We start from the raw sequence: 72,089 nt of genomic DNA, 5'->3' as shown, positions 1-72,089 counted from the left end.
AGGTTTTCAATCAATGTAAAACACATATCGATATCTTTTTGGACATGTCACCACTTTTTGTTTGGTTTTCTTTTTCCGTTGTCATGCCAAGTGTCAACATCGTACCCGTTTTATAATGAACCAAATCGATACCAACCAACGGTCAGTGTGAACAGTGACTTTTTTAAGTTTCAGATTTACCCCATATACTATTAATAGTATACGTCTTTAACCTATTTAATTTTTATTTTATTTAATATAATAATTTTCTAATAACTTGTGTTCATTGACTTAAAAAAATCGAATACCCACAGTTATATTCCAATATAAAAATTTATTAAAAACGAAATTATATTTTTAATACTTCAAAACTAGAGCAAGAAAAATTGGTTAAAAAGTGTAACGGAAAAAAAAAAAAAATCCCCAAATCCAAACAGAAAGGGCTTCACCAAAATTGCTTGAAATTGTCAATCTTCAACACATCTTAACCGTTTGAATCAATCAGAGCTTCTGATCATCTTTCTCGTTCATCAATGACGTCTTTTACAGGTACAAATCTTCAATTCGCTCTCTATTTCACTATTCATCTGTTTATTTTCAGCGAAAACTTCACTCGATTGTTTCCTTTGTACGTATGATCCATATTGTAAGCAATTAGGTTACGAACTTACGATTTAACTGTTGTTTTCTCCGTATGTATGCTTCGTATTGTTAGCGATTAGGTTATGAACTGACGGTTAAACTGATAACCAAAACTTCACTCGATTGTTTATTTGATTTGTGTTGTTAGCGATTAGGTTACGAACCTACGATTAAACTGTTGTTTCCTCCGTATGTATGATTCATATTGTTAGAGATTAGGTCATGAACTTACAGTTTAACTGATAACGAAAACTGTACTCGATTGTTTGTTTCGTACGTATGATTTGTGTTGTTAGAGATTAGGTTACGAACTTACGATTAAACTGTTGTTTCATCCATACGTATGATTCATATTGTTAGCGGTTAGGTTATGAACTTACGATTAAACTGATAACGAAAGCTACACTCGATTGTATATTTCGTATGTATGATTCGTATTGCAAGCGATTAGGTTACGAACTTACGATTAAACTGATGAGGATTGTGTATTTCGTACGTATGATTTGTATTGTAAGCAATTAGGTTTCGAACTTACTATTAAACTGATAATGAAAAATTCACTTGATTGTTTGTTTCGTACGTATGATTCATATTGTAAGCTATTAGGTTACGAACTTACGGTTAAACTGATACGCTGAATGTTAAAGTGTTGTTGATTGTGATAGTTTTTTTTTGTGTGTGTGTGTGTGCAGTGAGAAGTTGGTGTTTTGTAAGCTATTGGAGCATATGAACTGGTTAGTGTCTTCTGGAATCCGTGATTCAGATGTGTTATCTGCGCGTGTTAGTGATTAGAGACTTTTGCAGGTTCGGCTTTCACTGAAGATGTTTTGTTATGATTTTGGCTGTCATGCTATGTTATATTTGTTTGTGGTTGTGATCTGTTTGGTTGAAGGAGTAATTGAATTATGTAATTAACAGAAGGAAGTTGAAATTGTGTTAATCTGTTGAATTGGCTTGTGAATTTAGGATGATAGTAGTTGTTATGTTATTGATTCAGACAGTTGTGTTTCCTAGAATTGAAGATGTGTCAAAAGGTCTTGAATGGCCGTTTTGTATGCGGTTATCTGATTGTAATTGGTTTGATTCTAGGCAGCTGCAACAAAATTGATTATTGATAGCGGTGTAAATGAGCCAAGCTGCTCGTGAGCTACTTGAGATCGGCTCACTAAAAGCTCGAATCGAGCTTCACTTATTGAGCTCGAGTAGGCTCGCGAGCCTAAATGAGTGCTTCACTTATTGAGCTCGAGTAGTCCTTAACGTGCGAAGCGTACGCGAGTAAATTACACATATAAAACTCAAACCCTAATCACGCATGAACAAAAAATCATAATCATGCATGGTGACTATAATCACGCATGTGGTAACCAAAAAAAACAACAAAATCACGCATGAGTAAACCCTAACCACGCATGTTATATATTCATAATTACCCATGTTATGATTTCACTCGTGTACGCATCGCACGTTAAGGACTATTGTATTTTAAACGTTTTCTTATTTAATGTATTAAGTATATATTTAAATAATAGTAATTATATATAAAATTATAATGAAAATAACTAAATAATATATAGGGGAGGGTTATCTTAAGAACGCTAAATATTGCGAGAACCATGAGAACGAATGAAAAACCGCGAGAACTTGGTCAAAAACAATTCAAAAAAAATTACACATATCATTATTATTCGAATACAATATTAGAAATTAAAGTTACACGTTTAAATTTACATATGTTCGTAAATAAAGAAAAATTACACATGTGCAAGTTCGTCATTTATACATGCGTAAGTTTGTTGTATTTACATGTGTGTAAAACATTTATTAAAAGTGAGGAGGGATGAATTATTTAAAGAGTAAATTCTTTTTTTAATGTTGTATATTAATTACAATGAGGTTTGTATTAAAAAACATTTTAATTTTGATTGGTTTTTTAATTCGTTCTTAGGGTTCTCGCAATATTTAGCGTTCTCAAGATAACCCTCCCCATAATATATATGTATATATAAATGAATTAACATAATAAATACTAAACGAGCCGAGTTCGAGCTTGAAAATACTACTCCCTAGCCGAGCTAGAGTTGTAGAAATAGAGCTCGTAACGAGGTGAGGTGGGGCTTGGCTGGGTTCATTTACACCCCTAAAATGTTATCGATTATTGAACAGAAGTTAAATTGCATATCCACCTTTTTATACCCTTTCTTATACTACTAAAAGTAATTATAATATCTACGGGAACATCCAGACTGTGATTCAGGCACCATGTTTTCAGTGTCACATATCACTTTCAAAACGTACATCCAAACACCCCCATTGTCAAAAACAGGTGGTCACACTTGTGAAAGGTTTGTTCATACATGCTACAAATCCACCTCATCCAAGCAATTATAGGATGAGGAGAGAGAAAAAAACGAAAACGACATTTTACTTGATAACATGCTATGCATATGGTCTTACGAAATTTTGAATTTTTTCTGTAGGTAAATTGGGAGACACATTCTTGTGTCTTATTGTTTTGTTGACGAGTTACAGCCGATCCTGAAGCTTGGTTTTAAAGAAAAGGTATAAAATGGCTGAAGGGATTGAGCATGTAGAACTTAAATTCAGAATATACGATGGAACAGATATAAGCCATGGCAGCTATGCATCTTCAACTACTGTAACTGCTCTTAAGCAAAAGCTTGTTTCTGAGTGGCCTCAAGGTTTGAAATAGTTCTCTAGTCCATATGTTCACTGATCTTATTTCGTTATCCTATTTGACTGTAAGTTCGTTGGCTGAATTGTAATTACGCGAAAATTTAACTTGCTTTCAAGTTGCACCTTTTTGTAATATGTGGATTTTTTTTACCGTTATAGGTAACGTTCTGTAGCAGGTAAAGTGGTGACATGTCACCATATCTTGGTGGTGTGTCACTTCACTATCGTATCTGCTATAGAAGGTTACTTACATACTATGGGGAAAAATGTTTTAGATGCAATGGCAAATAGATGAAAATAGGTTACGTTTTGTTGTAATAGACCCTAAGTTCCTTGAAAGCTGATATGTTGTTTCTTTGCCCTTCTTTTAATCACCATCAAAAAATTGTAGAGTAAAATGTCATTTTCGTCCCTGAGGTTTGGTCAGTTTTGCGACTTTCGTCCATAGGTTTGTTTTTCCGCATCTGGATCCAAAAGGTTTGAAATCTTGCTATTTTCATCTGGCTTGTTAACTCCATCCATTTTTCTCCGTTAAGTCAGGGGTACTTCTGTCTTTTTTGTTAACTTAGAGGGTGTTTGGGGTTGAGTTTTGAAGGAGATTTTTAGATTATTGAGTTTTGAAATCGTAAATAATCAGTTTTGAGTGTTTGGGTAAAAAAATTAAAAACTTGATTATTTGCGTTTAGACAGTTACAAAACGCAGTTTTCCAAAAGCAGCTCCCCCCTACTGCAACAAAACGCAGTTTTCCAAAAATTGATTATTTGCGTTTAGAAAAGGATTTTCACTTGTTTATTTTTTTAAATATATATTTGCCAAACACTCAAATAGTTGATTATCTGATTATTGTGATATCAAGCAACATAATCAAATCCAAACACTATCTTTCAACATCACGTTTTGTTACAATTAATTATCTGATTCTGATTATTCAAACCGCATAATCTATTTTCAAAACTCAACCCCAAACACCCTCTTAAAGGGCAATTCGGTCTTTTTCACTTTATGTAAAAAGACCGAATACCCCTGAAAAGGCCGAATTGCCCTTTAAGTTAACAAAAAGACGGAAATACCCCCGACTTAACTGAGAAAAATGGATGGAGTTAACAAGCCGGATGAAAATAGCAAGATTTCAAACCTTTTGGATCCAGATGCGGAAATACAAACCTATGGACGAAAGTCGCAAAACTGGCCAAACCTCAGGGACGAAAATGACGTTTTACTCAAAACTGTATGATGTGTTGAAAACGTAGACATGTGAATTTTATGGACCACTGGGGATAGTGCTTAATAGACGAATAGTGAGCTCTAATATTCTCTATATTCGTACGTGCTTAAACATGTGTTCCTTTTAATTTAATGTGAAATATATCCCCATTATGCTTGTGAGCTATATATGTATGTGACTGAACTGTTTTATCTTCAAGAACTTAAAAGAAACCTAATGGTGGATAGTCATGGTGTTTTAAGTTACTGCACACAGTATCTTACTACATGTATATTTTTCCGACTTTGTATCTTATATAGTGTTTAGACTATATACTTTTATGTACACCAGTTGTCGAGATTTTCTAGTCAGTTATACGTAAGTAATCTGCATCATGAGGACGTGAATGTGAACAAAAATTTTGGATCTTTTATATGATATTTAGGGCAACTTGTATGAAATAGAAATGAGGTGTACACGTTTAAGTTAAGCGCAAATAAAAATCAACTTACAATTCGTTAACGATTCTAGCAACCAACCGTTTTATAACAGATTTTACCTGTGACCCGTAAATTACATCATGTACATGATAGGCTTATTGAAAAAAAGTTACAAGATTGATATTGTTATATTTTATAAAAATAGTTAAATCTCTTAATTCCTTTATTTACTTGTGACACAGAGGTAATGATATTTTCTGAAACGAATTCTGCCTTTCTATAGGTAAATCTGTAGTACCCAAAACAATGAATGACATGAAACTCATACATCTGGGAAAAGTTTTGGAAAATAATAAGACATTATCAGAATGCGGGGTACGTGACGGTGCGTTTGCAGGTGGAGTAATCACAATGCATGTTGTTATTCAACCCGCTATTGCCAAAATTAAGTCAGGTTAGTTTAACAATAAGTTATTTTGTATGTTGCTGATCCTAAGATTTGTTCATGATGCTTAGACTATGGGGTATGGGGCGGGGGTTGGGGTTGGGGCGTGGGTTGGGTACAAACGCCCAAGTCACCACCCCGGGTGGGCTTGGGTTTCGGCGTGGCCCCTTGGGCGGGGGTTTTAGCCCGGGCGTTGGGCGGGCCTAGCGGTCTTCCGTGGCCGGCTCTCATTGGCTGGGTTGGCTAGGCTATAGGTGGCTAGGCTTTTTTTTTTTTTAATTTTGTGTGTATTTTTATAATAATTGAAAAAAAAATTATAACACGTGGCCAACCCACGCGGGCTAGCCACGCCCCGCCATACCGACCCAACATGCAACTGACCAGCGGTGCCCCTCGAAGTCCACGTGTCAACCCATGCCCCAAACCCCCGCCCCACCATACCCCACAGTCTTAGCGGTGGCAATTTCAGCCCATTTACCTAGAAACTAGTTGAACTGTTGGTGTATATTTTAAAGAGTAAAGTACACGGATGGTCCCTGTGGTTTACCAAAATTTTGGATTTGCTCCCTAGCTTTCCAAAAGTACACTAGTGGTTAGTGGTCCCTATGGTTTGCACTTTGTAACACATTTAGTTCAGCTTTTTCCAAAAGTACATGGATGGTCCCTATGGTTTGCACTTTGTAGCGCATTTAGTCCCTAACTTGGACATGCTAAAATCTTTAGATTTGTTTGTTGGCGGCTAAATGTGTTACAAAGTGCAAACCACAGGGACCATCCGTGTACTTTTAGAAAACTAGGGACCAAATTCAAAATTTTGGTAAACCGCAGGACCATGTGTGTACTTTACTCTAGTTAAATGGGTAAATTAAGAAAGAAAATAATAAGCTAAAAAGAAAAGTCAAATGGATTGAACAAGGGAAAGTCAACCAAAGTTTATTGCACTAAAAATTAGGGAAATTTCACTATGAAAACAACCTTTTGAATAATTTGGTTCCATCATATAATAATCAAAAACTAATAATATATATTTTTGAAAAAACTGAGCGACTTTCGACCTGTTTGACTTAGTCAACTCGTCTTGTAAAACCAAAAGTTTTAAAATCCTACCCCGTTTGACTCTCTGGAGATAAAATACAACTCAAATAGACCCATTTAAGGCAAATGGGTACAAAAGGAAAATTGAATCCCTTATAATACATGTGGATGCAGCCAAAAAACAAGATGAGACGGGAAAGCTGAATACATGTGGATGCACGATTTTATAGTTCTGTTACCGCCCCGGATATGATCATGGGTAGTACTTTGATGTCTCAGAAGGTCTCTTGTTGGATATTAATATTCTTTCGGACCGGTCATCTATGTTCTAAAATGGTGTATGAACCTGAAAGGTTTGTTACGACTTTTGCTCTTGTACTCGTTTTCTGGTTTTTGTATATTGATATTGTTTTTTAACATCCGGACTTGAAAATGTATCGAACGTATTATCGGGTATAATTTTGATAAATATGTTTGAGCTTGGAAGATCAACCTCCACTACTAAGGGGTGGATATAACTATCGAAAGAGGACTTTACAGGTTACAAATTTACAATATGGCTAGAAGTAGGATTGAAGGATTAATATAACTATTAAGGGTTAACATACACAAGACCCGAGCTATGGAAAACCGAAAACGAGCTTCAAAGTTTGACACTACACTTAGGAGTGTTAAACGGGTCGTGTTTGTGAGTTGGTGGGTCGAACGTAGAATGGCAACAATGGCGAAAGGCGATACTTCATCACTTCAAAACAATGTGTTTCATGTTCAATCAATTGAAATTTTCATACAGTTAATAATTTGAAGGGATTTTAGTCACATGAAGGATATATTAGGAAAAGAATTAACTGCATCAAAATGTGTTGAGCTTCACATTACGAATTGTTATTGTATATTGAGCTTCACCAAATTCTCAAAACTTTGTTTATCTCTACACAACCCCAACCCAACGTAAACCACTTTTTTATTAAATAAATATAATTTATGGTTTTAGTTTATTCTATAAAATTTATTATAAACCTTAAAAAAAAATATTTTGAAGCAAAATTATTTTAAATGTAAAAAGTTATAATTAAATAAATAATATTTTACATTCATCAAACATACATAATAAAATAGATAAATCAAGTTAGAACCGTAACACTCAATGTGAAATTACATCTATTGTGAAATTGTGTCATATTGATCGTATAACTAGAAAGATTTATAAGAAAAAAGTCTGAATTTTTATCTGGCTTTAGAGGCTCATTTTTATTATTCACATAAGACACTCAAAATCTCAGAGAAGAGAAGAAGACGCTGTTGAAATAAGTTCAAATGAGACAAAATGAGTTCCAAGATAGACGCTCATTCCACCTTTGTACAAGCTAGAATTCAACTCGACCTAACCTGGCCAATTTTGTTGTATTTAAACAAGTTCAATTTTCTTTATTAATATAAAAACATTACGGTTAAATGACAATAAAGGTAAATCTAAATTGGAAGATAATCGTTAGAAAAACAAAGCTCTGTTTTTAGGGCATGTTTGGCTAAGTTTTTTGAAACAATTTATTGACTTATTGGCTTTTTGAAAGTTATAAGCTCTAAATAGTCTGTTTGGCAATGAGGTGTATGTGAGAGGAAAATTGACTTTTCCAAAAGAGTAAACTGCCATTTTGGTCCCTGTGGTTTGGTCAATTTTGCCACTTTAGTCCAAAACTCAAACTTTTTGCATCTGGGTCCCTGTGGTTTCAGTTTTATTGTCATTTTGGTCCGAAAATGAAATCGGGTCATATTTGTCTTATAAAATCCTGTTATTTTGTCATTTTCTGCAGCGGCAAAATGATCATTTCTTTTTTATAAATAAATACCATATTTTATAAGACAAATATGACCTGATTTGCCCCTGAGGAAAATGACAAAATTGCAGGATTTTATAAGACAAGTATGACCTGATTTCATTTTTTGACCAAAATGGCAATAAAACTGAAACCACAGGGACCCAGATGCAAAATGTTTGAGTTTTGGACTAAAGTGACAAAAGTAACCAAACCCCAGGAACCAAAATGGCAGTTTACTCTTTCCAAAAAGTCACTAAATCCTGACTTTTCCGAAAAGTCAAAGCTAAGCCAAACATGCCCTTAGTATTATTTTATAGGAGGAAGAAACAAGTGGATAAAACATAAACGGTTGTGTTCCATGAAACCACCTCCATGGAACTCATAAATCCTGTTTTCCGGCACCCCCACCACCACCATCACTACCGTCACTACTCCTCCATCACCCCAAACCACTTATCATCCTCTCTACTCTTCCTCCACCGAAAACCCACCTTCAATTCCCCCCAAAAACACATCTTTTCACCCATTTCATGCTCTTCTTCAACCTCACCGTCGCCGGAAGTTGGTTCTGAAACAGCAGAATCTTGCGTCAATTTGGGCCTCACCCTCTTCTCTAAAGGACGGGTACTTACATTAGTTTCTATGTCATTATTTATAAAGTTGTGCTCATATGTGTAAATTGTAGTTATCATTGTTTTGTTCTTAAGAGTTTCATGTGGTTGTATATGTTGCAAATGTTTTTTTGTTGATGGTTCGTTTAATTAGTGTTTAGGGCGGTTTTACACGGAACCATTTTTAAGTAGAGAATTACGATAACAACATAATTTGTTAGTATAGTTCTAATTATATCAACCGAAAACTATGTACAAGTATGATATTCTTAGACAACACTTGTAGCTTGGTATCAAGGTGTGTACATTATAGTGTTCCTCCCTAGGTGGTTGAGTGTTCTAATAAGGGGCGGATCTATTAAGGACTCAAAGGGTGCCCGGGATACCCCTCAACTTTCTTGGCGAAGTGCAAAATACCCCTGAATGTACGGTAAAAGAATTGGGATACCCCTAGATCCGCCACCTATAATGGATGAAGGTGTAGATTTAGGATCAGAGTTACAGGGTGTGTAAGTTAGCCGTTCTAAGCATTCACATCCCTTCCACCAAATTTACCCTATAATTTCACTAAAAGCAAATACGTTTTCTCTCCTTTCAATTAAATAATATTTTTTTATACCTTTATCATTACCTTTTCTCTCACCTCCACTCACAACCACTTTCAAAATATATTAAAAAATTATAGAGAGTGAACAAAGTTCCCTCAAATATACAGATGAGCTCATGAACAGTATCATTTTCTCTCTCCTCCACTCACAACCACTTGCAACCACTTTTTATAATATAAAAACTTGTCTCGCAAAATTTGGTGGACGGATTGTGAAAGCTCTCTCTCTTTCCGTCTACCCACAAAGTTGTTTTTGGTAGTTCCTGCACAGACTCCACCCCATACTCTCTCTCCTCCAAAAACGCCCAAGATCTCCTACTGGTGATGCTCTTAGACCATCTCCAATTGAGATGTTTGTGGGTGAGGTCAGAGGTGGAGCTTATGTGGAGGGAGAGAGGAAAACAGAGAAAGGGGAGGAGAGAGAAATGGTGATGTGGCAGTGTGGATGCTCTTACAGTTGTGTACTTAAAATTGGCTTTGTATTGAACGCGTCTCTACTCTCTAGATCTAATAAATACCTCCATTGTTATGGTTATCACTATGTGTTTTGAATTTATATAATGTCTTTGAAAGTCAAATTCTTCAAAATTGATAACTAGAAGGATATCATATTGTATGGATGATTACCCCCCTCACTTTCCCATATATAATCGTATACGGGTTAAAATAGTATTGAACGGCCTATATTAAATGGACATGATCCAAATTGTATCATCATCATCATCATCATCATACTCAGTAAATCCGACCAATAGCAAAGCTAAGGTAGGGTCTGAGGAGGGTAAGATGTAGACAGCCTTACCTCTACCCCGTAGGAATAGAGAGGCTGCTTCCAGTGAGACCTCCGGCTCGATGATCCAAATCGTATCAAACCGCCTAAATCAAAAACTCATAATGTGGTATGAAGTCTTGAAATGAAGATCTAAATGCTTAAATGAATTGGACTAATCGTGGATTATGATATGGTCGTAATTTTAAAGCAAAGAAGTGTCTTAAGATTATGAAATACTTTGAATGTCTCAAAACATAAGCAGCCACTGCTGTCACTATTACACGAACTTGATGCTATTGATTTCGGTTCAAAAGATTCACATCTTGACAAATTATTGCTAACAGAAGAAGACGATAAACAACCAAAAGCTATTTTTATTTTGTTTATTTATTGAAGGAAAAATTACAAGTTTTGTCCTTTATCTTTATACCACTTTTCAGGCGGTGTCCTTTTTAACGAATGTTGACAGGCGGTGTCCTTTACTAGGTATTCTGTTGCAAGTTTAGTCCTTACACCCAACCCAATTAAAGAACCCTGTTAATTGTTGACAGGCGGTGTCCTTTACTAGGTATTTTGTTGCAAGTTTAGTCCTTTACCTAGGTATTTTGTTGCAAGTTTAGTCCTTTACACCCAACAATTAACAGGGTTTTTTAACTGGGTTGGGTGTAAAGGACTAAACTTGCAACAAAATACCTAGTAAAGGACACCGCCTGTCAACATTCGTTAAAAAGGACACCGCTTGAAAAGTGGTATAAAGATAAAGGACAAAACTTGTAATTTTTCTTTTATTGAAAGAATGTAATAACTTGTATATATTTTCCAGGTTAAAGATGCTCTCATGCAGTTTGAAACAGCTCTCACCTTGAATCCTAATCCTATTGAGGCTCAAGCTGCACTTTATAACAAAGCATGTTGTCACGCGTATAGGTATGAATATTGTTTTTTTTTTAATTAATAGTAAGTTCCACTTTTTTTTGCTTGGTAAATGAAATTACTTCTTTCATGGGACTTGATCACATATATGAGAATTGATTTTAAGTTCTTCACTTATTTTTTTAATGAGTAAATTACGTTTTTGGCCCCTGTGGTTATATCACTTTTACTATATTAGCCCAAAATAAGAATTTTTAACATATCTGCCCCCATGGTCTCTATAACTAACCATTTTGGCCCCTAAGTCTAGAGATCATTGGGGCCAAAATGGTTGGTTATAGAGACCATGGGGGCCAAAATGGTTAGACTTAGGGGCCAAAATGGTTAGTTATAGAGACCATGGGGGCAGATATGTTAAAAATTCTTATTTTGGGCTAATATCGTTAGTGGCGAAGCTTGAGATTTCCGACTAGGGGGTCGAAAACGTATATACCCAAAAATTTCTATAAAACCGGAGGGTCAAAAACGTGTATACCCAAAAATTTCTTTACGAAAACTGCATACTCTCCACTACTGAGCGAAAAGTTCGGGGGGTCGGTCGCCCCCTCCCGCCCCCACTATGCTACGCCCATGAATATCGTAAAAGTGATATAACCACAGGGGCCAAAAACGTAATTTTTCCATTTTTTAATTGAACTGAAAATATAGTCAAATTGCTTCGGTTATTGTATACAAGAACACCTGTTTCTTATATCACCATAAATCTTTTGATACATTCATGTTAGTGGACAATCTGATTGAATTTTATTTTTATTATATGGAGGAAGAGGTGAGGGAAAGAAAGCTGCTGATTGTCTTCGAACCGCTCTTAAAGAATATAATTTAAAATTCGCTACAATTTTAAACGACCCGGATTTGGCATCCTTCAGAGTTACGCCCGAATTTAAAGAACTACAAGAAGAGGTTTTTCATCTTCACCCTTCTTTCTTCTTTGCTTTTGACAATTCTTAGGGGGTGTTTGGGCGCGTAATCTGTTTTGTGTTATACTTTGATTATTTTGGGAAGAGCAAAATGTCATTTCCGTCCCTGAGGTTTTGGCAAGTTTTGCGACTTTCGTTCAAAGGTTTGTTTTTCTGCATCTGGATCCAAAAGGTTTTAAATCTTGCCGTTTTCATCCAACGCATTAACTCCATCCATTTTTCTCCGTTAAATGAGGGGCATTTCCGTCTTTTTAGACATTTTTTATTAAAATGGAAAACACTATAAGAAATAAAGATCCACCCCTGTTGACTTTCTCCCCACCCAAACCCTTTAATCATCACAAAAAAAATGTCTAAAAAGTCGAAATTAACACCGACTTAACGTTAAAAATGGATGTAGTTAACGAGTTGGATGAAAATGGCAAGATTTCAAACCTTTTGGATCCAGATGCGGAAAAGCAAACATTTGGACGAAAGTAGCCAAACCTCAGGGACGAAAAATGGCACTTTACTCTTTTGGGAAAGAATCAGATTTGGGTAGTTAGCTATGAAGCACGGGGACGCCATTTTACGTCGGGTACCCGTCCCGGGGACGGAAACGGCTCGGGGACGTTTCCCAAACGTACCCGGATATTGGGGACTTCTACATATGCTCGGGGACGGCTCGGGTACTTCCAAAACAAAGTATCGGGGACGTTTCCTAAAATATTTAGGGTTTTAACTCTTTCAACTTCCAAAATACGAATGGTCGGCCTTTTTAAATTACATAAGCTCGGCCTTTTAACTTCCAACATTCACATACATTGTATTATCAATTATCAACAGTAGGATCGAATTATTATTCATCGAATTATCAAGTATCACTATCAACAGTAGGATCTTTCGCTAGATGAACCGGAATTTGAAAACGTTTTGATTAACGATAATTAATTACCTATGGTTTAAGTAGTTTTTTTGGAGTTTAATATATTTTTGGACTTTGTTTAATATATTTTTATTTTTTGGACTTTGTTTAATATAATTTTATTTTTAATATTTTCTTTTGCCGTACCTGTCTCTTGTATTTTTAAATTTTGCCGTTCCCCGTCCCCGTACCCGTATCCGTGCTACATAGGTAGTTAGTTAGGAAGTTTGGTTTTTTTTTTTCAAAACCCTAAATGGGTATTTCAAGATTAATCGCATATTAAAATAAGTTAAATGATGTATTAAACATTTAAACTATTCGCAGGCTAGATTAGGTGGGGAGGATATCGGTTACGGTTTCCGAAGAGATCTTAAACTTATAAGTGAAGTCCAAGCCCCGTTTCGTGGGGTCAGAAAATTCTTTTATGTGGCATTTACAGCAGCAGCTGGAATATCATTGTTTTTTACTATACCAAGATTGTTTCTTGCACTACAAGGCGGTGAGGGGGCCCCAGATGTCTTGGCAACTGCTCAAAATTTTGCCATAAATGTTGGAGGTACAAATGTTATGTGGGTTTATCATTTTGCATGTAACGAGAGGTAAAAGGTTAATGGGTCAAAACGGGTTCGTGTTCAAAGGAGTCATTTTTAATACGGGTCAGGTAGGGTGACCCTAGGGGTGTGAATTTCTGACACGACATGAACCTACTCGAAATTCACGGGTTTGGGTTTAGTCTCAACGGGTTCGGGTCAGTTTTGGGGTGAACCCGCAAACAATGGCGGAGCTTAGTGTAAAGTGGGGGGTGCACCCGACCCCCGAATGTTTCGGTTAGAAGTGTAAAATTTCCTATTTTTCGTCCGAAAATTTTAAAATTATATAGGATTGTCCCCCCAGTTATTTTGCCTAAATATTTATACAATATATAAATTGGGTCCCATTTCCGTCCCCTCGGAACATTTGGTCAAGCTCCGCCACTGCCCGCAAACCCGTTTGGCTGAACGGGCCGGGTTCGGGTTAACCTGGTTGGATTGGCGGGCTGACCCGTTTAACTTATATATATTATATTATATTATATGTTTTTACAGTATGTTTTATGTCAGGATGTGTATTGTATGCCATAATTATAACTTAAAAAGAGAAATTGACATAAGATTTTATAAAAAAATAATTTGCCGAAAAATAAAAAAAATAAAAAAATTCGGGTTGAACGGTCGTGTTTTGGTTCATATGTATGACACGATTTTTGGGTTCGGGTCGGATTGAACCCGCCAACCTGCGAACACGACCCGTTTAGCACCCCCTAGGTGACCCACAAGTTGTGTTATTTGCCGGTATTGTTGTTTTTGAGCGTTTGTGTTATGCTATTTGCAGGTATTGTTGTTTTCGTGGCGTTATATATTTGGGATAATAAGAAAGAGGAAGAACAACTTGCTCAAATTTCAAGAAATGAAACGTTATCAAGATTGCCACTACGCCTATCAACTAATCGGGTGGTTGAACTTGTGCAATTAAGAGACACTGCAAGACCTGTTAGTTCTCGAATTTCAATCGATTATTTAATCGGTCACGAATACATTTTTGATGTGATGCATTCTTTGTGTGTTTTTGTTTGAGTCAAGGTAATATTGGCGGGAAAAAAAGAAACGGTTTCTTTGGCAATGCAAAAGGCGGAGAGATTTAGAACGGACCTCCTTAGCCGAGGTGTTATATTGGTTCCGGTTATTTGGGGTGAAAAGGATTCACTAATTGCGAAAAGAGGTTTTGGTGGTCCGAAGAAAGCAGCTTCATCTCTTCCTTCTGTTGGGGTAAACCGTAATTAATTCCTTGAAACCGTATTGCGTCTTGTTAGAGGTGGCAAAACGGGCGGGCTGGTCGGGACACATTTTGTGAAAATTAATAGCTTTTTTAATTATTAATATATGTATAGTGTATCGAGTGTGATTACAAGAACTTATTTACCAGTGTAAACTGACGTATTTTCCAAAAAGGTTAAGTGACAGGTACTGTACGTAAATTGACTGGGAGCTCTGGGCGTTAATAGGGAATCTTGCAAGTTCTAAACGTCTAAAGTCTGTTGAACAGTGTTTTCAATAATAATCTTATTTTTGAATAACATGATTTAGGAGGTTTAAGCACTATAAACGCTTAAACCGACTTTCGGCCCATTTGACCCGTTCAATCCATTTTCTTTCTAAGGTATCTTTTTTTTTTTTTTTTATTATTTTACCCCTTTTAACTGTTATAGAGAAAACATAACCCACATTGTTCCATTCTTTAGTAAACGGGTCGAAGTTGCCACCTCTTAATGGGTCAAAACGGTTAGCTTTTATGTAACCAGTCAAAACGGGTCAGTTGGGCCGGATTGCAAACACATTTCGTGTTGATTTATAAAGTGCGGTAAACAGTTATTATATAGAGTAAACTTCCGTTTTGCTCCCTGTGGTTTGGTCACTTTAACGGTTTTGCCCCAAACCTTTAAAAATAGCATTTTTCCTCCAATAGTTTGCTATGGTTTTTCCATTTTGCTCCCGGCGGGGAGCAAAATGGAAAAACTGACAATTTGGACGGAGTTAGAGGCGGGGAGCAAAATGGAAAAACTATAGCAAACTATTGGAGGAAAATGGCTATTTTTAAAGGTTTGGGGCAAAACCGTTAAAGTGACCAAACTACAGGGAGCAAACCGGAAGTTTACTCTATTATATATATATATATTTTTTTTTGAATATGATTACAAAGCTATATATTATTATACTAATGAATATTATCTTAAATAAAACGATTAGGACATTATGAAGATTCAAATACATGACGACTCTTGACCCGTATAAGTTTTAACCCATTGGGCCCATTATCACTTAAATGAAACCCGAATTGATCTGTTTTCAGACAAATGGATCAAAGTTACCACATTTAACATCTTTTTATAGAACTATAATTTGTGTTTTGTTTATCGTTTTCCGGTGTAACGTGGATGACATCATCATAGGAAGATTTTGAGACACGAGCTCAGTCAATAACTGAAAAAACAAAACTGAAGTCCGAGATTCGATTCAAGGCTGAGGTGGTATCACCTGGTGAATGGGAAAGGTCAGTAATAATATTGTTGATACATATTTAATAAAAATAAATAAAAATTAAAAATTAAATTTGAAGTATACACTTTTCCTGAACTTGTAAAACAAAAATTATTAGCTACAAAAGGAACGGGTCAAACGGGTTGATCGGTTCGAGAGGTGTCTAAAGCAAACCCAAGTGTTAACTACCTCTTAAATTGCTTTACTTTAAAAGTAAAGTACACAGATGGTCCCTGTGGTTAACGAAAATTTTGGATTTAGTCCCTAGTTTTTCAAAAGTACACGGATGATCCCTGTGGTTTGCACTTTGTAACGAATTTAGTCCCCAACTTTTGCTAAAAGTACAGAGATGGTCCCTGTGGTTTGCATTTTGTAACACATTTAGTCCCCAACTTTTAATTGCTCGGATGGTCCCTGTGGTTTCAACTTTTTTCACGTTTAGTCCCCACCTTTTGAAAATAGCAGGTATGCTCCCTATGGTTTGTCATTTTGTTACTCGGATAGTCCCTCAGTAGATGTCAGTTAGTTTGAAAATAACAGGTATGCTCCCTATGGTTTGTCATTTTGTTACTCGGATAGTCCCCAGAGTAAATGTTGGGGGACTATCCGAGTAACAAAATGACAAACCATAGGGAGCATACATGCTATTTTCAAAATGTGGGGACTAAACGTGAAAAAACATGAAACCACAGGGACCATCCGAGCAATTAACTCGACTAAATGCATTACAGAGTGCATACCACAGGGACCATTTATGTACTTTTGGCAAAAGTTGAGGACTAAATGCATTACAAAGTGCATATCACATGGACCATCCGTGTACTTTAAAAAGCTACGGACTAAATCCAAAATTTTGGTTAACCACAGGGACGATCCGTGTACTTTACTCTTATTTTAAAGAAAGTTGGTACAAAAGTGGTGGTTGGTCAACCCAACCTAAAATTTTACTTGTTTGACCCGTTAACCAACCTGTCTGACCCACCCATTTTGCCACGTCTAAAGAAGCTTCTTTTTATCATTTTGTGTGTTTTTTCTCTTTATCTACTAACTTTTTCTCGATTTTAGCAACGTGGAAAATAGAAACCGTTTTACAATCTACTACCCGTTTTAGCAACTAACCTCATATTAACTGATTTTACTTGTAAATTGCTGATGTGGCACTTTGTGATGCCATGCCAACTGCCACATATGAAAAACATGCTTATGTGAGAACAAAAAAATTCAAAAAGAATATATTTAAGATTTTCAAATTTTTTGATATTTTAATGATTTTCAAATTTTTTGATATTTTAATGATTTTCAAATTTTTTGATATTTTAATGAATATCAATAAAAAAGATTATTAAATGCCAAATGAGATGCCATGTGGCATATACATACAGCCGACCAGCCTAGGGCTGCAAACAAACCGAACGTTCAGCGAACAGTTTGTGAACTGTTTGGCGGGAAGTTCATTTGTGTTTGTTCGTTTAATAAAGGAACGGACGTGAACACATGGCGCGTTCGTTCATTTATGTTCGTGAACGTTCGGTAACGTGTTCATTGATGTCCGTTTGTTTATATTCATTTGTGTTTGATAGTCCATTCGGGTTTTTAATTTTAATATTTTATTTAAATACTTCAAAATTCCAACTAATAAAATACTTAATAAATATAGTGTGTTGTACACTTGCATTACATACCTTTTAATATATGTTCGTTTGTGTAATTGTGTTCGTTTATGTTCATTAACGGTTGTTTGTGTTCATGAACGTTCGTTTGTATTCATGAATGTTTGTTTGTGTTCGTTACCTAAAACTAACGAACGAACACTAACACGTTCATTTCCTTAATGAACGAAAATAAACAAAAAATCTCATTCGGTAAGTGTTCATGAACAGTTCGTGAACACATTTATTTCCTTAACGAACGAACATGAACACGGGGTCATCAAATTTCTAACTTTAGTTACTTTTTACCAAACCGAGAAGGTGGATAAAGGAACAACAGAAGTCAGAAGGAGTTACTCCTGGTGAGGATGTATATATTATTCTACGTCTAGATGGTCGTGTTCGAAGATCAGGACGGGTTAGTTTTCGTATATAGTTTTTCTAATATTATTATTTTATTTAGAGTTAATTACTGTTTTCGTCCCTGCGGTTTGTCAAAAATCACTATTTCAGTCCATTAGTTTAAAAATTGCGATTTCAGTCCCTGTGGTTTCACTTTCGTAACCATTTCAGTCCATGTGGTTTCACTTTCGTAACCATTTCAATCCATTATTCTGTTAAGTACAGGGACTGAAATGGCTACGAGGTGGACTGAAATGGTTACGAAAGTGAAACCACAGGGACTAAAATCGCAATTTTTAAACTAATGGACAGAAATAGTGATTTTTGACAAACCACAGGGACGAAAACAGTAATTAACTCTTTTATTTATGTGAATAATTTTATATTCTTAGTAACTAGCTTTTTGTTGCATACAAACCGCTGTTGGATAAATTGTTGAAAGTTTTTTGGTTTTTTACTTTTATCCAACGGGTCTAACGCCTTCAGCAAGTCAAAAGGTGGGACTTAACTGCTAAAATACTGAAACTTATGGGTTGGTTTGTAATGAAAAGTGAAGTACAATAATGTTTTCATAACCGGACGGACATCGAACCGGTTGTTTTATTGGTTCACTGGTTGGATCGGTCAGACCGGATTAAAGAACCGGATGACATCAAAATTAGTTTAATAATATATAAATTTATATTATCTATACACACAACTTAATAATAGATATAGGTAATATTTTACAAGTATTCTATTGTTAATTAGATATATATAAAAGAGTAAATTACGTTTTTGGCCCCTGTGGTTATATCACTTTTACTATATTAGCCCAAAATAAGAATTTTTAACATATCTGCCCCCATGGTCTCTATAACTAACCATTTTGGTCTCTATAACTAACCATTTTGGCCCCATGGTCTCTATAACTAACCATTTTGGCCCCCATGATCTCTAGACTTAGGGGCCAAAATAGTTAGTTATAGAGACCATGGGGGCAGATATGTTGAAAATTCCTATTTTGGGCTAATATAGTAAAAGTGACATAACCACAGGGGCCAAAAACGTAATTTACTCTATATAAAATTCAATGGCTAAAACAAGTTGATTACTTGTTAATTCTTGTTTGTATGGTAGTTTGACTTTTAAAGTCAAGGGTAAAAATATTATATAAAAAAAGTTGTGTTTTTTTTATAGGGCTTGCCTGATTGGAACCAAATTCTGAAGGAGCTGCCACCAATGGAAGCATTGCTAAGCAAACTAGAAAGATAACACAATCATTTATATTTTAATCGTATAAAGATTACGACTTTCACCAACTTTATTGTTTATTCGCTACCTGTATCATAAATTCGACACAAATTAAGCTTAAAATTGTGCGTAGAACAAAATCTTAGTGTCATAATCACAATGAAGTATCTTGTGTCGTTTTCTTGGGTTCCTTTAGTATAATATTCTTGTAAAAAAAAAGTTTGGTCCTTCGGGTTGCTTTTATTAGACTATTTGTTCTCGGTTAACTGATGCCCTTTAACGCGCAACATCAGCATGTTAATGGCCAACACACCACGTCGGTCCGTTAACTTTAGTTAATGGCTAAATCGTTAACATGTTGGCGGAGTTGAGTGAGAGGGAGTGAGATAGGGGTGGGCCCCATTGATATACTTGACCAATCACAATTTACAAGTCAACTCTCATTTTCTTTTTGTTTAATTAATGGTGTTAGTTAACGCATAACACAATGTTAACGGGTATTTAGTTAATGGTCAAGTTGTGACGTGACGATGATGTGTGTTAAGGTATATAATAAGTTGAGGGTCCATTTTGTAATTGTTCTATTATGAAGGGTCTATTGTGTAACACATAGTCATTAGGGTTGTACTTAAGCGATTGATAATGAGATATGAGGTATGGATGATTTGAGTTTAACTCCCTTCTCTGTGTTTCTTCTTCTCTTAACCGATCAACACGTAACAATGAGGCAATGGGTTAACGGATATTTAGTTAACCCACAACACATAGTCTTACCAATACATGATTATCCCCTATTTAGCTGACAGCGAGGCTTGCTTAACCGGATACCTGATATCAGGATCTTTGTCACATGCAAATCTTTTTAACGAGAAAGCCTCACTTTCTTTATCTAATTAATAGATTTTATAAATTTTCTTCTCTTTTTCATAACAAGTTCGTACAGATGTGTAGATCAATTATATATGTTGGATATATGCTTATGTAGATATTTATAACAAATGAATACGAATTTACTTACATCAATATAATGGTCATATCCTATTGATAGAATAATATACGAGTCTTCAAACTATCTTCAACTAATTATATTAAAAGGATATTTAAGTGTATATTTCAGCAATCAATGAAACAAATATTTTCTTGACACACATTCGGGCTTGAGATAGGTGTGTCGCGCAGTGTGGTTTTCATGTGGTACCAAGGCATGGAGGGCGCCCCTAGGCCGTCACATATTTCTTCCTAGCCCGCACCATAATTCGCCATTCCGTCTGGCCTTACAAGCATGTTTAAACTAGGCTTAGTTTGAGTTCTTTTTCTTGATAGCCTCTTGGTCTAATGTCATCAGGTGTTTGTACCCATCAAAGTGTGTTCGACTATTCGAGTTCTACAAAATAGGCATTACGTGGATTTAAAAGTCGTTTTTAGAGGTATGGCTAACCATTCTTTGTTTCTCTTGATCATATTTTCATTTATACTTATTTAAACAAGAAAAAGAATTATACTCTTTATTTTTATTTTTTCATTCAAATGTTACAAAAAAAAAATAGAGAAAATTAGAACCGGTAATTTACCAAAAAGAAAAAAATGTGGGCGGCCAACAACAAATTTATTAATTTATATTTGACCATATTATTAGACCTTTTGAGTTGGCCTTTCACAACCATGGATCTATCTATGCAAAAGTTATGTTGCCACCTTAGAATTTGTTAAAGCTTAAATTACTAACACCTTTGACTTTAATCACAACTATACTTTATAAATAAATAAAATAATTACATTATTTCAAAATATCTATGTGAAAAAATATGTTTATTCATTTATTGATTGGTTTGTACATCAATCGGCGGGGTAGACCTGGTTTATCAGGTTTAGGTCAAGCCTTGTGGAAGTTATCGTTCCGAATTTGAATCATGTTACGTAAATGATAACCCATTAGAAGGGAGCCTCAGCCCGGAGTTTGAGGACCACCTCCAATAGGTATAGTGTCATACAATCATACATGATGATAGTGTGATAGCATGTATATGTGCGATAGCTAGACTAGGGGCCGGTTGATCCCTCAGCCATTGAACTCATCTGACTTTATTATTTTAAGGAGTGTATGAACTTGCCGTTTAATTGTAGTTAGTAAAGAATAAAACTTTACCATGACCTCCTAATTTATGTCACTACTAAATAGAATCATAGAAGATTATAGAGAAGAAAGCGACCACCCTCCAATGAGGTGAGGTCAAACTCAGCGAGTCGGGTTCATAAACACGCATACAGGGTCAAACTCATAAATCTTAAGGGCTGCCCTCCAAGTAAGTGAGGTCAAACTCATGAGATAAATAACATAAGAACATATAAAGTCTAAGTATATATATAACTTTAGATGATGTACTATTTGATAATTTACTATATTAGTATATAACTAAACTATGTATTAACTTTAAGATTTTATGTTATTTACAAGTTTACTTTTTATGCTAGGTAAAAAAAGCCCTACTTTAACCCACTTGGCTTTTAGTTTTATTTATTGTGGAAAGCTACGATTTATATATTCTTTTGATTTTGAATGTACACCATTATTCAAGCGGTTTCGTGAAATCATTTCCCCCACGACTCGAATAATAAAATAATTTAAAAAGATTAACTAAACTAAGAGGTACAAATAATAAAGTTTAATTAAAAAAAATATCATTACGAGGGAAGGTTCAAATGAAAACCACTAGTTAATGCGAAAACTTGAAAACTAACTAAAAAAGCCTAAAAACATACCAATTTTTTTTTTGCATACCAATTTTCGCTATTTTAGGTATATAAAAAACTTAAAAAAAAAGAGTAAACTTCCGTTTTGCTCCCTGTGGTTTGGTCACTTTAACGGTTTTGCCCCAAACCTTTAAAAATAGCCATTTTACTCCCTGATGTTTTGGTTTTGTTGCCAGTTTGCTCCCTGCAAGGAGCAAAATGGAAAAACAAACAATTTGGATGGAGTTAGATGCGGGGAGCAAACTGGCAAAAAAACCAAAACATCAGGGAGTAAAATGGCTATTTTTAAAGGTTTGGAGCAAAACCGTTAAAGTGACCAAACCACAGGGAGCAAAACGGAAGTTTACTCAAAAAAAAATTTGTAGTGCACATGTATACCACACATGATTATTACACATGTGCACTACAATTTTTTTTTTTTTTGAAAAAAAGTCTTTTTTATATACAAAAACTAGCGATTTTTAATAAAAAAATTGAAAAAAAAAATTGTGTGTTTTTTAGGTTTTTTTAGTTAGTTTTCGAGTTTTCGCGTTAAAAGTGGTTTTCATTTGAACCATCCTCTATCATTATGTAGCCTCTTATACATTTTTTTTAGTTTCCTCATTGTTTGTTTAGAATAATATAATATAGGGAATATTTCACAGAATAGTAACTAAGTTTTAAAAGTGTTCTAATTAGGTCATCGGTGTCGTTTTTGTCCTAATTAGATAACTTAACATTCAAATCGAGACATATCCTTTTTTCCACGTGTCAAGAAAAAAATGAAGCATAAGATGTTAGGGTCGAATTATTTTAATATATGAAATTATATTTATTAAAAATAAAAACCATTTAATTACATTAAAAATTAAAAAAAAAACAAGTTACAATCTACGTCATCACTCGACGTTAGCATCAAATAAAAGAGAAAAAAGAAACAAAAATCCACATCACTACGGTTACCTATAAAATTGATGAAAAAACCCTTAATTTTAATGAAGAATGAATGTTGAGTGACCTGATTGGAAGACTTTTAAAACTTGAGTGACTTAATTGGAACACTTTTAAAACTTGATTACTATTCTACAAATAAACTGTAAACAAACCTCTATTTTGAATAATCAAATTTATCTTAATTATAAGGATTCTAGACAAATTCAATAGTAACTAGTGGGATTCATTGCACTTCGCAACTAAATTTTGGTTGGTAGCGGTTTTGTTTCGTATCGGCAAGATACAGGAACTCGCTATAACAATTAACACATGTTTTACATAGATTAAAACCATAAAAATGGATGCAAAACTAAATCATAAATTGATAGTATAATATGTTTGCATTTATAGAGGCCGAATAACGTACAAGATCACCTTATTGTGCAAAGCATACGCAAGCATCTCAATCGCACAACTAACATACTAAGCCTTCAATTGAACGCGATGGCACAATAGTAATTAACTTCGACATATTTATACATGTTATTGCATAATTACGCACATTATAATGCATAATTACGCACGTTATAAGCATAGGTACATACATGAGTATGCACACTACACACGTTATAATACATTATTACGCACGTTATAAAAAAACCAAAACCCGCATGCCACCAAACATGAAAATTGTGCATGTTAAACTCAAAATTACGCATGGATTGTTTCAAAACCCTAATTATGCATGTTATATACATAATCACGCACGTTATAAAAAAAAATAAGGAATGACACGCGTCTCAATCTTATACTCTCGTGTCTTCGCATGATAAGGTACTATTGTATTCTATACTTTCTCTACATTTATAAGTATTTTTATGGTGATGACGATATTTATGTTATTTATCATAATTTAAAATATTGTATTGATTTTAAAAACAAACTTAAAACTATATTTGGAAAATAAAACACACATGCACTGGAAAATCTTTAAAACACTAACGGACATACCTGAAATCCATGGGTATGCTCATTCCCAACGTGTAAGGCTGCACGGTATGGAGGACCATCCTGGTCCGTCCTCCACCGGTGACGAACCGCCCTCCACGCCGCCCCCCTCCGTCACCGTCTTCGACGTCGAGCTGCGGACGTTCAAGACGATCCAAGCTGGTGGGCCCTCTTTGTTTGTGATTTGTAAGAAAGTGAAACATATGAGTCAACAAGTTTTTTTCTGGCTTTCCGGTGGGCTCCTCTCTGATTTCCGGTTGTCTTCTGTGTAGAGAAGACGATGAATTTTTTAGAAGATTTAAAAGTAATATTATTTTATTTGTGGTACACTTTGTTTTGTGTGCATGTACGGGGAAAAGGTAAAAAGAAACTAAATATGAATGAGAATACTATGTAAAATTTACACCACAAACTTATTCACTATTTAATATTTAATAGTTTTTTTTTAAGTTTGACGTTTCTATTTTGTTTTATATTTTAAACTTTTGATTACATTAGATATTTAGTTACTTTATATATTAATTTATTTGATATAGAGTTTATTTTTTCATATTTTTATTGTTTTTTCAAAAATATATATAACTAGTTCTGGTTCCGTCACTGGGTATTACTACTTGTACATAGTGCATAGAGATTAAAAAAATAAAAAATTGTGGTGGGGTATGTCACACCCCCAAAATCCACCCGCGGAGTATCACCGCTTGGGAGCGTGACTGACCAGGATCAAGCCACCAATCATATTGAACATAGCATATAATAATTAAAGTAGTTCATAAAAATCCAATTCAATACAATTGATGTTCAAACCAAACGTAGTTTTAGTAGCGGAAGCATAATATGAAAACCCAATGTATGTAATAAGTTCAAGTGTTATAAAGTTTAACATGGCATCCACGATCCATGCTCCACAACGACCTGCTCCTCCCTGTGCAAGCTCCATATGTACCTAAGGTCCTGCAAGGCATGCAGCAGAGAGTCAACAACTAGTTGAGCGAGTTCACAGAAAGTAAGTACGTAATGATAATTCGTATATTCATTAATGGGGGCTTCCCATGTATGTACTACTAGTGGGGGCTTCCCGTGGTTACAGTTATCACTAATGGGGGTTTCCCATATTTATCCTTACTAGACTATTTGCAACCATGAGTGTTCTTCTTAACCCGAGAACATGAATACGTACAAGGTCACGTAGGTTTTACGTGAGTGCCCTTCCCCGAGGACAGTGGTACGCGTGGGGTTTACGTAGGTTTTACGTAAGTGTCCTTCCGACCCGGAAGACCGTAGTAGGTATGAGTTTACGTAGGTTTTACGTAAGTGTCCTCCCGACCCGGGAGACAGTGGTAGATACTAGTTTACGTAGGTTTTACGTAAGTGTCCTGACTAACCTGAGGACGATGGTATATAGTCTAGCAATAGCGTAAGTACGAGTAATTATCCAATTCAAATCTTCCAACCCAATTCCCAACCCGGGAATCCCATGCCTTGGCTGTGTGAACTCACCTTGGTTTGCTCGGTATGTTATTGCTTCTAGGGTTAATTAATGATTAGATCCGTTACTCACGACCTATGGTACATTGCACATAACTCGATGTAAGTGTTTATATTCAATTAGGGTTTACAACTCCTCGGTGATTAAACAGTAACATACGGTATCGTATCATACAGTACCATGCAATGTCATACAGTCACATGCAGTATCTTATCATGCAGTAACAAGTAACAGGCAGCATGTTCTTCATCCAGGGTTTTGACTTAGTATTAAAAGGAAGCTCGGATCATGTATCACATACAAACTCGGAATATATATATATATATATATATATCAAGGCATCACGCATAAAACTCAGACAAGATCATCAAGAAATCAAAGTTCGGACTTAGAACATCAAGTTAACAAATTCGGACCTCTTATATCCTTCATAAAGATCGGACACCCTTGCTATCACAACCCAAAGTTCGGACATCAATGTTCATGTACAAAAATTCGGACCAAGGGGGTCCCCCCCCCTTTAAAACTCGGACAGGGTCCCCCCCCCACAAAACTCGGACCCCCCTTGCCTACTATAAAACTCGGACCCACCTTTGCCTTAGTAAAACTCGGACACACATCACTAATCAAAAGTCGGACCTCTTTGTTCCATACATAATTCGGACTATACACTCTAGTCCAAAAATTCGGACCATATACAAGCCAATAAGTTCGGACCCTTTACTAACAACAAAAGTTCGGACCCTTTATCCCTTCAAAGTTCGGACCTAGTGTATTTATAAAATTCGGACCAAACAACAAACAAGAAACTCTGACAACCATATTAATCAAAACTCAGACTTCTGTGACATCACAAAACCCTGATATAATTCTACGGACTAAAAATCATACTGTATTCAAAACCAAGTTCAATATAACAGTTACGTTTTTGGTTTTCATACGATCAGGAAACCCTAATTCATTCATATGCATTGCAGTAATCCAATTATCAATCAGTAATTCTAACATACCTTGTATCTTAACATCAGGCAATGATTACACACTAATCAAAATCATTTCACAGCAATCAGAATTTAATCAGTAAATACAGAACTAGTATGTGAAGAGCTAGGGTTTTCATGAATCATATAATCAAGAATTGATAACAACAAGCAATCATTAAACAATTACCTTGGATTGATTCTAGATGGATTGAAAGACCAAGATGATGCAAAAGACTTGTGCTAAAGATGAAGATGATGATTGCAGAGAGGATTGGAGAATGTGAAACTACGTGTATTGATTTTTGTGAATGATTAGGGAGGAGGTTAGGGTTAAGGGTGATTAAAGTTTCACTATTAGCACTAAGCACCCTTAAGTATTATCTATTACATATTACATGTACAAGATGCACAATTTACAGTTTCATCACCACATTCAAGTATTTGTCAAATCATTCATAAACCTTATCAAATCCAAAACGTATACAGTTACAAAGCAAACCAATTGTGCAAGTAAATAACTACACAAACAGTGAACGTGCAATAAATGCAAAAGTGGAATCTCGGAAACTCGAGTTGTCACAGGGTAGGATCATCTAGGACCATCCTCCCATACCCTCTACTTTTGTGGGATGGACCATCCTTGGGAGGACTATGATGTGGCGCCTACGTGGCGGATCATCCTCCAAAGGAGGACCATCACCATATCCTTTAGCCTAATAGACCGGGGGTATAGGACAACTTTTTTCAAGTGGGTATACGTATAGGATTAATCATACCGACACATTATTATTCCTAGTCATAAAGATTAGTCTCTTTGACTTGATAACGCTTTTATTACAATTATGACATTTTATTATTTTTATAAAATAAAAACTCATCTTATTTGTTTTATTTTGAGGAAACTGCTAAAATCGTCCCTGTGGTTTGACTCAAATTGCTAGATCAGTCCAAAATCAACTTTTTTTGCTAAAACAGTCCCTGAGCCTAGTTTTTGTTGCTATTTCAGTCCAATAAATTAACACTGTTAGAACCTCCGTTAATGAATGGGTAAAACTGCTAAATTCGTCCCTGAGGTTTGATTCAAGTTGCTAGATCAGTCCAAAATCAAGTTTTTTGAATTTGTTAATTATAAACTTATTTAGGTATATAATTTTTCTAGACTTGCATTAATTTTTTGAATTTGTAAATTATAAACTTATTTAGATTATAAACTTATTTAGGTATATAATTTTTCTAGACTTGCATTAATTTTTTGAATTTGTTAGTTATAAACTTATTTAGATTATAAACTTATTTAGGTATATAAATCATTAATATCACAAGAGAAAAAATCCTTTTGTTAGTTATTTTGAAAAATTATTTGTTAGTTATTTTGATAATAATAATTATTATTATTATTATTATTATTATTATTATCATTAAATGTTTACTAATTATATACTTAAGTATTTAAATAAGATAATACTTAATTTAATTTAAATAAAATTAGTTTTAAAAATATAAATGTAGCTTTTTTGAAGAGCGTAATTTAACCGGCCCAACCTTAAATACTGATTTTATTTTGATGTTGTTGTTACCATGTAAATATTTAGTATTTATTTAAGGATTTAAATAAGACAACAGTTAATTTAAACAATATTTAGTTATGAAAAATACAAACATTATATGTAAATTTAAATACTAAGAAATTAACATAATTTTTATTTGTTTTTATTTAAATCGTAATATTTAATGTTTAATATTTATCAATTATTTTAATTTAATATTTGTATTATAAAGTTCTTTTATTCATTTTTTCTACTTAATTAAGTGGTTTCTTATTTAATAATACTTATCATTCAGGTGAGGTCGGACAACATGTCGTGCCAGAACAAGTCTCATAAAAAGGATTATTTTGGTTTGAGTCAAAACGGGTTCGGGTCAAACCAATGTTTAAGACAGGTCAAAAAAAATTGCGCTCTCCAAAAGAGCTACATTCTGTTTATATTTTTATAACTAAACACAAATTTAAATTATATATTTAGGGTAGACCTGTAATTTATCTTAAATTTTAAGACATTTAAGAAAATATATAATGCATTTGGTACAAGTATTGATGCATTAAGAACCTGTCATTTACCATTTTTTTGCTCTTGTGATATTAATGATTTATTCAACGAACATAAATATAACTGGACTCGCCTTAAATAAGTTTATAATCTTGTGATATTAATGATTTATATACCTAAATAAGTTTATAATCTACATAAGTTTATAATTAACAAATTCAAAAAATTAATGCAAGTCTAGAAAAATTATATACCTAAATAAGTTTATAATCTACATAAGTTTATAATTAACAAATTCAAAAAATTAATGCAAGTCTAGAAAAATTATATACCTAAATAAGTTTATAATTAACAAATTCAAAAAACTTGATTTTGGACTGATCTAGCAACTTGAATCAAACCTCAGGGACGAATTTAGCAGTTTTACCCATTCATTAACGGAGGTTCTAACAGTGTTAATTTATTGGACTGAAATAGCAACAAAAACTAGGCTCAGGGACTGTTTTAGCAAAACAAGTTGATTTTGGACTGATCTAGCAATTTGAGTCAAACCTCAGGGATAATTTTAGCAGTTTACGTTTTTATTTTTTTATAAATAAGAAAAGGACGATTTTCCGTAGATATGGTGGTACCTTATAACCTAACTTTTACAGATTTTATATTTGTATGTTTACCTTTTTATGGTAATGAAAAAGCATTTAGCTCATCAAGAATAAGATATTTATGGTTGAATGAAAAAGCATTTAGCTCAATAAGAATAAGATATTTATGATTGGCAGACAAACATAAAGCCCACTATGTTATAAGTTTTTATATATTGCGAAAAGCTACGATATATATGTGTTTCTAATGTCTACCGTTACTCAAGTGGGTTGGTGAAATCATTTCCCCCACGTCTCAATTCATACGATATATTTTTATAATATAAATTTAAGAGTTAAAAAATAACACCTATAGGGGAATTTAAACATAACTAGGTTTAAAAAAGTTCGTTGCGTTGCAGCGAATTTCTTTGTTATTTAGTCTGTGTTTACATGTGTTTTGAAATCACTACGAGCGCGTTGCGAACAGAACTGCTGACAAGAATAAAAAGAGAATATAGGAAAAAAACACTAAAAGATAACCAAAAGAAAATCAACCAAAAAGTTGTATGGTAATGATGTTGTTCGTATGTAACCCGTGGTCAGAAATGAGCAAATGATTCTGGGTACCGGTACCAAATTTGTCGAACCGAAAGATCTTAAGTACCAATTCGGTACCGACTTTTAGCGTTCCTGGTACCGGTTCACTACCGTTTTTTACCTTCATATTCCTGTACCGTAACCAGTATTTTCGGTATCAGTACCGATTCTGTATCAGTTGGCACCGAGCTCATCCCTACCCCTGAAACTAAAAAAAGAAAAAATTAAAAGTTGAATAAAAGCAACAAAAAAAAAAGTTGTACGATACCGTTATTGTTCGTACGGTACCAGTGATCAGGGATGAGCAAATGGTGTTGGGTAGCAGCACTGAATTTCTCGAACCAAAAGGTTTACAATATCAATTTGGCACCAACTTTTGGTGTTTTCTGTGTTAGTGTCGGTTTTTACCTTCATGTACCGATACCGAACAGGACCGTACCGGTATTTTCGATACTAGTACTGGCTCGATACCCTTCATGTACTGATACCGAACTGGACCGTACCGGTATTTTCGATACCAGTACTGGCTCGATATCAGTTGACACCAAACTTATCACAACACGTGATATTAAAAAATGATTAAAGTTAAAAAAGTAAAGAAAATAACTATTATAATATTTAAATAATGAAAGTACTAAAAAAACTATATACTATTATAATATTAAAATTACTATTTATTAGCTTCTATTTTTAATATATATATATATATATATATAATTATGTAAATCATTGTTTTTACGAAGTTGTTTTAACAATAAATAAATAAAGATCTTAAAATGAGATAATACATAAATTTACATGCTTACAAACTCCATTTTATAATTACACTTGTTAACATGCTATTGGTAAGAGGTTTGTGAGTTCGACAATAATGAGTTCTCATGATAAAAATGAACTCACTCATCGTAATTGTTGACACTTGTTCTTGCATGTGTTTCTCAAGTCGCTAAGGTACTCACGGTTTAGGTGCACATCATGGATGTCAAAACATTTTTCTTGATGATGCATTATTACATTATTTACGTTGGTTTAGGCGTTTGTTTTGCCGCACACATTACTTTACGTTTAATTACGCTTCCGCAATTTCGTTAACTTATTTTGGTGGTTTGGTTTAAAACGTATTTTCTCATATAGAGGTCGTTCTATATGGCTGGTGTTTTATATCCTAGTTTGACGCGCCTCGCGGTAAAACCCCGCATGTGGATTTTTGAGGACGTGACACATTTAGTCCCCAGCCAACAAATCTAAAGGTTTTAGCGTGTCCAAGTTAGAGACTAAATGCGTTACAAAGTGCAAACCACATGGACCATTCATGTACTTTTAAAAAAGCTGGGAACTAAACACAGTACAAAGTGTAAACATGAGGATCATTTGTGTACTTTTGAAAAGTTAGGGACCAAATCCTAATTTTTAGTAAACCACAGGGACCATCCGTATAGTTTACTCTTTCAATAATATATTTTTTTCGGGGATTCAACAAAAATCTAGATTATAAAATTGTACCGTGTAATATACTTTGATCACATATTATGTAGTAATCTAAGGTCAAGAGTCAAGAGACATATATAAAAAATCAAATTGACTATCAATTTCAATATTATTCAATCGATTTCATCGGTTCGTTTACATTAAATGGTAGCCTAACAACATATTGAGATGTGACAAAAGCCTTTCGAAATAGAAAACGACATCCACTAAAAAGGCATAATGGGATAAGAATAACATCATAGTTTTGGTAAAGTTCACAAGAACCACTTTTTTTTCTTTTTGAAAAAAAAAATCACATTTTGTGTTTTCTAAACACACAAAAAAATACATAAAGATAAGGATAAGTACAACATTAATTTCTCTATGAATGTTGCTCTCAGAGGGCGTATTCACCTTATGCTCAAGGTTGACGAACGCACCCCTTAAAAATTAATACTTATCAATTTTAACCCGATAACGTGTATTGTTAATCCGACACGATTGTCACTTATTGGTGTATGCTAAACATAACTAGTTGTAAAAAATATTACTTTTTTCCTTTCCAATTTTAGAATTTATAAAGTTTATTTTTAAAGTGCGTATCAAAACTATTTTATATGACAATCATGTTCTTTTAGCAACTTTTACTAATTTTAACGTTATTTTACTATTTTCATAAAAATAACATTAAAAAGCGGGGACGGTTAATCATGGATCATGCGGTGGCATTGATAGCCGAAAGACAAGGGGGTACATGCACTAATCGGTCTTTGCTGAGTGTTACGTGTCTTATGTCCAAGGTTTGATACAAAACTACTAACGAACTAGGGGTCTCACAGGAAGCAGTCTCTCTATTCCTACGGAGATAGAGGTAATGTTGTCTACATCTTACCCTTCTCAGACTCTATCTTAGTTTTGTTGTTGGTGAAATGTACTAAATATAATGATGATGTTTTTTTTAACTTTATTACAATATATAAATATAGAAAAATGAGGCCAGTAAGAAACTGAAAATCTCAAAAGTTACATCGAAACATTTTAAATGTTAAAGTCGCATCATCTATTAGAGTATCAGGTATTAAACTATTACAAGATATAATCTTAATCCAAAGAAATGAGTTTTCCTTAGTAATGCCCACCATTTTTGTAATTCAAATAACCTTATTATTGATTTTTTTATCGTTTCTCGCTTTCCAAATCTTCCACACGATCGAAAACAACACGACATACATAGCCGTTCTCCAAACATTTTATATGATAATCATGTGACCTTGTGTACAAGGTTTACGTAGGAACACGAAATTGTCCTAAATATTTTATTTTTGAAGAAACCAAAAAACACATGACGGCACGTCAACTTGTTATTTGTTAATATTAATAATAATAATAATAATAATAATAATAATAATAATAATAATATTTGTTAATATTAATAATGTTTTTATTTCAGAAAACTTAAATATATTTTTGCAATATGGTATTTTTAACCGAGTTGGTGTATATGAAACCAAATGTATATATTGATCTAGTATAAAGTAATTGAAATTTAGAGTTAAATGTCATTTTAATCCCTGTGGTTTGGGTTATTTTGCCAGTTTAGTTCAAAGGTTTCATTTTTCTTTTGTGGGTCCAAAAAGGTTTCACCGTTGCCATTTTAGGCCACTGGGTTAACTTCATTCATTTTTTCTGTTAACCAAAAGGATAATTCGGTCATTTTATATGTAATTCTGTTAACTAGAAGACAATTCGGCTATATAAAATGATCGCCCTTCTCGTTTACAGAAATAATGGATGACGTTAACCCAGTGGACTAAAATGACAACAGTAAAACCTTTTTGGACCCACATGCGAAAAATGAAACCTTTGGACTAAACTGGCAATATGGTCCAAACCACAAGGACTAAAATGGCATTTAACTCTGAAATTTATATATAGAATAAACTTAAATATTCAGAAGTATTGTGTATTTAATGTTATTAATAATATTTTAAATAAAAAAGGAAAAATATAACTTGTTTAATGCAATGTGTTGGATATATTAAGCAGAACATTGAGTAAAGTAAATGCAATTACGTATGAAAGAAACATCGGCAAGAAAATGGTCGTTTTTAGTATTTTATTTGGAAACTCTCAATAATGAAAATAACAAGATTTTAAAATCACACGGACCCAGATACAGATACGAAAAAACAAACATTTAGAGTTTTGAACGAAAGTCGTAAAAATGACCAAACCTTAAGCAAAAAAAAAAAAAAAAAACAATTTACTCTAAAAAAGAGTTAATTACTGTTTTCGTCCCTGTGGTTTGTCAAAAATCACTATTTCAGTCCATTAGTTTAAAAATTGCGATTTCAGTCCCTGTGGTTTAACTTTCGTAACCATTTCAGTCCCTACGGTTTCACTTTCGTAACCATTTCAATCCATTATTCTGTTAAGTACAGGGACTGAAATGGTTATGAGGTGGACTGAAATGGTTACGAAAGTGAAACCACAGGGACTGAAATCGCAACTTTTAAAATAATGGATTGGAATAGTGATTTTTGACAAACCATAGGGACGAAAACAGTAATTAACTCCTAAAAAAATATTCAAACCATATAAACCAAAAACCGAGCCGACAACTAAAACTCAATTATTCAACAAGAATAAACCGTAAACTAAACCGATAAACACGAAAACCGAAAAACACGTAATTTTTGTACAAATAAAAGACAGCATCAACGAAAGTGAAAGAATCATATTCACACTGTCAACCAACAAGATACCGACAGTGTGATCAAAATTCAATCTCTTTAATTAATTCATTTCCTTCATAACCACGTAATTCCATAACACCAACAACGATCTAACACATTAAATTCTTACAATTTCTCGATTGTACCAAACAAAGAAGATGAAGTTCTGCAAGAAATACGAAGAGTACATGCAAACCCATGATCAGAAGAAGCTTCCTGGTGTGGGTTTTAAAAATCTCAAGAAGATATTGAAACGATGTCGTAGTGATGTGTCTCGTTCACAGAAGTTGTTGCTTCGTGATGATGATGGTAATAAGTCACCCAGTTGTGTTCATCATTGTGCTGGTAAGCTCGTTTTGTGGATTAAAGTATGTTTTTTTTGTTGTTGATTAGGTGTCTGTTTGGTGGTTTTTTATGTTTATGGGTTTGTCGGTAAGGTGTTTGATGTATTGCCACAAAGAATTAATTTTGTATTATTACTAGGCAAAACGGATTATATTATAATAATCGTAATTATGATCCGTTGGCCGATAATAATCTGTACAGGTAATTGACGAATGAGCTCGACCAGGCTCGGGCTCGAGCTCATTTCACTTATGAAAGCTCGAGCTCGGCTCGATTCGAGCTTTGTTTCTAAAGCTCGAGCTCGGCTCGTAGGTAATTTTTCAAGCTCCAGCTTGGCTCGTTTATAATATCCTAATTAATTTATATCAATTATAATTAATTATTTTATATATATATCAGCGTGTGGTCCACAACAACTTTTCGACCCCTCAGGGCGAGGCTTTGTTTTTAGTAGATTAGGGTTTTCTACTCAGAAAGGGATGGCGGCGCAGTTTGTTGCTCGTCTACCTGCTATCCTTATGTAATTTGCCATGATGATTGGAATGAAATAAAAATGCTAAATTCTTAAAAAAAAATTTATAAATATTAATCTTAGTATTTAAATACATATTTAATATATTGATAAAAGAATATATTAACAACAGGCTCGTTCAGACTCACGAGCCGGCACGAGCTCGATAAGAGAAGCTCGGGCTTGTTTATTAAACGAGCTTGTTTTTTAGGCTCGGGCTCGGGCTCGAGCTCGTTTAAGCTCGGCTCGTTCGAGCTTTTTTTCGAGTAGCTCAGCTCGTTTGCACCCCTGCTCCTAAGTTTCACTTTTCGTCCAAGATATCCGGTTCGTCTACCCCTGATGAACAACAGTTGACTGATTTTTATTCAGTGATGAGTGTTATTGGTGAAGTTGTCAGTATGGATTATTATCGGTTAAAAGATCATAGTTTGGATTATTATCGGTTAAAGATCATAGTTTTGATTACTATCGGTTAAAAAGATCATAGTTTGGATTATTAAAATCCAATTTGCCTTGTTATTGTTGACTTTTTTCCGTCAAAATTTAAATTAAAACCATCCCATATGATTAACTTACTTGCAAAAGAAACGCGTAAGGGTGAGGCTAAATGCACACCATCTAGTCCACTACTCGACACCTCTGTGGTTTTTCGGGCTAAGCTCCCGTCTACGAGGGGTTATACGATGGCTAACCGCCTGTTCTCCCATTCTAAACGGTCGTTATGCAGTTGAAACGACGGATGTGCCAAGCGGAAGAGGGTGTGCATACAGTGCACACCCATTTTTGCAGGTGGTGTCCGTGTAGAAACACCTAATCAATATGAAAACCTATGAAATCACCTAGATAATCACATAAATCTCATTTGAGGAAATAGGAGAGATTAGAGAAAGACAATGATTCATATGCAGTGGCGGAACTAGCCCAAAAATTTAGGGGTATCCCATTTTTTTATTTTTTAGACCAGGGGTATCCTTTGTATAACGGACACAAAGTTGAGGGGTATTTTTACACTACGAAGACGGGGTTGAGGGGTAGCCCGTGCTACCCCCCTACTAACCTTCTAAGTCCGCCCCTGTTCATATGAATGAGTTTCATTTTCTTTCTTATTATTGTCATTAATTTCTTTTAATTGATATTATTTCATGATTTTGCTTATCCTTTGGTGCAATTCACATAGTATTTGCATGCTAACCTTTATGTAGTTTGCGACGGAAGCTTCTTTCCTTCGCTTACAAAGGAGATGTCTATGGTGGTTGGATGCTTTAACGAGTGTGCACAAAAGGTGCTTGATGTGCATCTAGCAAGCGGGTTTCGCAAGTACTTTCTATGGTGTACCGACAAGTTACAAAGGAATCATGGTGCTTTAATTCAAGAAGGCAAGGATCTTGTCGGTTACGCAATCATCAATGCCATCGCTATGCGAAAAATCCTTAAGAAATATGATAAGGTACGCTTCTCTCATAGTTGGAAATTTCGACCCATTTACTAATCAGTGGGTCTATTTGGGTTGTGTTTAGGGCTGCAAACGAACCTAACGTTCAGCGAACAGTTCGTGAACCATTCAGCAACAAGTTCGTTTGTGTTCGTTCGTTTATTAGACAAACGAACATGAACAACAAATTTCGTTCATTTAGTTAAATGAACGGAAATGAACAGAGGTCGCGTTTGTTCATTATGTTCGTTAACGTGTTGTTTATGTTCGATAGTTAATTAGTGTTTTTAGTTTTTATATCTTATTTAAGTACTTCAAAATTCCGACATAAAAAAAATATTTAACAAGTGTCAGTATATTATATAATTTGTTCATGAACGCTTGTTTGTGTTCGTTTTTTTTTCCATTTGTGTTCATGAACGTTCGTTGCCTAAAATTAACAAACGAACACAAACAAACACGAACAAGTTCATTTTCTTAACAAAAGAACACGAACATAAATTCTCGTTCGATAAGTGTTCAAGAACAGTTCATGAACACATATATTTCTTAACAAATGAACACGAACAATTCGTTCGGTTCGTTTGCAGCCCTAGTTGCGTTTGATTTCAAATGGGTCAATTTAAAAGGGAACGGGTCAAATGGTTGAAAGCACTTAAAGAAGTGTTTGCAGGTCCAGTCAAACTCGTGCTAAAAGTTTGTCCGTTTTCAGTCAAACTTGCTTTGACCAATTAACCGACCCGACACCTCTATGTTACATCATCTTAGACGAACGTTTAACTTTTATAATGCAGATACATGACTCTAAGCAAGGCCAAGCGTTTAGGTCACAAGTGCAGAGCATGCACATGGAAATCCTTCAGTCTCCATGGCTTTATGAGCTTATTGCTTTCCATATTAACTTAAGGGAAAGAAAGGGTATAATGGGAAAAGATTCTAAATTGTTCGAGGGTTGCGGTATCATATTTAACGACGGAAAACCGTCACTTTCTTGCGAGCTCTCTCATGCTGTCAAGCTTGAGATCGACTTGACTTGCTCCATATGCTTGGTTAGTTCTTCTTAGGGCTGCAAATGAACTAAACGTTCAGCGAACAGCGAACAGTAACCGTTTGGCAGGAAGTAAGTTCGTTTGTGTTCGTTCGTTTATTAGACAAACGAATACGAACACGAAATTTCGTTTGTTTAGTTAAATGAACGAACATGAACAAAGTCTGCGTTCGTTCATTTACGTTCGTGAACGTTCAGTAACGTGTTCGTTTATGTTCGATTGTATTCGATAGTTCATTAGTGTTTTCAGTTTTTAGTTTTTATTTAAATACTTCAAATTCCGATAAATAAACTAGTTAATAAGTGTCACTGTATTATATATTCTACTCATGAATGCTTCTTTGTGTTCGTTTGTTTCCATTTGTGTTCATGAACGTTCGTTTTCGTTCGTTGCCAAAAATTAACAAACGAACACGAACAAGTTCATTTGCTTAACAAACGAACACGAACAAACACGAACAAGTTCATTTGCTTAACAAACGAACACGAACATGAAATCTTGTTTGGTAAGTGTTCAAGAACAATTCGTGAACACATATATATATCTTAACAAACGAACACGAACAAGGCGTTCGGTTCGTTTGCAGCCTTCTTCTGACTCTTTTTACATAATTATTTCAAGCTTTTTTTTTTTTAACTAAAACTTACCCATTTTTGTGTAAATTGGTCAAATTGCCACCTCTATACTCTAGTATTGGCTTTTATGCATGTGTTATATATGTAAAGAATGTTATTTATCATTGTTTTAATATTAAGTTAAATGCCATTTTAGTCCCTGTGGTTTGGGTCATTTTGCCAGTTTAGTCCAAAGGTTTCATTTTTTGCCTATGGGTCCAAAAAGGTTTCACTGTTGCCATTTTAGTCCACTAGGTTAACTTCATCCATTTTTTCTGTTAACGAGAAAGGGCAATTCGGTCATTTTATATGTAATTCTATTAACTAGAAGGACAATTTGACCATATAAAATGACCGAATTGCCCTTCTTGTTGACAGAAATAATGGATGAAGTTAACCCAGTGGACTAAAATGGCAACGGTGAAACCTTTTTGGGCCCACAGACAAAAAATGCAACCTTTGGACTAAACTGGCAAAATGGCCCAAACCACAGGGACTAAAATGGCATTTAACTCTTTAATATTTATTTCTCCAGGAAACTGTCTTTGACCCTGTATGTTTGACTTGTGGACACATATTCTGCTTCATGTGTGCTTGCAAGTCTGCATCAGTAACAATTGTGGACGGATTAAAGGCAGCAGAACCTACAGCAAAATGTCCTCTTTGTAGAGAAGTAAATACCTATTTTTTTTTAAATAAATTTATCAAAGCTTTCCGTCAATCATCGTAAACGTTTGGTTAAATGTTTTGGTTATTTTACAGGCACGAGTTTATCACGGATCTCTTCATTTGGACGAGCTTAACATTTTACTAAGTCGAAGGTAACTTTTTTCCGTTACAAAATTAAAATTTAACTCAAATGAGTCAAAGGTGTGTGGAGGCCACGCACATCAGGGTGTGAATTTCTAACACGAACCTAACACAATATTCTCGGGTTTGGATTTAGTCTATACGGGTTGGGTCTGTTTTGGGTCAAACCCGCAAACACGTTTACCTAAATGGGTTGTGTTTGTGTCAACCTAATAGACACGTGAACGCAGTTTTTTTCCAGACGGGTTAACCCAGTTATATATTTATTTATAATGTGCTTTATGTAATGACTTAAAATTATTTGGGTACCTTTTTTACTTAAAAGTTTAAAAATATATTGGCACGGTTTAAACATAAATGCTTAAAAACTAGAGTAAAGTGCCAAAATGGTCCCTGAGGTTTGGTCATTTTTGCCACTTTAGTCCAAAACTTAAACCTTTTAAATCTGGGTTCCTGTGGTTTCAATTTTGTTGCCATTTTCATCCAAAATCAAATTCTGGTCAGATTTTTCAGTTAACATCCAACTTTTTTTTGTCTTTTTCCTCGCTTTTAAGAAAGGGAAAAATGGTCAGATTTTTTAATTTGTTATAATAAAACGTTAAAAGACCATTTTGCCCTTCATTAAAAGGGAGAAAAAAAACAAAAAAAAACTGGATATTAACTGAAAAATCCGACCAGATTTTTATTTTGGATTAAAATGGCAACAAAAGTGAAACCACAGGGACCAGATTCAAAAGGTTTGAGTTTTGGACTAAAGTGGCAAAAGTGACCAAACCTCAGGGACCATTTTGGCACTTTACTCAAAAAACTAAAAATAGTATGTAAATTTGAAATTTTGAAGTATTAGTATGTAAAAACTAAAAAGTATTAAATATTTTTTTCGGGTTAAAGGTGTCATGTTAGTGTCAACCCTCGAATATCCGAGTGTTCATGTGGGGTTCGACCCATCAATCCGTGAACACAACCCGTTTTGCAATTTCGACTATTTTCATTATTGCTACACATATATTGGAACAACTGACCACCCGACTACCCGAGTATGTATTGGTTTAAAACGAAATCGGCTAAAAACATGCCTAAAAAATTATGAAAAAACCATGTATTGATGTATCAAAAAACAACAATTTATTGTAAAAAAACTAGGGTGTATTAGCAGGGTATAGTTTAACCAAAATCTGATAAGGTGACCTACATTAAGCATTATCCATGTTACTAAAACACTTGCATCCTAAATCATTTAATTCTATAGTTAAATTATCATGTTGATAATTTTACTTTTGTAGTCATATTTAATATAAAGTTATATGTAAACATAAAAAGGCAACCTTGATCTATACTAAAATTTAACCAATGGACCCAAACCTACTTGACCCATCACCCAACCCGCCCATTTTACCACATCTACGGATTATGAACAAATTCTTAATAATTTGTGCAGTTGTCCTGAATATTGGGAAGAAAGGCTTCAAACCGAGAGAGTAGAAAGGATTCGACAAACAAAGGAGCATTGGGAAGCACAATCGCGATCATTCTTAGGGATCTAGACAAACATGCATACACGCTAAGGGATGGATCGGTATGGTACTGGTACCGGTACTGAACCAGTACCATACCGAAAAATAAAGTGTACACTGAATACCGTAACAATTATGGTTAGTCCGGTACCATTATCATTGGAAATACCGAAACCAAAAAATACTGGTGCCGGTATCATTGAAAACAAATGCCAGTATTTTTATCGTTGGTGTTTGGTTGGTATGGTATGGTATGGTACAATGCTAGTACGGTATCGATATTTGGCAAAAAAATCTCATCCCTGGTATGCAGCGCAACGGTTAGACAATTAAGTAAAAAGATTAGATATATTGTTGTATGCTTTTGGTGTAACATTTTACTATTGGTACAATAACTAGGTTCATCCTCAATGTTAATTATGAGTGACATTGATTTGATTCATATATAATCATACTTTAACTTTTGTTTCTTTTAGTCAGTGTACTTGTTTTATACATAAGGCTGGACGGTATGGGCCGTCCTCAGCCCCGGTGTTTTAATGTTGACACCAAATAGATGTATAGTCAGGGGCGGATCCAGCCCACATTTGTGGGTTCCCAGGAACCCAGTGCGTTTGGAAAAAAATGAAAAAAAATAGTGAGAACCTTATAAAATCTAGAAAACAGTGAGAGTTAAAGAGAATTTACTAAAAGGAACTCATTAGAATAAAATTCTGGATCCGCCACTGTCTATAGTAAGTCTTTGTGACGATTAAAAAACCATAATGTACAAAAAATATGGCAAAAAGCATTCGGAAGTGAAAGTATGTATGCGAAAAGAGTCTTGTGTTTTATTAATAAATCTTTGCGTAATTATCGCATATATGTTACGTAATCATCTATATGCTGATTATAATACTGGGTAATTATATACAGATGCTAAGTAATCATGATACGCCTATGCTGATGCATATACTATCGCCTACAATACATGTGTCGCATCTTAGGGACTTCGCACATTTCGCACAGAATCAGACAGAATCGGCCTGTATCTCTACACACACTTTACATACATGTTCTTATTTTAAGTATCTACTCTAAAAAAGGATTAATAACATTTTCTAAATAATGTCTTGTGTAAATGATATATATGTAAACGCTATGTAGACGTTTTTTTATTTCTCTAGTTAAAAGTTTGTACTACTAAAAGATTATCCGTGTTTGCAATTATAAACATTTTAATTCTTTTTACAATTACAAATATATTTATAATGACTTCAAAAATAGATTCCAGTATTACTTATAAGTTATAACTAGAGGTGCACAAAGCCATTTTTTGGACCAAAAATGTCGTTTTAAAATTAGTTCGAATCGAGGCAATGAAAGTCAAAACAGGATCGGCCCAAACCGATCTTTGAAACCAGTTTATAAAGTAAGACCACACCGGAGGCCGGATGGATTGTACTGGAACCAGATTCAACGTATTATATAACCAGTGGTTCGCCAAACGAGCTGAGCCGAACCCGAGCTCGGCTAGGGCTCGACTCAGGCTTGGCTCGTTTATTATATATTAATAAATATATTAAATAAAAATAGTATAAATAATAGACTCATTTAGGCTCGCATGCCATGCTCGAGCTCGGGCTCGATAACTTCATTTCAAGCTTTTTCTCGAGCAGCTCGTATGCACCTAGGGGTGCAAACGAGCCGAGCTTGGGCTCGGCTCGTTTATTATTAACCTATAAATAAGCAACTAACTTGTGCTTAAGGTGGTTGTAACTTTAACTTTGGGAGTTTTTCAAAAAAAAATGGAATTTAGCTTTTTAACCTTCAAGTTTTAATCCTTAACAATTTAAGCTTAAAGTTTTAATCTTTGTTTCCTTTTTAACCCTAGAGTTTTAATCTTTGACAATTTAAGTTTAAAGTTTAATCTTTGGTAATTTAACCCCTTTAATTAATTTGATTTTTCACTTCTAATTCAAAAGTTTCAATCTTTTGCGATTTAACCACTTTGATTTTTTTTACTTATGTGTTGTAATCTTAGCTTTTGGGGGGTTTTCAAAGAAAAAATGGTTATTCATATAGTTGTTCCGTTGTTGTAACCTTGTCTTTGGGGATTTTTCAAATTTTTTCGCTTTATGGTTCATTCGAAATTTTGTGACTTAACACATCGCAACGTGCATCTTTGGTTTAACGTTTTTACGTTTCGTTCTAACGCGAGTTAACACGACGCAACGTGTGTGTGTGGGTGAACGTTTTTACATCGTCTATTTTTTCCCGTTTGACAGGTTCAACATAACGTGCGCATCCTAAATCGACTTAGTTATAACTAAAGAATCCCCGCCGCATTGCGGCGGGTCATAATTCTAGTTATCTATTAATTAGTATATGAAATCAAAATAATATAAATAATAGACTTTTAGGCTCGGGAGCTCGATAAGTGAAGCTCAGACTCGGGCTCGTTTACTAAATAAGCTTATTTTTAGGTTCGAGGTCGGATTGTAAACAAGTTTAAATAAGCTCATCTCGACTCAGCTCGTTTACACTAAGGCTCGACGAGCCTAACGAACTTCACATGCGAGGCTCGAGCTCGGGCTCGATAAACAAACAAGCTTTGTTTTAGGCTCAAGCTCGGCTCGGGCTCGATAAGGCTCAGCTCGTTTCGAGCTTTTTCTCGAGCCGATCTCAAGTAGCTCGCGAGCCGCTCGGCCCGTTTGCACCCCTAACCTCAACGAATAACCATCTTTACAAGCCCAAAACAAACAACTGGGCTAAAAAAAACTTCGGCCCAACACACACAATACCTTACCCTTTGTGTACGGCATCAATCTGTAAAGGGTTTAAGAGGCAGCAGCAGCAGGTTAATCACAACAGCGTATCTTCTAGGGTTTTCGTTACTTCCAATTTCACATACAAACATGAGGTAATCTTCAATTTTTCTTCGATCTATACCTCTCTCTCTCTCTCTCTATATATCATCCTATAATTGTCACGATTTCGTAACCCTAGCTTTATTTAATAATAATTAACAGTAATCATGTTTCTAGGGTTTTCGAACGATTGATGTTTGATTAGCCTTTTTGTATGTGAGTATTCTGATTTTAGGCTATGAAGGTTGATGTTAGATTAATATTTGTGTACAATATAAATAGCAGGTATCTGATTAATGAATTAATTGAGCAGAATATATTGTTTTCACTGGTTAATTTGTTGGATTGTATGATATTAGTGCATTATAAGTATGTTTTAAGGAGTTTTCAAGTGCTGTGAGCAATGTTTTAAAAACCGGTTCAAACCGGCCGCTTGTACCGGTTGAACCGTCCGGTAGAACCGGTAGAACCGCCCGATACACCCGGTTAAACTGTTTTTGAGCCAAATCCGATACGGTATAAAAACCGGATTTTAAAACATTATTTACTTATAAGTATGTTTTCACTGGTTAAGTTTGTGCATTGAGTAATGGATAACTGTTTCTTTTGGTGATATATGTTTTTTGCATACTTGTTATTGGGATTTTGAGCTATTTTTTGGATTTTAGTAGTGAATTGCACTGGATAGGTAGTTTTACTTTATTTAGTTTGGTGGATGGTAGTACTATTTTTTTGTCCTTTTTCTGATATGTTGATCTTTTGTAGTCCACTTTACATATAGTTAGGGGTGTGCACAGTTCGTTTCGGTTGTTAGCCTTAACCGAAACTGAAGTCATCGGTTCATGTATTTTATTAACTCAAATACCCAATCTGTTTTTGGTTAATTGGTTCGGTTTATTTGGCTAGTTCGTCGGTTTTTGGTTTGGTTCAATTTATTCGGTTAGTTTGTCGGTTGTTGGTTTGGTTTGGTTAATAACCAAAACCAAACTTGGCTAAAGTTTTTGCTTAGAAATACATGAATTGGATGTATAAATACATGAAATATTGAAATGAAGGTATAAGTACATGAAATGGAGGTATAAAACATGAAATAAAGGAATACAAGCTAGAAATATATGAAAATATGAGTGTTTCCGTTCGGTTGGTTAACTGAGGGTACGAAAATAACCGATAACCGATTTTTGGTTAATTTGGTTTATTTTGGTTTGGTTTCGATTAAGTTTGGTTATTGTTCACCCCTGATAGTTACCTGTAAGGGCTATTTTTGATTTGAGTTTTGTATCTCGGTGTTGTTTGAAGTTAAAACTTAAAAGCATTCTTTTATTGCTATGTAGTTAATATCCCGATATATCAACCGATATATCAGTGATATATCGGTTATCGGTCCCCTGCCGAGATAGTGGTACAAAATATTGGTCAGAATATCGGTACCGATAATATCAGCGATATTGTCCGATATTTGACCGATATAGGACCGATATTTGATCGATAAATCACCAATTTTCTCGATATCAGTACCATTCTTCTTATTTCTACCGTTAATTTTTCTTCCTATAGCTGCTATTAGTGTTTTAAGTCTTAATTGTTAGTTTTTACTGTTAAATGTTAGTGTTTTAAGACTTAGTCAGTTCTTGCTTGTTACAATTGTTAGTGTTAAATTGCTATATATATAAATTTAGCATGATATTAAAATTACCGATATCCCACCGGGATAACCGATATCTCAAATATCGGTCCTTGACCGATATCCGATATTTTACCGCATTAATTACTTAGCTTTATTGTATGTAAGTGGTTCATAAATCTTTATTAGACTTAACATGACCTGATATCTTATCAAAATGGTTATTGTGAACAGTTAAGAGTTACTTCCGCCTTCCGTTTACTTTATAACTGTTCGACACAATACTTTTCTAGCTAAGATTTGGATACATTTGGCGCATTATCATTTTGTTGAGGTTGCATGTTGGAGGTATATCATGTTTTATTTTTTCAATCGAATTAATCAATATATTTTCTATTATACGTGTAGTCGTCATCCTGAGGTAAAGTGGGCTCAGAGGGAGGACAAAGTTTTTATCACCGTGGTTTTGGCTGATACAAAAGACGCAAAAGTCAATCTTGCCCCTGAAGGTGTGTTTACATTTTCTGCTAAAGCTGGTCAACATGAGTATGACCTTAAGCTGGAGCTTTTTGACAAAGTTAACGTAGAGGTAAGTTAAAGCAATCTCTTAACAGAAGATTAGTTTCATATATGTTATGAAATATCATAGATATTAGAGTAAATTACAAAAATCGTCCTTTATGTATGTCACTTATTGCAAACTGTGTCTTTTGTCTTCAATAATTACAGAAAACGTACTCGATGTTTGCAAACCCTTGCAAGTTATGTCCTTTAGCCTTAACTCAGTTAATTTTTGTAGTTAAATCTGACCAAATGGACCCCACATGAGAGTATTTTTGTGGTTAAATCTGACCAAATGGACCCCACATGAGAGTAACATGACCAAAATACCCTCATGTGGGGTCCATTTGGTCAGATTTAACCACAAAAAATTAACTGAGTTAGGGCTAAAGGACATAACTTGCAAGGGTTTACAAACATCGAGTACGTTTTCTGGAATTATTGAAGATAAAGGACACAGTTTGCAATAAGTGAAATACATAAAAGACGATTTTTGTAATTTACTCTAGATATTATTATCTTTGTGGTACCAAAGATTTATCTCATCGAAATATGAAGAATTACGCAAAGACATCGGTTCTCACTTTATTTTCGTTGTGTATGATATAGGAAAGCAAAATAAATATAGGAGAGAGAAGTATATTTTGTATTTTGGAGAAAGCAGAGGCCAAATGGTGGAGTAAACTTTTGTCGGGAGATGCCAAAACCCCGCATTACGTGAAAGTTGATTGGGACAAATGGGCTGACGAAGATGATGATGCTGGTACGTCATCTCATGTTTTAACTTATAAGTTTTAACTTTTAAGTGATTAGTTGCATCGAGGAAATAATAATATTATGTATTTACAAATTTGATTATATTTGATTTAATGTTTCAGGTCCTGCAGATCTTGACATGGGAGGAATGGATTTCTCGGTACTGTAATTGTCTTTTAATTAATCATTTTATTTTTTTCGTTTTTATTCTACCTTAATTCTTATTATGTTAATCAACTTTTTTACAGAAATTTGGTGACATGGGCGGCATGGGCGGCATGGGTATGCCGGGAATGGGTGGCATGGGTATGCCGGGGATGGGTGGCATGGGCATGCCAGGAATGGGCGGCATGGGCATGCCGAATATGGACGAATTTATGGGCGGTGATGATGAAGACACCGACGATGAAGGTAACTTGTTATTTTAATTTTGACTACAAGTATTTATGGTCAAAAAAACCATATTTGGATATGGGCCTGTAAATGAAACAAACGTTCATGAACTTGTTCGACAGGGAGTTCATTTATGTTTGTTTATTTATTTATTTAATTTAATAAACGAACGAACATGAACACTTTTTTTGTTCATTTAATTGAACGAACATGAACATATGTTTTGTTTGTTCATTTTTGTTCATGAAGGTCGGTTTATGTTTAAGTTCGTGAACTGTTCGTTTACGTTTTAAACGAACAAACATAAACAGACACGAACATGCACATTTTCTTAATGAACAAACATGAACAAATAAATTTGTTCGATTATATGTTTATGTTCGTGTTCAGTTGAAGCTAAATGAACAAATTCGTTTGGTTCGGACAGTTAAGAAACTGATTTTGAGATAAATCAAATAATAACTGTAAAATAAAAATTTCTCAATGTAGGTCAAGAAACCGGTGCAACCAGCAAAGCAGCAGAAGCAGTGTCTGAGGAGAAAACTGAAGGTGCAGCAGCTAGCACATAGATTTTATCTGCGTGTCGTTGGGGCGTTGACTTGGTCAATGGGTTTAGGGTTTTGAGTTGGGGGTCATATTTGCACACTTTTTACCTGATCTATGGTGCTCCTGAGACTTTGGATATTTGACTAAAAACTATGCTTTCTACTCCTTAGGGAGTTGGAAACCATTTTACTATCCCTTTTATTATTGAATCATTCGAGTGTTGTAATATTAATAGCGGTTCTCTGCCCTTGGTACGATGTTATATGTGGTTGTTTCTCCCTAAACCGTGAAACCATTCAAACAGATCATCGGTTTGATTCATCGTTGGTTTAAAATGGTGTGTTATCGACTTCAAAAATAGCGGATACAGCTTAATAAATACCGAATCATAACCGAAAAAACCGAACCGAAAACTGAAATAATCGAAGGGTGGTTCGGTTATGGTTATTCTTATTTTCATAACCGCAAATAATCGAATCGAACCGAATGTTTTAAACATGGCCGAATCCGTAGGACCATAGGTTTTTAAGTTGGTGTTTAACCATGACCTAATCCATATGTTTTCTTTGAGAAGTGCTCAAGTCTTTTAACCATGACCCTATATTATTGAATTTAAAATTCTAGCCAATTTGTGTTCGTATGTATACTTCCATTTAACACGTGTTTTTTTTTTTTTTTTTTTTTTTTTTGGAATTCAGTACGCATGTGATAGTGAAATATAATTGATAATTCTATTAGCTTTAGCTTTAATCATGTATATAATTGATAATCCAATTTGCCTTTTTGGCAAATTGGATTTAAATAATCCCAACTCACTGTTATTGGCCAACAATCAGCAATTTTTTAATCTAGTTAGTGTTTTTTTAACTAAGAGTATTTTACAAACAAAAGTGAATAGTTCGGATTATTATTGGTGATTAAATGAGTTGGGATTATTATTGGCCAATAAGAGTGAGTTGGGATTATTTAAATCCAATTTGCCTTTTTTTTAGAAGTGCTTAAGTCTTTTAACCATGACCCAACCTTATTGAATTTAAAATTCTAGACACTTTGTGTTCGTATGTATGCTTTTAACACGCGTTTTTTTTTTTTTTTTTTTTTTTTTTTTTTGAAATTCAGTATGCATGTGGTAGTGAAATATAATTGATAATTGTACAAGCTTTAACCGTGTATATTTATTTTTTGCGCATGAATTTTGCATAACCCGCACATTTAAAGCCTAACTTTAGAAACGATAAAAAACCGACCTATAACCGAACCGAAACCGCATTAACCGCAAATAACCAATTAACCGAAACCGCATTAACCGAAACTGAACGGTTATGACTTTTTTGATAACCGAAGTGTGCGGTTCTGGTTTTGATTTTAGGCAATAACCGAACCGCACCATGCTTACCCCTACTGAAATTAGCATCTAGTAAAGACAAAAGTGTGTTAGAACAAGCACAAAGAATTAAGACTATGATTAGAGAGTCCGTGAGTTAGCTGGTTAAATCAGACTTTTTTTTTGTTAAACAGATTAAAATAGTCGATGACACGACATGATCAATCAAACATGGTCAACTCATACACAATGTAATTATTATTATGTGTTGTATCTCGTTAACCATTTCGCGAGTTCATAAACATGTAACCACATCAACTCAAATCGCGCAAAACTCTATAAAATGTAGATCAAAACAAAACCAACCAGCCCTTTGCAACTTGCCTGCCATCTGGAACAGAATAGAGTACAATAGGCTTCGAAGGTCTAACGAAAGGAACATCACATCTGAAGTAACCTTTACACTCCAGCTGCAATATGTCTCCGCGCTTCAAGTTTTGCATATTTGCATCCCCGGACGCTGCAATCTCTTTTTTAGTACTCGGATTCAGCACATCAACGAAATCCTCATCTTCGTCCAGCTGTATCATCAACAAACAAATTCTAAATTTAACTCAACTTAATTTCAGACATGGACGAAAACACGACATGACCTTAACAGGTTCGTTTTTGACTCTTAACAGGTTTCGTGTCTTAAACAGGTCGACATGATAAGACCTGTTAATTTTTGTGTCGTGTTCGTGTTTACCTATTTCGTGTTCGTGTCTTAACATGTCGTGTCTGACACGATAGGCCTGACCTAGACTCCGCACTTCACCCCTCCAGGGCAAGTTTGTGTCTTATCAGGTCATTTCGTGTCTTAACGTGTCATGTTTGTGTCTTAACATGTCGTACGATACACTTGTAAGCTTTTTCGTGTCTTAACAGGTTATGTTCGTGTTACCGGTTTATTATCAGGTTCATGTTCGAGTTTGGAAAAACTGACACGATAAGATTTCAAGTGCAGGTTATATATACGTGATCTGACTTAGTGAATTCAAGTGTTTAGTTACGTCGGATGATTATGTTAGTAGCGGTTTTGATAATCATACTTAACATATTAATTAGTGATAAAATTCAAGAAAAGAAAAAAAAATCAAAGCTGGATCATATTTAGAGATGAAAGGTCGCCGATTGGGTTTATTTGGGTAATTGGGTTATGTTTTGTTAATTGATTTTGTTATTTGGGTTGGGTTTTACCATAAACTTATTCCATTGGGCTTGTGGGCTATAGGAATACAAATTTTATTTATAGAGATTTGTTTACATAATTGGATCGGGTTTAAATCCGTGTTCACAAAATTTTTTTATATAAATTTCTAACATTTTTTTTCTAAGGGGTGCGGTCGAAATTTTCCAAGGGGTGCGGTCGGGATTTTTCGCGAAAAATAACACTATTTTTTTTTTTCAAGGGGTGCGGCCGCCCACCCACGGGCCTTAATAGGTCCGCCCCTGATGATAAGACCTGTTAATTTTTGTGTCGTGTTCATGTTTACCTATTTTGTGTTCGTGTCTTATCGTGTTCGTGTCTTAACATGTCGTGTCCGACACGATAGGCCTGACCTAGACTCCGCACTCCACCCCTCCAGGGCAAGTTTGTGTCTTATCAGGTCATTTCGTGTCTTAACATGTCATGTTTGTGTTTTAACATGTCGTATGATACACTTGTAAACTTTTTCGTGTCTTAACAGGTTATGTTCGTGTTACCTGTTTATTATCAGGTTCATGTTCGTGTTTGGAAAAACTGACACGATAAGATTTCAAGTGTAGATTATATATATATATATATATATATATATATATATATATATATATATATATATATATATATATATATATATGTGATCTGACTTAGTGAATTCAAATGTTTAGTTACGTCGGATGATTATGTTAGTAGCGGTTTTGATAATCATACTTGACATATTAATTAGTGATAAAATTCAAGAAAAGAAAAAAAAATCAAAGCTAGATCATATTTAGAGATAGATAATTACCAATATGCGTTGCGGCGGAGTCGATAATTTACATCATTATACTCGTCTATTAGTTTATAAATTGTTCCTCTTTATGTCGATGGTGGTGTGGAATCACAAGTAACCTCTAAACCGTATTACAAAACTCCCAAATGTTACTCAAGTGAAAAGAAAAAAAAATCAAAGCTGGATCATATTTAGAGATAGATAATTACCAACACATAAAAAAATCAAAGCTGGATCAAAATGCCACACCCTATAGCGTTTTGCCCCATGTGTAATCCTAGTTATCAAAGGTGCGTTATTCACAAAGGGACATAGTGGTGATAACGCCCAATAATGCCCCGTCAATCATTACATAATTATTAATTTTTTAATTAAAACTAATTAAATTTCATTAAATAAAAAACCTTACATTTAAAAAAAAGTTCAAAATTAAGCTTATAAAAAAAACAATACATATATAAAAGTAGATAAACAAAAATGTCATCTTTGGAAGTTTATAAAGTTGAGAAGTTAGTTTTTGAAAGTTTAAAAATCATTTAAAACCATATCTAAACCACAGGGACCAAAGTTATCAAAACTCAAAGAGTTAATTACTGTTTTCGTCCCTGTGGTTTGTCAAAAAATACTATTTCAATCCATTAGTTTAAAAATTGCTATCACTTTCGTAACCATTTCAGTCACTGTGGTTTCACTTTCGTAACTATGTCAGTCAGTCCATTATTCTGTTAAGTACAGGGACTGAAATGGTTACGAGGTGGACTGAAATGGTTACGAAAGTGAAACCATAGAGACTGAAATCGGAATTTTTAAACTAATGGACTGAAATAGTGGTTTTTGACAAACCACAAGGACGAAAACAGTAATTAACTCAAACTCAAAACTTTTAAAAACATTTCAGCACTTCATCTTCTTCTACGTATTTTTGACCGACTTTTCCAGCGGGAATTCCGGCAATGCAAAACGACCAACCTGATCATTCCGGCAATGCAAAACGACCAATTGATCATGCACAACGGTCAAATCTCGAAAAAACCGCCGGGCAAGAGCGTTGTTTTTACAACGTCAAACAACAAAATTTCAAAAAAAAAAAAAAAAAAGTTCATGGTTATCTCATCATTAAAAAAAGCTAGGAAAACATTTTAAACGTACCCTAATAAAAATATTCAATATTTTATAAGTACATTAGCTATTTACATCATAATACAAAAGCTGAAAGCATTCGATATATATATATATATATATAACCAAAAGACTAGACTAGACTATTGGTATGTATTTGTAATTGTACGAAATTAATCAAACAAGAGACTGACTCATGTTAATACTAATTTCTTCTTCTTCTTCTGCTTCTTCAACTTGACTCTTGATCTGACTCTCTGGCTCCGTCTCGTTAACAACAGGCACAATGTCTATTCTAACATCAACTACAGCTGGTTCCGACGACGATGTTGTTGTTGTTTGGATAGATGAAGCAGTAGTAGGATGAGGCGTTGTTACTTGATCAACAATAACAACAGGTGAGCGGCAAAGCGGGCAGGTTGAATGATTAGAAAGCCACATGTGAATACAGGCACTATGAAAACAATGTTTACAATTGGGTAAAACCAGACACTTGTCACTCTCTTCGAACTCGGACAAACAGACACAACAATCTTCCACAACATTATTCGCATTGATTTTGCTTTTGCTTTTGGAGTAAACAAATACAGGGAGTGAGTTCAATATGGACGCGTTGAGCCCGCTTGAAAAACTGCGGTAGTTGCGCCAATGGTTGAGGAAGCCCCCCAAGAAGACGAAGATGAAAGTGCTGGTAAACATGGCAATCATGAGTTTAACGAAGACAGCGTCAGGTATCCCTGCGTTATGATCGACATGATGTTCACTGTCGGGCCATGGGGCCATGACCGCGGACATATCGAAGATGAATGAATCGGAATATATATGTTTGGATTATAGATGGGAGTAATCTTCAAGCTGTGATATATATATCTAAGCAAATCAAACAACATGCACGAATGAAAAACTCAAAAGTTCATACCATCTATTTATAAACTTTACATACATAACTTGGGAACGAAGTTTTTTTTGAACTGTACTTGGGAACGAAGTTTAAGAATTTGAAATAATTCAAATACGAAATTCAAAAAATAAAAAAAACTATTAAATGTTTTGCATGTACATGGCGGCTCTTATGGTGTGCGGGGAGGACTTCCGCACAAGGCCCGTGATTCGAGGGGCACAGGATTTAAAAAAAATTCAATATATATATATATATATATATATATGTTATTTAAAAAAATTTGTAAACAAATACAAATCAATATAGAGGCCCATTATCAAATATTTTTTTTATGCTTTATAATTTACCCGACTTAACATTATGTTTATTGGGTCCAACCCAATACTAATATGATTTTAAAAAATAAAAATAAAAATAAAACAATTTTCGTTAAAGTATATGGGCACCTTTTTCGAGTTCGACCAGGGTACGTGAATTCTCAGAGACGCCACTATGTATATCGGCCATGCAGGTTTATCGTCAATCTCATGCATAAGAGGTGATTCAACTTCCAAATACATGTTTAAGTGGTTTTTCACTTGTTTTATGGGCCGGTTGAAATTACCGGTTTAGAGCGGTAACATCGCCGCCACCCCCACGGGTAAACTTTGCCGCGTCGAACAAGATGAAAAAAAAAACTCATTGAGCTTGAACTATCTTTTTTTACCGTTAAATACAATTAAAAAAAATGTTAAATTCGTTATTTATTCAGACTCGTACTCGACGATTTGGGCATAACTCCTGTATATTCTACATCACTTATGTGTATATCATATTTTATACGTCGTAATACCTCAAGATCTCTTAAATTAGGGCTGACAAATCGTGTTTTATCGTGTTTAACTAGTATTTAACGACGCGTATAACATAAGTATTAAACATGAATACAACTTACTTAACTACTTTATATCTCATGTTTATAACACAGTTTTACGTTTTATGTACCAAGAAGAATAAATGACAGATCCTAACCTCATAATTACATTTACTTTTTAAAAAGTAAAAAATCACGTTATGTACTTTTTCAGTAAACAAGTCTAATCGTGTCTTATAAAGATATCTATTGTCAGCCTATCTTAAATAAAAGTAAAAGAATACATAAAATGTAATAGTACTTGCGAAACCCGTTTGCTAGATGCACATCAAGCAACTTTTGTGCACATGTGACAAACGGCAAATTTTCCGGTAAATTCTGTTGATGCATATTATGTGGATACGGATCGTTCCAGTTCGACTCGGCTATGAAGTGAAGGCCGAAGTCAAGATTTCCTCCTATCTTGACTCGGTATGTTATTTACTTTGTAATGAATGATGTAAATGCAACTGCGTGTGTGCAGTTTGCATATTGTCATGAATGTTTCCTGTCTTGAAACATATCGACGAAGAATCCTTCTTCGTTGGATCACACATGTGACGAAGATCTCATGGCGAAGAACTCTTCTTCGCCAGTGAATGGCTATGACGAAGACCAATTGATTGTTCGCCAAAGGCAAATGACGAAGAACCCTGTTCTTCGTCGACTTGGATTCTTCGTCAAGGTACTTCGTCGACTGCAGGTCCTTCATCGAACCTGCAGTATATAAGGACCGCAAACAGACATAACTTAGAGAGAGACAAGTTTGAATAGATTTGAGAGAGAACACACTGTGAAAACACACACACACACTGAGAGTTTATAAGAAGTTCTTCTAAACACCACATTGTAACCGCGTTACGTATTAATACATTGGAGTGTTAATCGTTGTATCGTGTTTGTCGTTTTCGTGTTCTAACTTGGTTTAACTTACCCGTTTGGATTCCGCACTCTCGGGTTCGTCGGAAAACAGGGAATAGAGGTTTGACTTGATCCTCCGGGTGGACCTACAATTGGTATCAGAGCTGTGGCTCGATTCCTTGTTAAAACCGAGTTGATTTCTTGTGTTTTCATAGATTTTCATGCGTTTTTCTTGAAGTTTGAGTTTGAAGATTATGTTTTTCTGGAAAAACATGTGTTAAAGTCTTGAAAATCTTGTGTTTTGCTATAAGTTTTGACAAAAACCTTGTTAGAATACATTTATACATGTTAAGATTGGGTTGTTATTGAAACTTTCTTGCAAAATTTGCGTTTAGAAAGTTTTCCGGTGGCCGGTAAACTCAGAATCTTCATCGAGTTCATCTGTCTTCTTCAAATTGTTCTTAAATATTTCATGTTTTGACCTTTTTTTTGAAGTATACTGATGTGTTATTGATTATTATATTGTTGTTTGAATTATTTGACATACAAATGATGACTTGTTACTTGACGAACAGGACCGAAGGTAAGGTGCTTTGGCAAAAACGAAGCTTCTTTGTCAGAGATTTGGTTTGATTTTGTTGAAAAATATCTTAGCTGTCTGTACAACATTGTCAACGAAGAATCAGTGCGACGAACTTCCCTATTCTTCGTCAAAGTTGTTTTAGACGAAGAACACTATCCTTCGTCGTGTTGATTTTGTCAAAGTTCGTTTATCAAAAACATATATTGACGAATATGTGTGTTAACCGAATGAATTCAAGCCGTGTAACACGCGCGTTTATTAAATCCGTGCAACGCACGGGTTTTCAAAGATGTAACTTTTTTAGAATGCTTAGTATATAAAACTAAAATTTATTCAACTCGTGTAATACAAGGGGTTCCACAACCTAGTATTTTCAAATTAGAAAAACATATCAAATAGTTTTCTTCTATTCACTTAAAGTCTGTAAAATTGACTTATCCATATACGATTACTGGTAGTTCAAAATAATGAAGAAAAAAGTTATGTTATCTTTAGAAAAAATGATCATAGGACATTGAACTGAACCATATTTAGTTGTTCTTCCATCATAACATTTAGTGATGTAATTAGCATAATTAGTACCCATATCATAAATTAAATTAATGGCAAGCTGCTTCATGGTTATCTCATCACTAAAAAAAGCTAGGAAAACATTTTAAACGTACCCTAATAAAAATAGGAATAATGGAATTTAATAATCTCAACTTTCACCGGTTGGCCGGCAACGGACCCAACTTCAAAAATAGCCACTGGCGGTCCCAACTTTTAACATTTTGTAAAACATTGGACCCTTGCTAACACCGTCCAAGGGATGTTAGTGGTGACCGCCAGTGGTCCAATGTTTGAAGTTGGGACCACCCTCTCCTACTCTCCCAGCAAGGGTCCAATGTTTTACAAAATGTCAAAAGTTGGTATCGCCAGTGGTTATTTTTAAAGCTGGGTCCGTTGTCCGCCAACTACTGGTGAAAGTTGGGATTATTAAATTCCATTATTCCATAAAAATATTCAATATCTTATAAGTACATTAGCTATTTACATCATAATACAAAAGCTGAAAGCATTCGATATATATATATATAACCAAAAGACTAGACTAGACTATTGGTATGTATTTGTAATTGTACGAAATTAATCAAACAAGAGACTGACTCATGTTAATACTAATTTCTTCTTCTTCTTCTTCTTCTTCTTCTTCTTCTTCAACTTGACTCGTGATCTGACTCTCTGGCTCGGTCTCGTTAACAACACGAACAATGTCTATTCTAACATCAACTACAGCTGGTTCCGACGTTGTTGTTGTTGTTTGGATAGATGAAGCAGTAGTAGTAGGATGAGGCGTTGTTACTTGATCCACAATAACAACAGGTGAGCGGCAAAGCGGGCAGGTTGAATGATTAGAAAACCACATGTGAATACAGCCACTATGAAAACAATGTTTACAATTGGGTAAAACCAGACACTTGTCACTCTCTTCAAACTCCGACAAACAGACACAACAATCTTCCACAACTTTGGTTTCGGTTTCGGTTTTGGTTTTGGAGTAAACAAATACAGGGGGGAGTGACTTCAACATGGAAGCGTTGAGCCCACTTGAAGTAGAACTGCGGTGGTTGTTGCGGAAATAAGGATGCCGGGTGAAGAAGCTCCCCAAGAACATGAAGACGAAAAGGCTGATATATATGGCAAGCAAGATTTTAACCAAGACAGCGTCAGGTATGCCGCCGTGATGTTCACTGTAGGGCCGCCATGGGGCCATGACCGGAGAGTCTGCGGACATGGAGTTATCTGCAGGCAATATATTGGAGATGATTAATGAATCGGAATTGTTTGGATGAATGAAAAACTCAAAGTTCATACATACCATCTATTTATAAGTTTACATACATAGCTTGGAAACCAAGTTTAAGAATTTGAAATAATTCAAATACGAATTTCAACAACAAAAAAAAAAAAAAAAAAAAAAAAAAAAACTATTAAATGCTTTGCATGTTTATCGTCAATCTCATGCATAAAAGGTGATTCAACTTCCAACATTATAAATACATGTTTTAAGTGGTTTTTCACTAGTACATGTTCATGGGCGGTTGAAATAACGAGCTTGGAGAGGTTTAAAAAAAATAAAATAAAATAAAAAACCACCGAAGAAAGTCGTTGTTCCAAAAAAGCGGGTCAATAAAGTGTATCTCGGTCACATGTAATCATCAACAATGCGATTTCTACCAACCCAATACCACAGGTAATCGTCAAAACAACAAACATCCTCATCAACAGAAAAAACGCAGCCGCATTACCCGAGATTTAACTACCGAAAACATGTCTAAACTTCTAGAATTATACTAACAAATATCAAGAGGCGATACCTAGTGATTGAAAGGTTTGGATGTGGACTTGTAGCCGAAAATATATCTTGGAGTCCTTTGAGCTCCTTACTTGCGTAAACAGAAGATAGAGAGGTAGAGGGAGGGTATAAAGTCTTCGCAGTTAGGGTCGTAGAGTGGAAGAGTTTGTTGTGAAGTAAAGTGATTCATGCATACATACGTAATCTTAAAAGGATAAGGGTTGGGGTGGTTTTTGAGTGGGCCGCACTTCTTGGGCCATGAGGGGGAGGTCGGTTGGGTTTGGCTAGAGTTCCATATACTAATACACAATCAACATACTATATCAACATGGATCATTATCTATACGCTCACCCATTTAGTTAATAACAATATTACAATGTTTCAAAACATTGTTCCATTTGGGCCATAAGCTAGGAAAAAGGGACAAGCGGGTGTGGTTGGGCCGTAAGCTTGGGCCGAGAGTAAAAGAGATTGGGCCACTTGGCCGTGGGCCATAGGCATAATTATTGGGTTAGGGTGTTTGGGGCCGAAAGTATGTTGGGCCGACGTAGATTCGAGTCGTGTCACGTTTTGGTTTCGAATAAAACGTTAGAATAATGATACATGCCAATATATAAAATTTCATTTGTTTATATAAATAAGATTAGTAAATGGAATTAGGTTTCGTAGAAAAGTAAAAAGTAAAGCATAACATAAATTAATTTACAAATGTGAAACGAACATTGCTAATGTCACACCCCAACTGAATAGGAAGAAGAATCAAAGAAAAAGGTTGAGAAATGAAGAAGTTATGCTCACATAAGCAAGTTGTGATGATTATGATCTTGTTCGGATTTCCAACAGATTTGTGAGTGATTTGAGAGTGAAATTTGTGAGTTGTAAAGTGGAAAATGTGCGGAGGACACTTATGTTTTATAGGGAAGTGATTAAGGTTGGGTTTGGTGGATAATAAATGCAAGAAACACACTTTAGACAACAAATGCAACACAAACAAGCTGCCCAACCGCGAGCTGATGAGGCTGAGCTGCGAATCCAACTCGTCGCGGGCCGCGAGCCCAGAGGGGCTGCGTGTCGCTGGCCGCGAGCCGGGGTTAGTCGACCCAAGTTTCATGTTTTGTCACTTATTACCCCTACACTTATAAATAATGATGTTCTAAGTTTATATTTATGGTGTTTTAGGTATAAAACCATATGTTAAGGTATGAAATGAAATAACATCATTAAACGAACATAAAATAAGATTAAACATGTATATTAGTCGAGAATAAGTGTCGTATTTACGTAAGTCGAACATATAGGTCGTATGTTTGCAAGTTTGACGTATTTATAACAAGTATGAATACAGTATCACATGTTTAATAATTCCAAGTGTATGAACAAGTATGAAACGTGTATAACATGAATGTAAAGGAAAATACGATTTTCATTATGATCCAAGTCTCGGATTTTACAACGATTACGACGAAAGAACAATTACAAGAATACAAGACTTCCAAAAATAGAAATATAAGTAACGGTTTCTAATTATGGAAAGTATAAAAATGCAGGGCGTTACATAAATGTACAAGTATCCATCTTGAAGCTCATCTAAAAATACATGGTAAACATAACTAAAACACTAAAAATCTAACTTACATACTTGTTGTTGAAGTTGATTTTTGTGGTAGATCTAGTGTTGTTGTATGGAAAAAGGATCTTATTAAACATGTATTAAAAATATAGATCTAACATAAATATGTTAGATCTAGCAAGATCCACCAACAAGAAATGTTATGAACTTAAAAATGGTGTTAAAATGAGTTTTGGAACGATTAACATGCAAAAATATGTAAGAATCATGGTCATGGGTTTTGATCTTGAAAAAGTATATTTTAAAGTTTAACATAAACTTGTTAAAAGTAATGATGAACATGAAAAGGTTGTAGATCTAAAAGACTAAAATGTTTACAAGTTAATAAGTTCATTGTTAAGATTTTTTTTATATAATTTTTTTTTAATCTTTTGAATGATCTTGATGAGTTGAAAAATTGATTCTACACATGTTATAAAACATCGGAAAACCTCTAAATTTAGGGGAAACGATGGCAATTTTTTTTAGAATTATAAGTGTTGGTAAAATATTTTTAAACAACTTCTTGCAAGATTCAAATGTTTGAAAACATTAAACATATTTATCCAAGACTTTTGTACAAAAATTTAAGTTAAAAATTTAACTATTATCTAGTTCTTAATTTTTTTTTATTTTTCGACATATAATTGTGAAATAATGTGATAGTAAGTTATAATAATAAGAAGAATAATAAATCTTCCATTTTGTTAAGTTTTTGCTTTTTAATTTATTGTACTTTGTAAATAAAAATATACATTTTTATTTTTTTCCATTCATTTTATTACTTTATTTTAATAAGTAAAAAACTCATTATACATATTAATATAAACTCTTCATGAACAATGATCTATATGTTTAAAGTATTTGTTTACTTTTTCTATTTTTAGTATTTATTTATTTATTTACTCTATGTTTTTAGTATAATAAACTCTTTATGAACAGTGATCAGTATTTTTAAAGTATTTGTTTATTTATTCTATTTTTAGTATTTATTTATTTATTTACTCTATGTTTTTAGTATTTATTTTTTATGAACTTTATTCATTATTTAGTTTAATCTATTTCTAATAAGTTTTATTCGTTAACTTTTAAAAAAAATCTTAATTCGTAACTATGTTTATATATTTTTTTTTCAACATTTCCATATAAGTTTTATTGAAAATGGATACCGTATCGTTATAGTTGTCGTATTAAACCGAATCAAAATGGACGATGAATGATAATTTATTATTTGTTCTATGTTTAACTTTTTCAACATTGCGATATAACTTTTATTGAAAACGGATATTGTGTCGCTATCTTACCAGACTGAGCTGAAACGACTGAACAACATCTTTATCGATGCAGGTATTTAGTTTTATTTTTTTTTGTTTTCGATAAACTGACACCGTATCGCTATCATACCGTATCGTACCAAACCGAACAAGATCAGTGATGGTACTTGTATCTATTTTTATGGTTTCATGTATAATAATGGATATTGTGCTGCTGACGGGTAGTCCGTGGGACAACCCTTAAGTGTGTTAAAAGACGAGTTAATCCCTCATTTGATCATGTAATTGTCTTGAATTAGATAACTACAGTTTCTTGTGTTTCAGGTACATTTGGAGCTTAAAAGTATGCAAATAAAGCTTCGAATAGACGCGACTAGATTGGAGATCGAAAGACGGAGAATAAATGAAAAAAATAAAATTTTGGAATTGAAGAATTAAAAAGATAACATGATAGAGGACGAAATTACGAGAAGGTAGGCGAAAACGGTGAAGAAAACAGAGTTGAAACGAAAAAAGTTATGAAGAAAACAAAATTGCATGTTGAAGGCTACCGTAGCTTACGGTAGCTACCGTAAATTACGGTAGCCCCCAACATTTTTCTTCCACTGTAAGGCAGTAGAGACCCACCGTAAGCCATTCAAAGCCACCGTAAGCTACGGTGGCCACCGTAGCTTACGGTGGAGGCCATCGAGAAATGTGTAACTGCCCTATTTTATGATGTTTTATTGTGTCTTTTCAAATCCAATCATTCCCATTCGGTTACACAACAGTCTAGAGGCGATTTTGGGTGTTCTTGAGTGCTTGAAACAATTTCCAATCATTCGGTTTATGTTTTTAATTCCTATGAACATTGAAACTTGTGTGATGATGATTATTCAAGTCATGAGTGGCTAAACTCTATGGTGATCATCCTAGATTGAAGGTTTGTTTGAGACATTCATGTTCTTATTCTTATTTCTAGAATAATAGACTTGCAATCGTTGTTGGTTTATTATGGTGTGTTGATATTTGTTTGTAACTTGTTGATTTACGTTTCAATCATAGTCTAAACCATACGTTCTTGGTGCCGTTGGCAATCGAGATATCATGGGCGGGTTAAGGGTTGGATGTTGATTAATTGATCATCGGGTAACAACCTCGCGTTCTAGGAATCCGAGTACTTAGTTCCCTTTTATCACAAACAAGTAACTACACATGAACCATGTCTATGTGGTTCTTTCTAGTTGGATTAAAACATGAACGTCAATTGAAACTGGAAGTCTAGGATGGTCATTTGTCTCTAAATTGTTTACAAACCAAATTCTCATTTTGCAATTAAATTAGTAGTCTCAGTTTTAAAAATCAAACAATCAATACAACTCTTGAATTTATTTTTCTTGTAATTAGTTTAATTTTAGTTAACTTAGACACACTTTTAAATAACACATATTCCACAAACTCCTTGTGTTCGATACCCACTTACCGCTATCTATTTAGTAGTAATTGGATTAAATTTGATTGTGACCATGACAGCACGTCAGCTGCTGCCGTAGTTAACCGTGCCAAAACCGAAGGAACAATATCAGTTTTGGTAGCATTATGTATTTTATTGTTTTTGCTTTCAATAAACTTACATCGTATTGTACCGAACAACATTAGTACCAGGACCATACTCACTTTTATTGTTTTTGGTTTCGATAAATTTTCATTTATACAACTCAATTCGTGATGGGATATAAACATCGGTACCCTGACAATCTGAACTGGTTGATAAGGTTCGAACATCATCGGTGCTGGTACCAGTGTTCGCTTCTATTGTTTTGGATTGATGTATAATACATGTTGATTTCTATACTTAGTGCATGTATCGTACTAGTACTATAGCAAACCAAAACGACACCGATACAGTACTCACGGTACCGTACCGCCGCAAGGCGCGGTCAAATACACTAGTTATATTATATATATATATATATATATATATATATATATTGTTGACGAATGAACATGAATAGTAACTATATATTTATAATGATAAATAGCTTTTTAATACTTTATTATTTAATATTTTTATTGTTTTTAATTATTTTATTTTTAACATATTACGTTTATCAATTAATTTGAAATTAGTTCAATAACTTACGTTTGTTAAATTATTTCCGAAAACTTAAATACGTAGTTATGTTTAGTTTGATTTTTTACTCGACATTCCGGTATAAATTTTGTTAAAAATGAAGTTGTATTAAAAATAGAGTATTAATTTGTATATATTAATTTAGATTGACGGTGAATGGTAACTAAATATTTATTTATTATTATAACTTTTTTTGCTTTTAAGTTTTATTTTAGGAGACAACATTTAATGAATTTTTGATTTTCTATTATAACTTTTATTTTATTATATTAGCAAATTTTAAACATGTCTATTTTTATCCAAGGCTGGACAAAAAAAAAATGTTCATAAGAGTTGTGAGTGTTAACGTACAAGTAATCGAAGTAACATAAGTATTATCAAAACTACCTCACTTTTAGTTTCTTTTTTTTTTGTAAATTGACGTCATGTTATCTTTTTTTTTTTTTTTTTAAATTGACGTCATGTTATCTTTTCGTTATTCTGATAATGTAGTGTTATGTTTTCTAAAATTACGAATATATTGTTACGACGCGTCTACTTTTAACTATGCTTCAATAAAAGTTTTGTTCAAATCAGATGGGTCAAATATAATTATTTTTTTTCGTTATTCATTGTGACAAACCGAACCAATATCGGATGAACAATTTTGGTAATAATATAGCAAAAATTTTATATACCTTAAGCTATAAAGGGTGCTGATACCATGACAAACCAAACTGATATCGTCTAGCAACATTGATGCCTGTCGGTTCCGAACAACATCAGTACCGGTACTATCTGAACCGTTATTGATATTCATTTTTAGGGTTTTTTCGACCGATATAAAACACGTATCGATATCATTTTGGTCATAGCATAACTTTATTGTTTTTTGGGTTATATATCAAGTGCCGATATCGTACTAATACCATAGTTAATCAAACCGATACCAACCCAAAACCCGCCGCAACGCGCGAAGAAATATTACTAGTTACTATTGTAATAAACCGATATGTGTTCCTTCATTCACTTTATGCTTTATTTTTAATAAGCAAAAAACTTATTATTTATACATATATTTAAGTCTTTGGTGTATTGTCTGCATAATGAAAACTTAGGTAAGTTATGAGAACTTCGCCAAAAATAAAAAATGCATGTGCTTCGTGTATATATATATATATGCATATAATGAGAACTTAGGTAAGTTATGAGAACTTCACCAAAAATAAAAAATGCATGTGCTTCGTGTGTGTGTGTATATATATATATATATATATATATATATATATATATATATATATATATATATATATATATATATATATATATATATATATATATATATATATAGGGGATCGCTAGAATGAAAACCACCTCGAGTTGTAAGAACCGCGAGAACTACACCCCACGGAGGGGCGTTCGCCGCGATTTTTTTTTACAAGTAGATGTGTGCATTATAAACACGGCCGTAAAAAATCACGGCGAACGCCCATCCGTGGGGTGTAGTTTTTTACACCTCAAGTTTGGTGTTTTTTAATTTTTTTTCTTTTTTCTTTTTTTTTACCAAACTTGAGGTGTAAAAAACTACACCCCACGGAGGGGCGTTCGCCGTGATTTTTTACGGCCGTGTTTATAATGCACACATCTACTTGTAAAAAAAAAATCGCGGCGAACGCCCCTCCGTGGGGTGTAGTTCTCGCGGTTCTTACAACTCGAGGTGGTTTTCATTCTAGCGGCTTCCTATATATATATATATATATATATATATATATATATATATATATATATATATATGGTAAGGATAGTGTAAAACGGGCCTAAAGAGTGAGAAGTGTGAGAAGTGTATTATAACACTATATATAATAATATATAACACCATATAAACACCGTATAACAATATGTAACACCATATAATACCATATATCACTATGTAACACTATATAACATTATATAACAAATATAACACTATACATCTATCATAGACATCCTATCAGACAACCTATAGTGTTATATTTGTTATATAATGATATATAGTGTTACATAGTGTTATCTGGTATTATATGGTGTTACATATTGTTATACGGTGTTTATATGGTGTTATATAGTATTATATATAGTGTTATAATATACTTCTCACACTTTAAGCACTTTTTACAGGATCCTCTACCTATATATATATATATATATATATATAGGGAGCCGCTAGAATGAAAACCACCTCGAGTTGTAAGAACCGCGAGAACTACACCCCACGGAGCGTCGTTCGCCGCGATTTTTTTTTTTACAAGTAGATGTGTGCATTATAAACACGGCCGTAAAAAATCACGGCGAACGGCGCTCCGTGGGGTGTAGTTTTTTACACCTCAAGTTTGGTGAAAAAAAAAGAAAAAAGAAAAAAAATTAAAAAACACCAAACTTGAGGTGTAAAAAAGTACACCCCACGGAGCGCCGTTCGCCGTGATTTTTTACGGCCGTGTTTATAATGCACACATCTACTTGTAAAAAAATCGCGGCGAACGGCGCTCCGTGGGGTGTAGTTCTCGCGGTTCTTACAACTCGGGGTGGTTTTCATTCTAGCAGCCCCATATATATATATATATATATATAGAGAGAGAGAGAGAGGGGTCGGTTAACATACAAATACACTAATCGTACATTATGTACGCTACAACAACAACCGTCCGATCATCTCATTTAAAGCGCGTGTTTAACAATTAAATTAATCAAAGTAAAATTAATAAAAGAACCCGCCAAGGTTAAAATCGTCCATAGCGAGAACAAAACCCTTGATAATCAACACACAATAACTCACAATCATACCGTAAACCCAAAATCAAACAATAAACTTTCATAAATTAAATTAAAAACATCAAAGTTACACTAAATTAAAAAACAATAAAATTACATTAACATGAAACAATTTAAACTGGTCTTCGTCTCAATCGACCAAAAGATGGGGTAAATCTTGAGTTGCGAGATGATCTATGAGATCGTGTTTGAGTCTCCAATGCGTGTCTTCATTCATCAATTCGCCCAACACCGTATCGTCTAGAGCGGGCTCGACCGGAGGATCTCGAATGTGCACCGGTGCTATCGCATTTTCTTGCCGCCTCATGTTGCCTCTTGAATTTCTTTTCGTTTACTTCGTGAGGGTAAGGGATCAACTTCACAAACACGGACCACGAAGGGTAGATTCCATCCACGAGCAAATAACCACGTTTGTATAAATGGTTGTTAACGTAAAATGGACATTTTGGCGCGATTCCAATTCGTTCCGTTAAAAATAACGGAGATTGTTGTAGAACATTGATATCGTTTTGAGAACCTGGTGGACCGGCAAAAGCATGCCAAAACCATAAGTCTTGAGAAGCAACCGCTTCGAGCATAACAGTCGGGTATCGATGATCTCCTCGCATATATTGGCCTCGATACTCTGTCGGACAAAAACGCCAAACAAAATGGGTGCAATCAAGGCTACCGAACATACCTGGAAGGTGATATTTTTCCTCATGAGCTTGGTATAAAAGTGCCATGTCGTGGCTTGTCGGTCTACGTAAGAACTCTGGACCGTATATTTTGCAAACCGTGTCACAAAAATATTCTAGGCACTCGCGGGAAGTTCTTTCGACCATATGCAAGTACTCATCGTTCTCGTCTGGAGTGTTTCCAGTTGCGAGCTGTTTAATAGCCGATGTCACCTTTTGCAAGGGCGTAAAGCCCTTCCTACCTCGCGCATCGGGGGCCTCTACAAACCACGGGTCATTCTCTTCCACATCGGCCACAATTTTTAGAAACAAACGTTTCGACATACGGAACCTATGCCGAAAGATATCTTCGTTGTACTTCGGGTCTTCGACAAAATAATCCGCCATGAGTGTCTCATGCCCTCCTCACGTTGACGTTCAATATATCTCCTTCGGTTAGATGTGCCGGTATCTTGAAGTTCGGCTTCTTCGATGAGATTTTGAAAAAAAAGAATGATACTATCGGATGAATCGTCGCTACTCATGGGTGGGAACCATAACGGAAGTTCATCCGCCATTTTGTATGGTAAATTTTTGGGAAGAATTGATGGTATTTTTTGGTTTGGTTGAGTATATATTTGAAGGTATTTGGTTAAATGGTTTAGTTTGATATTTATAGTTTAATTTTTTAAAGAAAAAATATTTTTTTATTTAAACGGTAATATTACCGTTAGGGTGGCCCCCACATTCAAACAATCAAGTTTCCCGAGTCGGTAAAGGGTCACCGATTTCTTTGGTTTGCCGCATCGCCAAAACGTTGGCGGCGGTGTTTGCCGATCGGCAAACAAGTTTGCCGCCTCTTCCCGCTTGCCACACCGTATGCCCTTACTACTGTGAGTCTCCACAACATGTCATGTCACTGTCCCGTTGGCTTACTACTGTGAGTCTGCACAACATGTCATGTCACTGTCCCGTTGTGAGTTAGTATGCTGCACGTCACTGTCCCAGTGTCCCACTAATGTTCAAGCTTTCATTTTTATTTTATCTGACTTTTCATTTAACTTAATATACTTTTACTTTAGGGAAAATTACCGCAGTGGCCTTTGACCAAGGCAATTTACAAAACTAGTCATTTGATCAGGCATAAAAAAGCCTGGTCACGCTCCCCCATCCCAGTGAACCGTCATTTTTATGCACCTTCAATCCAGCCACAATCAAGCGGACACGTGTCCTCCTAGCTGAACCGGCTTTATGCCGCTACCTCGGACCGCCGAGCCGTTTCATGCACAAGCCGAGCCGCTTCGCCCCCTGCCCCACAAGCTAGCCAAGCCGCTACAAGTACAAGTTATGACCTTTCAAGGCCAAGCCGAGCCGCTACGTTTTTGTATATATATATGTTTACCACAAGTACAAGCCATGACCTTTCAAGGCCAAGCCGAGCCGCTACAAGTACAAGCCATGACCTTTCATGACCTTGAGATTTATGGTGTTAAATTTTCAAAACTCTTGTTCAATATCAGTAGTATTTTTAAAAAAAATATCAAAATACATCAAAATATGTCAAATTGGTTTTTGAAGTATAGGTGGGACAAATTTTTTCAATGTTGTATTTTTTAAGAAAATGACGTTTTTCTTAGCTTTAAAAAACCGAATCTCATACAGAAGGAGTTCTCTACTCTGTGTTCTCTCCTTTTCTATGGAACCTCTCGGTTTTATGCCAATTTTTTCATCGGGTGGGTTACCTCTCGGTTTTATGATGTTTTTCTAGGTTTAAAATCTCAAACTCATTATATTTGTAGTGGGTTAGGATCAAAGAAAAGCTTTTGTATTTAACAACTTTTCTTTGATTTCATTTTTGCTTTAACCTTCACATACGCTTTGTTAGCTCTCGGTTATTTTTAACTTCAATGTAATACTTTTCTCCATATTTTTTTTATTGTTTCAGGCCAAATAAACATTACTCAAAATTACTTATCTTTTTATTAATTTGCAGGCATCATTATTGGTGTTTATATTGGCTATTACTGGGTAAGTATAATTGGGTACTGTTTTCATAAATTTTTTATTATTTTTATCAAGAGATAAATTTAAATCAGGAACTTTGAAATTGTTTAAAGATGCACAATCAGAAGAATCAACATATCCTCCTTGAATGACATATAATTGAAATAATTCAAACGGTTTACTCTGAGCCAAATTAAAGAAAAAAACAACATCATTGTCATTCATTATATCGATCGGATCTGTAAACGAAGACATCCGGTAGGATATCCGAGTAATATTTTGAATATCACACATCTTGCGAATATAACTTAAAAAAGTGATGTAGGAAAAATTGGTTTCAACTTCTAAACCACGTCTAGTAATACAATCGTGACCGGCAACATACTCGATGTTCCCGTTAACAACCTCCCAGTTTCCCCCGGTGTATATCACAAACTTAACACCCATGAGTTATACTAAACGTGACCAAAGTATGTATTCAAACGAAGAAAACGAGAAGACAAAAAACACATGTGTGCAAAATCCAGATGTTATATATATAGTTACGAAATTATACATAAAAAACACATGTAAAGGCTTGGCATGTGTTGAAAAGTCATAAAATTCAAATGAAACGGCTTGGGGTAGGTGGCAATGCTGAAGCGGCTTAGATCCAGGGTGTAGCGGCTCGGGATGGGGCGAAGCGGCTCGGCTTGGCCTTGAAACGGCATGGCTTGGCAGTACCACAAAGTGGTATAAATCAGAGATTGGGCAAAGCGGCTCGGCTTGGGCATGAAACGGCTCAGCGGTCAGAGGTAGCGGCATAAAGCCGGTTCAGCTAGGAGGACACGTGTCCGCTTGGTTGTGGTTGGATTGAAGGTGCATAAAAATGACGGTTCACTGGGATGGGAGAGCGTGCGGGCTTTTTTATGCCTGGTCAAATGGCTAGTTTTGTAAATTACCTTGGTCAAAGGCCACTGCGGAAATTTTCCCTTTACTTTATCTCACTTTAACTCCTTGTACTTTTTCTCACCCGTTCACTTGATTCATTTAATGTAGTATTTAATACATAGTCGTACTTATTTATATTGTATCGCTTCAAACTAATTTGTTTTTAAGTTTTAGTTCTTTTTAATAGCAAATTTGGATAACTAATTTATGTATTATCGTGTAACAGCAGAACCCTCCAATCATATTCATTTATCTCCATTAGGCTATTATGCTTATACACCAATTCAAAAGAAAATACCTAATAAATGTAGGAAAAATCCTCTTATGAGAATCGTAACTGGACCTAATGGTCACCCACCCCTTATATGTCATTAGGCTATAATGTCATTTTAAGTATTAGTGATTGTATAGCGTATGACAAACAATGCGAGGGTAAACTACTTTGTAAAGACAAACTATTTGAAATGGACGTCTCATATTCAAACTTAGACAAGAGGAGTAATTTGGAATTTTGATGTAAAATAGAGTTGAATAACATTTACCGTTCAAAAAAATATAGTGTAATAATAGAAGTACAAATATGATAAACAGAAATATAATAAAAAGAAAAGGATAATTAAACTAACTATTATTTCGTATTATTGTAAAGTTAGATGACATGATGATTATATAAAAACTATAAAACTTATATTCTTTTCAAAGGATAAATAAATTGTGTTTAAAGGCAGGTGTATCAAGAAAGCTAAAATAGGAAATCATTGCTTACAATGACAAGCATGAATCATAAGTTATACCAAATTACCAAGTCTATAACACATTTACTTATGTTTTATTCACCACACAAAACTGAATGGCAATTCGACTTAGAAATCCTATCAAAGCTAAACCCTGAACACCATAAAGTGTGAGTAAAATGCTTTAACGTGCATAGAAACTAACATATAGGGAATGGTCCAAAAAGCTTAAAAACTCCACATTTCATCAAGATCATCCAAGTTTGGTTTGACGGGTTCAACTTCGGGCGGTTTGTCATACAAAAACGACCCTTTCATGTTCCAATTTACGCTTTAATCATCGATCCGGTTTTTAAAACATTGCTTTCACGTTTTCTTAAAACAATGTTAGTCTAGTGTTAGAGACTTGAGTTGAAGTATAAAAGAAACAAAGGGAATAAAAGTTTGAAGATATCGAAAAGCAAAGGAGTCGGAAAACGGTTTCCAATGGGAAGCAGGGAGCAAGGTTCTCTATCTCCGGGTCAGTGAACTTATAAATCTCTGATGAAGATTCATCAAGAGATTCTTGCTCTTAAGTGTATTATCCTTCTCTGGGCTGGTACCAGGAGAGGATCAGGTGCCCATTTTCGCCATTTCAAAGAAGAATGGATGAGGAATTTGGTGAAGAAATAGAGAGAAAATAAAAACCTAATTAAAGACTCTAGAACGGAGATATACGAATGGATCTTCTGATCTCCTAAAAACCGCAATGATGGTTATAGCTACTTAAGTCCCATCCGTCAGAAGCTGTAACGGCTGGATCGATTAAAAAGGCAACATGACAGCTGTGAATCCTTATCACAACCGCCATCTTGGGGGCAATTGTTATGGCTTAGATTTTTATAATTATGGATCCAATGTTCTGAGGTGTTTCCTGGATCAGTTATCCTTAGCGGGTAGTACAGGGACTCAGAGGATCAAGGACCCTTATTATGATTTATAGGTTCTAACAGTTGTTCTCGATATTTTCGTTCATGTGCAACTTATCAACGAAGTGGACTGAGTCTTAGCTAGAATCTTGGGGATAATTCGTTATGAAAGCTCCACGTGCTAATTCCACAACACTCATGGGGAATGAACGTGGTCATGCAAGATTTTCGGACTTAATTATTGTTATTCAAAATGGGTTGATTAAGTGTGAGATAAGAGATACACATTCTCGCATACACACATTACGAACTAGAAACTCACAAACACTCTTAGCTATCAATTGTAACACACTGGATCAATATCCAAAGTTGTAATCACTTTCGATTGTGCGATATAGTTGGTGGTTCTAGTTTTTACCACCCGAGGTTTTTGTGACGGCGATCTACTAGTGATCAAAGGCTTTTCCTCGTATAAATCTATGTGTTCAATCGCATTTATAGCCGCATATTCATTTCTATTATCATTAATCATTCAAGCACTCTACCTCACATTTGAGATTTGGTTACATTATCCTTAATCATATTTTTGACCAAAATAGTAGGTACAGCTATGGACGGACGTTGCAAACTGCTGGAGTGGTGTGATTCGCTAAAACTTTATGTTTTGAAAAAATATTAAACTTGTAGTTTTTAAGTTCTTGTTAGGATTTTTACTATATTTCTGCTGCAAGATAAACTGTGTTTTGAACAATTAAAACTTGATCACTAATCATGTTGTTAGCGATGTTTTTTTTACAAATTTTAAATGTTTGGTTCAGCATGATTGGTGGCTAGATCATGGTCAGTCACACGCCTCGCACTAAAACTGCGCATGTGGAATTTGAGGGTGTGACAATTAATGTATAATCAGACCGGTTTTGATGGTTTCGATTAATTGGGTTTTATAATTTCGATTAATCGGTTTTGAAGGTTATAGCGGGTCGGTCAAGGGCACACCCACATAGAGCGACCCCAATGTTTTTTAAAAAATTAGTAGATCCGGTGTAACGCCCTGCGTTTTCAAACATCCTACATTTAGAAACCTTACGTGAAATTCTATCTTTGGAAATCTTGTGTTCTTATAACCATTCTTTCATCGTAATCGTTGTAAAATACGGAACTTGCTTCGTAAATAAAACTTGTACATTACACTTTTTACCTAGTTAAATCATGTTTTATTTCATATTTCACCTTGTTACAAGTTAGGGGAAACATTGTTGCATATTATTACACAACTTAATTAACAAAATTACTCATTATAATGTTTTAAAAAAATAAAAAAAATAAAGAAATATGGCAGCCCAATTCAGCAAAATTCAGCCCCATATAGTTGGGTTTTGTGGGCTAGTTTCAAGGTGTAACCCCTTCTAAACACTTCCAAAGCCCAACCCATTGAAACCCTAATCCTTCCCCCTATAAATACCACTTATAACCAGCCTCCCTACCACTTTTGCAACCCTAAAAACTCACAAAACATCCACCAAACCGTAGCTGAAAGCAAGGGTTCGAGTAGATTGACACCCCTTCACGAAAATGAGCATAACTCACTCAATTCTTATCCGATTCACTCGATTCTTTTTCCTACTTGCTTGTATAATCATGGGGTTCGATTCCTAGACTTCTCCTTGGAGAAATCAGACCTGGAAATGCCCCGAAATCGTCCATAAACTTTCTGTTTGTTTTTATGTTCATCAAAAACTTGTTTAAACCTATGTAACTTGTGTTCAACACATCTCATACCTATGTCCTAATGCTTACAACTTATCCCATGGTTGGTTAAGCTTAAAAACAAGGTTGAGACATTTAAAATCAGAGGATTAAACCTCATAAACTTGGTGTTTTGTTTAGGGTTTCAACCCACAAATCATGTCAAACATAGCCTTTGATACATGAGTGATTATGGAACAACTTGGGTTGTCCTACATACAATCCTCACATGATTTGATGATTTCTCAATAGTTAGGTTGTTTATGTTATTGTGCAAATCCTAGTTCGTGACCCTCCTTGGTTGTTGTTACACCAAGTGAAGTGGTGAACATTCAAGGGGTTCCTAAA

General features: G+C 34.7%; 7 protein-coding genes across 7 annotated transcripts; 4 read left to right on the top strand and 3 right to left on the bottom strand.

Moving 5' to 3' along the window:
- The first annotated feature begins 335 nt into the window (after positions 1-335).
- Positions 336-6,926, top strand: LOC110910147 (membrane-anchored ubiquitin-fold protein 3). Its single transcript, XM_022154861.2, has 5 exons — positions 336-528; positions 1,314-1,425; positions 3,099-3,320; positions 5,244-5,414; positions 6,615-6,926. Exons 3-5 carry the CDS (start codon positions 3,188-3,190, stop codon positions 6,668-6,670), a joined length of 360 nt encoding a protein of 119 aa, XP_022010553.1. The 5' UTR covers positions 336-528; positions 1,314-1,425; positions 3,099-3,187; the 3' UTR covers positions 6,671-6,926.
- Positions 6,927-8,578: 1,652 nt separating this feature from the next.
- LOC110910148 (protein LOW PSII ACCUMULATION 1, chloroplastic) lies at positions 8,579-19,545 on the top strand. Its single transcript, XM_022154862.2, has 9 exons — positions 8,579-8,884; positions 11,074-11,177; positions 11,951-12,086; positions 13,332-13,563; positions 14,379-14,536; positions 14,627-14,812; positions 15,994-16,094; positions 18,052-18,148; positions 19,312-19,545. Exons 1-9 carry the CDS (start codon positions 8,633-8,635, stop codon positions 19,384-19,386), a joined length of 1,341 nt encoding a protein of 446 aa, XP_022010554.1. The 5' UTR covers positions 8,579-8,632; the 3' UTR covers positions 19,387-19,545.
- A 14,346-nt stretch (positions 19,546-33,891) lies between these two features.
- Positions 33,892-40,682, top strand: LOC110910150 (probable E3 ubiquitin-protein ligase BAH1-like 1). Its single transcript, XM_022154863.2, has 6 exons — positions 33,892-34,284; positions 35,998-36,242; positions 37,022-37,276; positions 38,426-38,563; positions 38,653-38,711; positions 40,139-40,682. Exons 1-6 carry the CDS (start codon positions 34,098-34,100, stop codon positions 40,242-40,244), a joined length of 990 nt encoding a protein of 329 aa, XP_022010555.1. The 5' UTR covers positions 33,892-34,097; the 3' UTR covers positions 40,245-40,682.
- A 2,288-nt stretch (positions 40,683-42,970) lies between these two features.
- On the top strand, positions 42,971-47,191 carry LOC110910151 (uncharacterized protein Os08g0359500). Its single transcript, XM_022154864.2, has 6 exons — positions 42,971-43,116; positions 45,096-45,276; positions 45,858-46,011; positions 46,127-46,164; positions 46,253-46,415; positions 46,887-47,191. Exons 1-6 carry the CDS (start codon positions 43,112-43,114, stop codon positions 46,964-46,966), a joined length of 621 nt encoding a protein of 206 aa, XP_022010556.1. The 5' UTR covers positions 42,971-43,111; the 3' UTR covers positions 46,967-47,191.
- A 999-nt stretch (positions 47,192-48,190) lies between these two features.
- Positions 48,191-52,187, bottom strand: LOC110913155 (RING-H2 finger protein ATL52). Its single transcript, XM_035983966.1, has 3 exons — positions 51,588-52,187; positions 48,652-48,848; positions 48,191-48,344 (listed from the first exon to the last, which is right to left on the bottom strand). Exons 1-3 carry the CDS (start codon positions 52,185-52,187, stop codon positions 48,191-48,193), a joined length of 951 nt encoding a protein of 316 aa, XP_035839859.1.
- A 3,586-nt stretch (positions 52,188-55,773) lies between these two features.
- Positions 55,774-56,214, bottom strand: LOC110913156 (RING-H2 finger protein ATL64). The gene has a single exon (XM_022158004.1). The coding sequence runs from the start codon at positions 56,212-56,214 to the stop codon at positions 55,774-55,776; it is 441 nt and encodes a 146-aa protein (XP_022013696.1).
- An 8,758-nt stretch (positions 56,215-64,972) lies between these two features.
- Positions 64,973-65,827, bottom strand: LOC110913157. Its single transcript, XM_022158005.1, has one exon. The coding sequence runs from the start codon at positions 65,825-65,827 to the stop codon at positions 64,973-64,975; it is 855 nt and encodes a 284-aa protein (XP_022013697.1).
- Between the last annotated feature and the right edge of the window lie 6,262 nt (positions 65,828-72,089).

The sequence above is a fragment of the Helianthus annuus genome, chromosome 15 (genome assembly GCF_002127325.2).
Source record: "Helianthus annuus cultivar XRQ/B chromosome 15, HanXRQr2.0-SUNRISE, whole genome shotgun sequence".
In the NCBI taxonomy this organism is placed as follows: domain Eukaryota; kingdom Viridiplantae; phylum Streptophyta; class Magnoliopsida; order Asterales; family Asteraceae; genus Helianthus; species Helianthus annuus.
This window is presented reverse-complemented; position numbering and strand designations above follow the sequence as displayed.

Excerpts from the sequence above, each read along its gene's own strand:
- LOC110910148 (XM_022154862.2), top strand. The coding sequence starts at position 8,633 with ATGGAACTCATAAATCCTGTTTTCCGGCACCCCCACCACCACCATCAC. Across the intron at positions 8,885-11,073 it reads CCCTCTTCTCTAAAGGACGG|GTTAAAGATGCTCTCATGCA; the intron begins GTACTTACATTA and ends TATATTTTCCAG. Across the intron at positions 12,087-13,331 it reads TTAAAGAACTACAAGAAGAG|GCTAGATTAGGTGGGGAGGA; the intron begins GTTTTTCATCTT and ends AACTATTCGCAG.
- LOC110910147 (XM_022154861.2), top strand. The coding sequence starts at position 3,188 with ATGGCTGAAGGGATTGAGCATGTAGAACTTAAATTCAGAATATACGAT. Across the intron at positions 3,321-5,243 it reads TGTTTCTGAGTGGCCTCAAG|GTAAATCTGTAGTACCCAAA; the intron begins GTTTGAAATAGT and ends GCCTTTCTATAG. Across the intron at positions 5,415-6,614 it reads TATTGCCAAAATTAAGTCAG|CCAAAAAACAAGATGAGACG; the intron begins GTTAGTTTAACA and ends ATGTGGATGCAG.
- LOC110910151 (XM_022154864.2), top strand. Across the intron at positions 45,277-45,857 it reads TTGACAAAGTTAACGTAGAG|GAAAGCAAAATAAATATAGG; the intron begins GTAAGTTAAAGC and ends TGTATGATATAG. Across the intron at positions 46,012-46,126 it reads TGACGAAGATGATGATGCTG|GTCCTGCAGATCTTGACATG; the intron begins GTACGTCATCTC and ends TTAATGTTTCAG.
- LOC110913156 (XM_022158004.1), bottom strand. The coding sequence starts at position 56,214 with ATGTTGAAGTCACTCCCCCCTGTATTTGTTTACTCCAAAACCAAAACC.
- LOC110913157 (XM_022158005.1), bottom strand. The coding sequence starts at position 65,827 with ATGGCGGATTATTTTGTCGAAGACCCGAAGTACAACGAAGATATCTTT.
- LOC110913155 (XM_035983966.1), bottom strand. The coding sequence starts at position 52,187 with ATGGCCCCATGGCCCGACAGTGAACATCATGTCGATCATAACGCAGGG. Across the intron at positions 48,849-51,587 it reads TTAACATGAGTCAGTCTCTT|CTGGACGAAGATGAGGATTT; the intron begins GTTTGATTAATT and ends TTGATGATACAG. Across the intron at positions 48,345-48,651 it reads TATTCTGTTCCAGATGGCAG|TAGGGGTAAGCATGGTGCGG; the intron begins GCAAGTTGCAAA and ends TGCTAATTTCAG.
- LOC110910150 (XM_022154863.2), top strand. The coding sequence starts at position 34,098 with ATGAAGTTCTGCAAGAAATACGAAGAGTACATGCAAACCCATGATCAG. Across the intron at positions 36,243-37,021 it reads TCCTTAAGAAATATGATAAG|ATACATGACTCTAAGCAAGG; the intron begins GTACGCTTCTCT and ends TTTATAATGCAG. Across the intron at positions 37,277-38,425 it reads TGACTTGCTCCATATGCTTG|GAAACTGTCTTTGACCCTGT; the intron begins GTTAGTTCTTCT and ends TTATTTCTCCAG.